Here is a 72089-nt window from a genome sequence, read left to right on the forward strand (position 1 = left end):
GTGCACAAAATATGTACTAACAATAAAGGAGTAAAACATCTTTGAGCAGTTCAGAAAGTGAACTGGCTAAACAAAAGGCAATAACATGTTTTCCCAGTTCCCAATGTAATTCTCAAGTAATTTTATCATCTTCTGTTGCAGAAAACTCAGCTGCAGCCTTGACAATGGTGTTGTTCTATGTTCAGTTCTACTGTTTACCTGGGTAAAACTACTCTGGTGTTAGTTCAAGGTACAGAGATTATGCTCAGGCAGAGCAAAGAGCAATTAAATCAGGCACTCCTGAGACTGCCTATTGGAGCAGAACTTACAAACCAGTAATCCAATTTAAGACAGGACAGCCACTGTTCTTGAGAAAAATTATGATCCGAGTCATCAAGTTTATAAAATATTAGATCCTTATTAGTATTAAAGAAGCTGACACTGAGATGCAAAATGGGAATAGCGTTTTACAATGTAAACAAATCATTAGTGCTTTTGAGCTGGAGTAGGGTTTGAACAATGTTTCCCCTCAACTCCTTAAATTTCAATTTTTTAAGCATCCCAAAAAGAAAAAATGCTGTCTTTGTAGCTATTTCAGAATACCAAAAAGGGAAATATTTTAAACTATTTGTAACAATTTTATAAAGCTATTAATATCCCTATTACATAAATAGAAGTTTCTCTGAGATGTTTAAGTCATACATCTAGCTACAACAGAGGAATATCACATCAGCTCTAATTTGCAGGAATTCATTTTATGAAATAAAATTCCAGAGACTTATTACAATAAGAACTTTGGCTCTACTTAATTTCTTTGAGCATTTGTTTTGAAAAATGCCACAAGGCTGACCTCTGCTGGGTCACAAATTATCAAGCATCTGAAGTGGCACACAAGTATTAAAAATTCATTGAGCATGAGAAAAAGCAGGAATATTTTAGTGTCCCAAAATATTTTTCACAGATCTCAACATAAAAAGGACATGTGATTCTTCACAATCTCTTACAGGAAATTAATATGCTGCAAGACATTATAACAAACAAGAAACTAATGATCCCACTACTTATTGGCTCACCAGTATTTAAATATAAAAACAGCTAAAGGACTCAGAACTACTGCTTTTTATGAAATTAAGTTTAAAAATTAGCACTGTAAATATCCTTGAAATCACACAAGTCCTAGTCATTCACAAGGCCAGATGCTCACATGAATAAGTACTCAGGTTAAAAAAAAAAAGGGGGGGTAAAGCATAAAAGCTATAAATACATTACATTGTGGCTTTTTATTCACCTTTGGAGTCTGCCTAGAAGTATCAAGGTCAGTTCTTCCTCTATTCAGCAGTAAAGCCCATGAATGATTCCCAGAACCTTCTCTCTCAGTCACCACTGAAGTTTCAGACAACCTTGAAGTGATTTCAAATCACAGTTATACAGTGTAAAAACTCTCAAAAAGAAGCAGCAGGACACAGTCTTAGACAGCCTTAAATTAGCATCTATGTTACTATAACTCATACCAGCCACCAGATCGTGCTTCTGTGTATCTTACTCTCTGCCTCAACCCCAGGCAACACAACTGCAGCATACCAGAGACATACCTTGTCCTCCTTGACCAGACTACTAGGCAGAGCAGAGATGACTTCCATTATCCTCAGAATTAGTCATGTCATGGCAACTCAAAATGTGATCCTTATTTGCCATAAACACTGGGATCTGACTGAAGAAGAAAAAGTAGTTGTTTTCTTTAGGTGCCTCAAAAATCAAGAGAGAAATTAAAAAATAAATTGTTTCCCATCATCCACTAAATATCAAGACACTGACTGAAGCTAATGAACTTAAATAGATGTGTGACTCACATATGAAAATCCATAGCATGCAGACTGAAGAACCGTGAGATTTTGTCCAGTCTTCTACAGATGATGAGTCATTATACTTACCCTTTTCTCACTATGCCTTGAGCTTAGTGACTTGGGTTTCAGGAAATATCTATCAAAAATGTCTTCTGAAGACACAAGGAAGAGTTATACTCATCATATTCTATCATTCAGTAGCCTGAACATAAAAAAATCCCAAAACACATCCAGCTCCATCTTCTACCCAAAGAATATTATACTCCCATCTCAACTCAAATCTGCTGCTTATCAAGTACTGCTTCATTGTCATGTACCCCACAAGATAATCAAGTGAACCCCTGAACAAAGTTCAGAGTTCACTTGTGATTCTGGGGTTTTTTTCTGATAAACAGGAAAGACTGATGTAATGCGAATTCTCAGTTGAAGGAAATAGTTCAAAATACCTTGCATAATCTAGTTTTATAAAAGCTGCAAAAAATGCAATTCTCTAATGTCAGACAGTACTGAGAGTAGAGGTCCCATGAGATGAGTCATCTGATTTTATATAACAATCTCCAATTTAGACTGTCAAAAACCACATTAGCCCCTTTGCCTCAGCATTATGTCAGGAAGCCTTGTTGACTGTAAAAGAAACTTTTTATAGATATGTGATTTTCCAGAACATAGTCTTTCCTTCCTTTTCTTTTCTTTCTTACATGACCTATGTATCTTTTTGTCAGACATTTAAGAAGTGGCCATGTTAGAATTTATTTTCAACTGTGCTGTTCCATATTTATGCCTCTCTTGTTACTGAACAGTCTGAAAACACTCATAAGATTAGCTAACAATGCTAAAGGATTTTTGTTTTCACATCCTCAAAGAAAACCAACTGATAGGAAAGTATACTGATTTGATGCAAAAACCCATAAGGCATCTCTCCAATATTATCCCTTATCTGCACAGTTAGGCAGTTCTTAATCAAAAAACATTATAAAAGAAATGTGTAAGCTCTATTGCTAAGGAAAGCAAGTCTGCCATGCAAGAGTATGTTCTCTATAAACAATTAAAACAACATATTTAATAGACTTTAGTTCTACTATTAGGCTTTGTTTTCCCACAAAAATTCTGAATAATTTTTTCTCCATTTTGCCATCAGACTCATTTACTATTGGCTATTAGGCTCATTCTCAATTACTGTCTTGAAAAATCATGCTTTTAACACTGTTCTGCTATTTTTCTAACTTTGTCAGGACAATCAAGAGATTTTTTTCAGCTTTAGATATGAAAAGTTTGAAAAAAGCCTTTTCAACCAAAGAAATTGAATATTACTGTCTGGAATCAACATTGTTTAAATATCCTGCCTCTTTTGATTACTTTTAAAAACGACTTCACAAACATGTACCAGCTTCCTTCTTTTTAAACACATACTAAGTCTTCTCTTTGATATTTAATTAGCTTGGCAATATTAAACGTGAGTTAAATACACAAACAAAAACTCATGAAAAGGAAGTTATGTCACATAATTTTGTACAATTATAATTAGTAAATCAGTCAATTCCTTTTAGTCAGTAGAATGCAACACTCACCTTCTAAAACATGATTTATATGGAAAGTGAAGATGTCCTAGATGCACAACTATTCTATATCAGATTCTGAAGGAAAAAAAAAAAAATCAAGCCGCAAAACTGACGTCTAATACAGAAGATGTCAATTAAAAATATCATATTGCAAATCTATTTTCAAAGATTCGCAAATCTTTGGAAATAGATTTGCTGTATAACCCACTTAATAAGCTTTCTTTTTCTGAAAAGCTTCTCTCCTCCCACTTCTGCTTCAAGACTAATGAATTCATGAAAATATTAGCGTCATTGCATGACAGCTATTATAAAGTACACCAAAAGTTCCAAAGTAATGAAATCCCTACAGGGTTGCATCTGTGAGTTTATGGATTTTAAATCTAAGACATGAGGTTTTCTAGAGCTAGAATCCTAGGGTCTCAGGCAATAGGAAACCCCAAAAATTGTGATGAAGAAATAAAGCCAGTTATTTGAGTTAGCACAGTCTCTGATAAAGAGAAAAATTCTCTTACAATGTAAAACATCTTCACATAAAAGATGGGCAGAAAAGGCTATATCACCACAATAAATTAAAAAGTGTGGTATATTAACATACTATTTACTTCACTTTAGTTCCTTTTCCATTTAGTAGAATATGAAGGCAAGATCACATAGATTTTGCCTAAGCTTCCTCTTATGTGAAGTGAAGTAACGTCTGAAAATAATTTCAGAAAATAACATTAGTCATCAATCATTCTCTGTAGTCATGAATGTAAACACCTGATACCACAATCCTGGTACATCAATGAGGAGTTAAAGAGACCTCTCATAAAATATGAGCAATTAAATAATACTTACATATTAGCAAATAAGGATTGCAGCTATTACTCAATCAAAAGCACAGGACTAGACTAAAGGGTTTTGCAGATGGCTGATTGTTAATTTAGGAGCTGCAACAAGCTGTGTTTGCGTAAGGAGAAAGAGTAATGTTAAGAGAAGACTCGGCCCCCTCTCAAGAAAGGAAGATAAATACCTTTTGAGGAAGTACTGCAGGAAAACTGTCACAGAAATGTCATTAATAACCAGTAGGTCAGGAGAGATGTTATGCTCAAGGTGGAGTAAAAGGTGAGGGAAAAAAAATTGCTCTGCAGGAGGCGAAGATCACAGAAAAAAAAACAAAACAAAACCAAACCAACCAACTAATCAAAAAAACCCCACAAAAACCAAACAACAAACCAAAACAAAACAAAACAAAAAAAAAACCAACAAAGCAAGACACAAAAAACCCCTCCCATACAATGTTTCTGCTGCAGGATCTTGCTCAAAAAGTCTAATACTGCCTTGACAACTAGTGGCATTACACTAGTACTACAAGTACTACAAAATACTTGTAGTACTACAAAGTTAAATATTATCCAAATTTAAGAAAAATTAGCTCCTACTTACCTACAAGACTACATCAGATGCTCCACTTAGATGATAAACATAGGTTTAACCAGACCAAAAAAGCAGCAACATCTGCCTTTATTGAGTCTTCCTCCTGATCTGCTTTAAAAAAATGTCAGCTCCATTTAGTGAGGGGCTTCAGAACAGTCACTAGAAGAGCAAAACAAAGTTTGGCTTGTGGGCCTCATGGTTCAAGGGAAATAAACCCAGGGGAGGCCATGATGTTCAGTCTTGGCAATATCAAGACATCACATGGCTTTAACACAGAAGTAAATACTAAATTCCTGAGAAAGCTAATATAAAAAGTAAAGTTTCTATTGCCTACAGTTTAGAGTTAGAGAATCTCTGGTTTTTTCTGAGATATTTTACCAAGCTTAGAGTCTTCCCTGAATTAGTTTTCAAGCTTACTTTTTCTAACCTGCGCCCTGAAAAGAATAGGCAAATTTACCTAGTTAACCTTACTTTTGTGTTCCTACCCTATTCATCTTGCATATTTGTACTAGGCTCAGCTGTAATAAGGAGCCATACTCCCATAACTTCTGCTCTTGAAAGCCTTTCTAAAATGTCTCCCAAGACAGGAGCACGGTTGAAATTCAGTCTGTGAGATTATGATCTCAAATAAAATTTTCTCCCTAAAGTTTCTCCAAGCTTTTCAAAGATATTTTGTATTTTTCACAGCCTTGGAAATTGTGAGCAAATGGACTTTTTAGGGTTTTTTTTACCACAGTCATAGATCTCTGAAACAAAAGAATGATAATTCATAAAATCATAAGTCTTACCTTCAGCTTCTCATCATGAAAACTAATTAGTAAATTTTAATTGCTATTTAAAATAGACTCAGGAAGACTACATATTTTTTAAAAGGGATAATAGGAAAATTTCAACAGGACAGCAGAAGGCTTATTGGCAGGCAGTAAAATTATTTCAAAGGGCAGATAGATTGGCTTCAACTTCTCCTCTGCAATTTAGGAAGTGGTGGCAGAGATCCCTTAGGATGGGCTTCCACTTTTATGCAAGACTTGCTTCCAAGCAGCCTTGCTCATTATTATACTCCATGGATTACTGAAGTGCCAAAATACATGTGTGTAGTTTAGTTGCAGTCAAAGTTTGACAGCACGTAAACATACACAGAATACTATGACATATCTAAGATTTTCTCACCCTTGAAGACCTAGCACAAAAGGTTAGAAAAGGCCTCAGACCACTTTTAAAAGTAATTTTTATATTTTCTTAATTAAAAAGTGTATCTTTCTGTATTAAATTTGCTTAAGATTATTGATATGAAGTCCAAGTATCTCTGTGAGAACACATCATGAAAGGATGTACTGTTCAATATCACACTGCCTAAGAAATAACCCAATCTATAACCCAAGAAGTAACCACCTTGTAATGTACATAATGAAACTTACTGACTGGTCAGGAAGTTTGCAAGGTACAAATGCTGTCAATACTGCAGTACATTTTCTACTAAAATTTCAGAAATTTGTTGATGTCAGGTGTCTTCTCTCCAGCACAGACTACCCTGACATTCAATATGCTATGAAATGCTGCTTTTCAAATCTCTAATGAATAGCATGAAATCATGACTCTAGGTATGTACAGGAAAAGAGCAATGCTTTAATAGATAAAAAAGTGGTCTCAGAATCAACTACAATATGTACAATCAGGATATAGGCACACTAGATTTCATAATGCAAAATTAATCAAATCCATAAATGCATGTACGCTACAATGCCACTTCAATATCTGAATTCCATTTTTAGAGGAACCTCAAGGCTTTAAAATTTTCTGATAAAGTACATTCTATTGTCAAGCACCCAGCTTTGTACAATTTGCAGTAAGAAAATAGGAGGAAAAGGCTGGGTTGCCTATCAGAATAGGTCAGAATTACAAAAAGTTAATGGAATTTGAAAGGAAGGACACTCAACCTGTAATGCACCATATGAATCAGGAAATTGAGAACTACTTTTCAAAAATAAATCTGCCATGTTAGGGTCAGCAATGTTACAATCTGCCCCTGAGGCAGGTTAACTGATGTTCTTGTCAACAGATCCCTCAGGGCACACTAGAGTGATGCAACACTGAATGCATGGTGGAGGTTTTATAAATCAAAAGATTAGATAGATAGACAGATAGACAGACAGAGGGGCAGACAGATAACAGGTTCATTTTGGAATAATTTAGTTAAAACGGAGAGGAAATATGTAACAGATTTGGTTATTATCTATAGAAATAGAGCAATATAAAAGTAAAATGATTACACTTGAGAAAATATACAGGGAAAATAAAAAGAAAGAATAAGAACAGATAGTGAAGAGGAAAGGTATCACCACCCTATGAAACCTGATTGTTGCAATTTAGATGTCCAGTGGTTCAAGTAACAGTTAAAATTTCAATCCATTACGGCCAAGGGAAATCCCTGAAACCCAAAGTCCAATCGGTTCCACAGGTTCAGGTGGGAATGCCAAGGTATTTCTCCTCAGGGAGGAGTTTTACAATATCTCTTGCACCACTGTGGATCATTTGCAGTCCTCTGGCGGCAGGCCCAAGAAATAAGTCTGGAGGCAGACACAACCCACCTGTCATGCCAGCTTAGTTGAGCCAGTTCTGCCTTAACAGAAGGAATAAACACCCTCAGGCCTAAGTGTGAATGTTCCTGTACTTCTCAGGATGGGAGAGAATCTTCTGCCTGAGCCAGTTGTGTAAGGGAGGAAATTGGCATGATAAAAACCAGCAAACCAGCAACATTGCAGGATATGCTTCTTGGAGGTGTTTTCCCTTATCTGTCTCAAACCCTAGCTTGCTGCTACATAAAGGTGGGTTTGTCATGGTCATCCTCTGGTGATGGGTGCTCATCCCCTCTGCACCTGGGCAGACCAAAAAGTTGCATAACCACATACCCAAAAACACTCCCCTTCCCCTGTGGTTGAGGGGTGCAAACAGCCAATTGATTGCATCATTAACTTTTAATATTAATCTCTCACAAAAAGCAAAGCAAAATCCAGTGTTTCATACTTATTCAAGCATGTACAGTAAGTTAATTCCTCACACTATATGTGCACTGATACAGCCTAGTTTATGCAAGACACTCATTTTCAGGGAGGGAAAAAAGCTGTTGACTAATTACAAAGAATACATTACATTCAAATACATTTAGGCCTTAAAATTATAGTCAAAACAAACCACAGCAAGTGTACATTATCACCCATATATAGAATAATCCCCTTGAGTGTGCGGTGGGTTTGTTTGTTTAGTTTTTTTTCTGTTTTTTTGCTTGTTTTAAAGTAACAGACATTTAAAAAAATAATGCTTTACAAAAATACTGATAGAGGTTCACATTACTACAACCTCAATACTCTCCTCTTCTTTCAACATTTTCTATGATCTTAGCAGTATCCCCAGTAGGTTCTTTTTGAGTAACCATATGCTGCTCAGGCTCCTTTTGCATGAGATCCATTGACAATACACTGTGTCTCTGTTTGTTTGCTGATATATTTCAAACCATTTACATCCGAAAGCTTCTGGTTCTGTGAAACGGCTGAAAAGGCTTTTTTAAGGCCCACATCAGTATTGGTGGTTTCTGTTTAGTTTTTTCAGGAAATAGCATCGCTTCGGTTTCAGGGCTAGGAAATCGTACTCTGTACACTTCAGGGTAAGATTTCTGAAACTAGAAAAGTACATTAATTCAAATTAAGAATTTGTTCAGACACGTACAATAAACTAATAAAGTGAAGCTTGCATTTCTGGAATGGGGAAATTATATCTCTAATGGACTTTCTACACTGCTATATAGAAAATTAGGCAGTATTTCTGATTTGGGTTGATTCATCACAGCATAGTTGTTCTAAAGTATTATAAATCTTGACATCCCCATGCGTAGCCACTGTTTTCAATTTCAGTATTTCTCTAGAAGAATGCATGTCTAAGACTTGATAAATATTTTCAAATTGAAATTAGAAACTGTGGAGAAAAATTTATTTACTTGCTTGAGCTGCTTCTTTTTATCCTTCACAGATATTTCTTTATTCATTACAATTTCTTCCAACAAAGCTGCCAGTGGTTCTTGAGAGCCAGTTGCCCTTTGGTATTCAAATTCACCCGCAGTGATTTGGTGACAAAATGATGGAGGAGGAAGTGTTGCATCACTATCAGCCCCAGCATATTTTATCTGAAGATACAGTAAAAAAAAAAAAAAAAAAAAAAAGCTAGGTTTTCTGCAAAACACTTGCATAGATTGGCTTAATCAATTGACCACTCCAAGACATTAAGTAGAGGAAAACTAAATAGAGACCTTGAACTGGAATTTTTACCTCCACCCTAATTGAGTGAGTTCCAGTAAGTCAAAAAACATGACAGAAAGGAAGCCTATTCAGCTTTTGAAATAAGTTTAAAATTACTTTTCTAGTAGGAAATAAACAAAAGAACTAAAAATCATCTTTGAACAAAAAGAAATTACGATATCAGGAAACAGATGAAAAAACCGAGCAAGTAAGGATGGTTCTAAAGGGGGGAAAAAAAAAGAACAAGAATGAAAACAATTTATAATAATTCTGTTTTCTTCACTACCACAAACATAGTTTGCCCATTCCATGGAAAGATAGTGCTGACAAACAGGAAAACATATTTGAGACTTCTCATCTCTAAACAAATTCAATATTTGTTTAATTTCATTTAAACACATAGTTGTGCTTGAATATCAGTAGTCAAAATTAATTAGATCTCAAAAGCTAACAGAGACAGAACAAAACCTTGTAAGAACTGTTGATCTTCGGAGAACAAAGGATAAGTTCAATCTAGAAACAGAGAGACAAAAGAGGCTTTTTCACAAGATACTTACTTGGACTCTCTGGAGATGTACAACATGATCCTCTATGGAAGACTTTAAAGCAGAAGGAACACTTAAGATCTCTTGATAATTATCCATGAGAAAAGATACTAGTTTAGCAGCAAGAAGTTCATCCAAGTCTATTTCATCCTTTGAGCAGAGAATACAACGGGAAAATGCCTGAACCATCTGAGGGAAAATACACACACCATTATAATATATTTTTCTGTTTGGGAATGAGGAGTAGAGAATCAGGCTACATTTAAAAAGTGAACTTTTAGAACAAATATTTTAACATCACAATACTTACTGCACTTCAAACATATCAATATTTTTTTAGATGTATTATGTACAGTGACATGTGAGTGCACTGAAGATTGCTCCTGCTTCACACAGATAATCCACTCCTGACTTTAGATATAGAATGAATTAATTCCATTTTATTCTCAAGACTTTGTCAAATAGCCGCTTCACATGGCTATTTAAATAGGGTATACGTATTTAGAGATTGTTTTTAAAATAACACAGAAATTTAATAGAAATTAGGCACCAGAGGGAAAACCTGAAACCACTATTCTGAAATCATCAAATAAAATTTCAGGTCTAGTTAACTTCAGGTAGTCTTGTGCTCAAGCACTCAGTTACAAGAGTTTCTGTTTGTGCACCAATCACTTAAAACATTAAAATCACAGAAGATTTTAATAAAGACTTTTGTGATGTACCATACATTACATTGCTGAATTAACACTTTGTACAAAACACTCAGACTACAAGGATTCACTTCTAAAATCAACATTTCAATTACAACAATAATTTTAATGAAAGACCACTTACAGTTAATTAAATTATAACCTTGGCAGTAAAAAATTTTATTATTTTAATCAAATGCTATTCAGAGTTCTCTAAAAACTTATTTGCTGTGGAGCACATTTAGATTTCTACATGCTGTTATAGGATTTTTAAACAATAGCTCTGCAGCTTAGTTTTCCATTGCACTTAATTTTCAAAGACTTTTAAATTAAACAAAATAAATATATGTTGTTAGCTCATCAGAATAGTTAAGTCATGCCTAATGATTTTGTAATAAGGTGTTGCTGCACACATCAGTGTAGTGATATCACTACATAAGTTCCTACAGAAGAATTAGCAAAAATTGGAGCTTACTTTAAGACACTTCTGTGTGTGGTGAAAAAAAACCAACTACTGAAATAAACAGGTGGGATTTTAGTTTTTTTGAATGGCTGAAAACAGGCAAATCAGAACATTCAGCTCCATATTTCTAGCTATGACTGAAACAGGCAGTTTTTTTCATTCACACTGTCTGAAGTGATAAAGAACACCAGAGACTTCATCTGCTTTTTTTTTTTTTTTTTTTTTGTTGATTTTGATTGTTTGTTTTTGGGGGTTGCTTGTTTGTTTGTGCTTTTTTCCTACTCAATAGTGAAATCAGTGGTGATTTAATTTGGAAAGGTAAGGAAACCTCTAAATTCTGAGCAAATTCTTTGCATGCTCACAAATTGCCATGAAATCCCACTTTATTCAAATCCAGATTAGCTTTCCAAATAGCTGGGACAGACAAACTAGTTCCTCAAACAAGCAAATTGCATTTTGTTCATAATCTCCAGTAAGAATCTTTAACCTGTTCTCCAAAATTCTGTCCAGACCTTTTACCTTACACTTATACATACCAAAGTTCTGGTCCTCACTGATTCAGAAAGACGTGGCAAATCCTGGTTTTGAGTAATTCTTGCCATCATTCTCACCAAAAGCTGTAGTCTTTTCCTATTTTCTGGCGGCAGTAGGAGGCAAGATATCTGAAGAGCTTCTACAGCCTTGCTGGGTTTTTGCAGCAGTCCTGGTTTATATGAGATCAGAAGGTTGGGGAACATTTCTCAGTTATGTATTTCCATAACATTTAACATAACATTTCTAAATCTAATTCGCAAAATTCCCTTACTCACTCAAGATTGCCTTAGAGCTCTACTCCCCAATGAGACTAGAAAGATATCACTAGATTTGGACTACTAGGACTTAAGTTTTTAGAAGATTTTCTTCTGATGCACTGGAAGACATTGATAGCCATAATCCACAACTCTAAATATTAGAATACACTAAAAATTACAGCTTTTTTTTTCATCCTTTGCTCTTTTATTACCTCAGCACTAAACGCAACTGATGCACAGATGTATGCACAGATATAGCAACCATGTTAGATAAATTGTTACGTCTGTGACAACAATCACAGGGAAAGAAAATGTGCTTATACATGTGCCTCACACCTATAGATATTAAATCTGCGCCTAATTCTGCTTATTCCTCCTCAGGAGAGGAATTGACATTTATCCTTTTCTAATTCCTGTTTACCCATTTCTGCAGCCAGTCGAGGTTACTCTGCATGGTACTACAACACTGCTGCATAAGCTACTCTTCCCCATTTTAATTTGCATGCTTGTTTAGGGCACTGTGCCCAAGTTCAGGACAGAATGTGCCACCTCCCTGGTCATTAACAAAGTGATAATCATTACTGGCCACACTACCAGCCCTGGGATGCTTCCCACTGACTGACATCCAGACAGAGTTTGTGCCACAGATCACAACCCTCTGAGCCCAGCAACTGAACCGATTTCTGAGTTTCCCTCACTACCCACCTATCCAGCCTGTACTTCCTAGAAGGATGGAATAGAACACATGTGTTGAAAGCCTTACTGCTCTCAACATAAACAGTATCCACTGCTATCTCCTCATCCACAATTCTGGTAAACTCCATGAGGTAAAACATGGAAACTGTTTCTTATTGGAAAAGTGTGGACTAGGTAAGACGTTTCAAGGAGAGGGGTAAAATACTGAAGCTAATTTTCATAGTAAAGCTTTTTCTAACTTCAAAGGAAGATTTGGCATGCATATTGATGCATATGCTTAGAAGAGTAAGGAATGATTCCATATCAACACTTCACTTTTTTTTAAAGAGACCACAAAATTAATGTTTGACTTCTAGAAACATAGCACAATTTTCATTGCTTCCACATACATACTGGCATGAATTCTTTCTTCTACTTTTACGTTTACAAAATGGTGTGAAATGATAGTAGTAAAACCTGAAAGATGTGAAAAAAAAGGAAAAGCAAACAGAAACAGAATATGAAAGCAGAAGAATAAGTTTTAAAGATATAAACAAGAGCTGATTAAAAAAAATAAGTCAGAAAATTGATTTATATTTCACATGAAGCAAGATTGACAATTCACAAAGTATATATACTAAATTCCAGAAACAGAAGTGTCATTCTAGATTCCTTTCTCATCTCTATAGTTTACTAAAAACACTGTTGTTCACACAGAAAGAAGCTCAAAAAACTAACATGCTACAAAGCGGGTTTACTTTTCAACTCAATTGTTCTTTCTGAAATTTGATTACATAAAATATAATCAAATATTTACTGTCTTACTATTTACTGTCTTTCTATTTACTGTCTTTCAGTAAGCCATCTGTAGGATCAGAATTGTCAATTTTAATATAGTGTGAACTCTGGAAAGTTCTATTTAATAACTAAAACATTGCTTCTTTTAAATACTACATTAGTTAATGACATTTCTAAATTAAAGCAACATAGTATTTCAATTCCCTTTAAATATCATATTTCCAGGGTTAAAAACTGTGCTTAAAGCCCTAATCCTTTCTAATCTAGACTTCAGTCAAGCAATTTCTAAAAGCTTATGAGAGTTTTTAAGACATTTAAGCACTTGTAAAAAAAGAAAAATCTATTAAAATCCATCTGTTGCATGCTGAGCAATGAACAGAGGCCTTTAATAATATAAAGACAAGCAATGAAAGACTTGAACTAATGTGATTAAAAAGACAAAAATAAAACCACTGTGTGATATGAAATAAATTTAAATATTAAACTGTTCTCTATGTAGAATGGAAAGGACAAGCCGTAAATAATTAATCTGTGATATTATTTAAGGTAAACTGACTCCAGAAAATTAATTCTAAAGAATATTTTTTTTCATTAGATTCCAAACTACTTACCTAACACACTAACAAAAACATCAAAAAAATTAAATGTGAGAAGAGGTTCTTTCATCTGGCTAAAGTAGTCCACTATCGTTTTGAAGACATCTCTTTCAAAGCCTGAGTATGTAGGCTGCTTCAGATCTGAACAGCTGGGCCCTACAAAGAACAAAAAAAAAAAACCAAAAAAAAAAAAAAAAAAAAAAAAACCAAAAAGGAGCAAAAAAGAGAGAGAATATTGATTTTCAGCCACTGAGCAGATCAGTGTTTTCTAATCCAGCCCATTAAGATGGATCATTAGAGGGAAAAAAAAATAAAAAAAAAGATTAATTCTTCAAAATAAATGAAACTTTATTGATCTACTACTTACTGATCTATTCCCAATAGGTCTAGTGAAGATACAAAGTAGAGGAAAAACATTAATAGACTAGCTAAACCTTTATATTATTAATTTAAATAAGCTAGACTGGAAGGAGAATACATGCTGACAAGTCTTTTCCAACTTTCTTTTAAAAAATCATTGTATACAGGATTTAATAGAGTGGTATAGACACAGTTCAATTTATTTTTTGGGGGGTGGGTTGTTTGTGGGATCTTTCTCCCTTTCTGAATTTACTTACAATTTACTAGACATTTCATTGCAGATAATATCCAATGAGGTAGTTCCTCTGCAAAGGGAAGAAACAGAAATTAAAATGACAAAAAAGAAAAAACAAGAAAAATATTCAACTGTTAGACAAAAGCAAAGCTGAAAACAATTTAACATTCCTCCTGTGTGGTAAATCAAGTGACTCCAAAGGCAGGCTATACCTTAATGTAGGATCTAGCCTGAATTACATCTATACTTCAGTACCTGCACTACTATCATACAGTTATGCATTCTGCCCTTGCAGCTCAATCAGCAAAACAGGTCATATCACAAATCTTTTACCTACTCTAAAAGAAAAAAAAAAGGCAGACTAAACCAGTTCTAGATACAGCCTTCCCTGGTGCCATACGATGAAGTGTATACTTTGTACCCAAGAAAAGCACTCATATATTCAGTTTTGCCATTTCTGCTAGGAGAAAGTTGATATTTTGAGATGGTCCAACTGCCTTTGAAATGAGCACAGATATGCTCTGAAGGCAGTTTTATTCACAACCAAACCAGGTTTTAATGTCATATTTAAATTTCTCTACAAATATCATTAAAATCTTGGTGGCAATAATACTGTGATAGATCAGAGCAGTAAAGTTGCTTTATTTTTTCTCTGATGTGCAAGCCAGTTTTAAACATGGCACTATCTTCAAAACTCAAAACTCTCTCAATGCACATCTTCACTCTCTTACAATTTTTGATACCGAAAACTCTCCCAATGTACATTTTGGATCTGTCAATGTACTTTTAATACATTTTTTCTTCATGTAAACACTCCAGTTCGGGTAATTAAAAGGATAGGGCCAAGAAAGTTACCTTGAAGTGATTAATATCTCTGTATTTATAAATGGTAAAAAGTTGCTTCTGTCTTATATTCATTTTTCAACCCTACTAAAGCCAGAATCTGTTTAAGAGAGTAAATATAGAATAAATAGAATAAATGCTGACTCTTACTATTGGGATACCAGAGGAGAAAAATAGCATTTTAAAAACAATAGCATTATGAAAACTAGAGTTTTTACAAAGTAGATTGCAATATTTAAAAAGAAAAGAAATTTTCTAAAATACTCACTTGATTTGTCCTCTAAAGTGACAATGCCTTGCTTATTGACATTATATACATTTTGAACTATATGTTTTGAATTCACAAGTTTTGTGTCTAACACTTCATCCAGAGAATCCAAACCCAACACCTTTTGTAATCTGCAAAAATACATAAACATAGGTCATACACCATCTAATCTGGAAAAGGCAAACACAAAGTATTAGGATACAATTAGGATACAGTTCAGAAAATAGACTTTCATTTCATAGAGAATATCTCCAGTTGGATGACAGTTGAAGGACCATTCAGAGCAATTCCTGCTTCTCACAAAACTGCCTAGATTTATGGAATGCCCTAAACTGGAAGGGATCCACAAAGATCAACTCCTGGCTCTTCACAGCACAACCACAAAAATTATACTATATGCCTGAGAGCACTGTCCAAACACCTGTTGAACTCTGTCAGGCTTAGGTGCTGTGACCACTTGCCAGGGGAGCTTGTTCCAGTGCCCAACCACTCCCTGGATGAGGGCTCTTTTTCTAATAGTCAACCTAAACCTCCCGTGACAGCCTCAAGCCATTCCCTCAGTCCTGTCACCGGCCACCACAGAGAAGAGATTAGTGTATTCTCTTCCACTTCCCATCGCAGATTGCACTGCAATGTCCTCTCAGCATCCTCTTCTCCAAGTTAAGAAGCCAGAAGATCTCAACCACTCCTCATGTCTTCCCTTCTAGACCCTTCACAATCTTCATAGCCCTAAAAAAGTTTTGTTTTATACCTAGAAAAGGTCTAGAAATTTTAATACCTAAAACTATACCATGTAACTGAAAGCACAGCCAACATGCTTCTTGAACTCTGTAGGGCTTGGTGCTGTGCCCACTTCTTCAGGGAGGCAGTTCCAGTGCCCAGTCACTCTCTGAGTGAAGAACCTTTTCCTAATGTGGAGTCTGAACCTCCCCAGCTGCTTGATTCCATCTCCTTGTCCTATCACTGGTCACCAGAGATCTTCCACATCTCTCCCCACTCCCCTCTCCAGAAACTGTAGGCTGCACTGAGGGCACCCCTCAGCTTTCTCGAAGCTTTTGGTGACTCTACAGCTCTTTACTCTATGCAGATCTCACTGCAGGCCCTGTCCACCCTTGAAGGAGTCCAAAGTTCCTTCTAACCTAGTATCACGGACAAACTTAAGGTTCATTCAATTCCCCCATCTATATCATTTACGAAAACATGAAAGAGCTCTGGCCCAAGAATGGAGCCCTGCAGAGCCCCACTGATGACTGCCCACCAGAGATAGCCACATTTACCACAATCCTTTGTGCTTGACCCAAGAGCCAGCTGCTCACCCAACAATATTATGGGGCTCATCAAGCTGCATGCTGGACAGTTTATCTAGAAGGATACTGTGAGAGACAATATCAAAAGCTTTGCTTAAATGCAAACAAACCACATCAACTGGTTTCCCTTGGTCAACGAGATGGGCGACGTTGTCATAAAAGAAAATTTAATTGGTTACATAGTATTTTCCTGTTTTGAAACTGTGCTGGCTATGACCAATGACTGTGTGTCTCTCAAATATTTTATTATTAACTCCCAGAATAATTTTCCATAATTTTACAGGCACTGAAGTGATACTGACAGGCTGTAATTAACAAGGTCTTTGTTCTTTGCTTTCTTAAAGTTGAGAAAATAGTTGCCAGCTTCCAGACAACAGAGGCCTCTCTAGAATTTCAAGATAAATGAAAAAATAAGAAGAAAGATCCTGCAATAACATCATCCAGCTCTTTCAATACCCTGGGATTAATCCCATTGGGCTTCATAGCTTTAAGCACATCCAGCTTGAGCAGAAAATTTCAAACAAATTCAGCATCAGTTGTGAGTCTCCCTATTCCCACAGTCATACTTTTCCAGCACAGAACTGTGGGAATTCCAGGGTCAATCATCAAACTTAGAGTCCAGGACTTTCTGTGACATGAATGCTACTGCTCACTGCTCAAGCTGTCAGGGTTTCAGCATCCTTCCACACAATCTGCTGTGCCAACCCTGTTTGCCCACCACGGTCTTTTGGTAGGTAGAGCTTTATGTGAAGGAGGACTTGGCCACCACTGCCCCTGGTCTCACTTGTCCAGGTCCTATCAGCTGCTGCCATGTGAGCTCTAGTCTACCAGGGTGTCTCTCCATTCCCCTGAAGTTTCCTTGGTTCAGGAAACCCCCCCCAAGAATACACATGCCGTCTGCTGCCCATCATGCTGTCACCAAAACTGCTCACCTCAGCCCCAAGCGCATTACTTGAAGATAATGTGCTAGGTTTACACTAAAGTCATCCTTAGTAAGACCTCAACTATGCTGTAATATCATTAGTGTATATTATTTCTTCCTCTGCAGAAATAGTCCAAAGCAATAGCTTTAACTTTGCATAGGAGATTCCATTTGAATGTAGTAAATGAATCTCTAAGCTGAATCTCAAAGCTTCAGCACTCAATTAGCTATGCCATTTATCTCATACAAAGTATTGTACTTGCCATTGAAAGGTTCCATAGCACTTCTACATAAGTGCTTTTATTTCCTAGCAACAAGAAAAAGAGACAGAGAAAAAAAGTGATTAAACAAGACAAAGCCCACACAACAAAGAATTGTATAACACAATGTGCAGAAGTCAAAAGGTACTAAGCACAGTGAAGTTTTTTTCCAGACTTTATTTGCTGAGTTTGCTAGCCAAATAACAAGTGGTAGAGTTAGTCTAGACACTATGGCTTTGAAGGCAACGATAAAAAGTGAGTGGGTGAAATTACAAGTATTACCAGAGAAGATAGACAAGACTATTACCTACTACACAGTTTTACTATAAGAGCAAATGACTCATAAGTATACTCACCGTGATAAAGTCATGGATTTCCATATCTCTTCTATATTTGTTTGTGTTAGTTCTCTGCGGAACACAAGTTTGCATGCTGGTACTTCCCCGATAGCTATGCTGTGTCGCTTGTACCACATCTCAGAGTTCTGAAATCAGAAAAAACCCTCCTCATTAACTGGTGGCTTTTCAAGTGTTAAACAGTATAAAACATTTATAGTACAAAATTGCAAGTGTTCTTAAATTCCAGTGAAGTCTTCAGGATGCAAGGTAAGTATTTGTGTCTAAGAGAAATGAAATATTTTCTCAGTCTTACACATGGCTTCTCAATTCCATAACTTGTTCCAAAGCTGAAAAATTAAATGTGTCAGAATAACCATTAGAGTTCAGGAGTCAATGGCCTTTAATCCTATGTTCAGGTCCTATTCATGATTAAAATCAGTTCATCTGCCATTTTAAGATTAACCATCTGTTTATGGAAAAGTTACTGGAGAATTATGATACCAACGAATTAGAAAAAAAAATCCTTGCTCAGCATACGCTAAAATAACTAAACATTAAGTTTAATAACAGGTTCTATACATAAAGAAAGTAAAAGCAAATCACTACATCTGAAGGCACCCGTCAGATCTAGTCCACCATTACAAAAGTGTAAAGTAAAGCTGAGAATGCAGAAGACCACTATACTTTATGCAACCTTCATATCCAAGTTTATTCTTGAACATTGTCATCAAGGTATCAATGGGTGGACATACACTGCAGCTTGTATCAGCAGCATTCTTTTCAAGGGAAAACTCCTAGTCATTCCAGCTCTTTGATTTACACTACAGACCTGCGCTAAAGCACATTAAAAGTTTTCCTTATAACCAGACCACAAAATGCATTCCAGGATTGCACTTAAATACTCCAAGCACTAATTGTCTCTCATTCCATGGCAGACTAGACTAGAGCTAGTTGGAAGCAAATAGTACCCTCTGAAATTAAGGGTCTGGTCTTTCACATCAGTATTTCATGACACACAACCATGCTCATCAATCTACACACAGCCACTAAGTGCTCAGATTGATGCTGAAGCAATTCAAGGTACCATAATTTTCAGCTGCCTACTTCAGCATTGCATTGGAAGCTAGACTTAATTATAAAAGAGGCAGCAGAAAGAAGCTTGTAGCTTTGCCTCACTTACAGTCCACTGTATTGATCCAAACTGCCAATGGAAGAGATTTTGAGCTATGCCAAACTCTATGCTGTTGCATCCAAGTCAGATGCAGACATTTGCTAATTCTTATCAGGCCAGGATGCTTGGATGGAAATTCAGGGCACAGCTGGAGGCTGTAATATGTTACATCTCCAACAAATACTTGCTCAGTAACTAAAATACTCCACCTTCTCATTCTCATTTCCTGTCTTTGGCACCATCTTTTCTTCTCCTTTTGGCACCATCTTTTCTTCTATCTACTATTGAAGCAATAAGGACCATGCCTTTGCTCTTCAGAAGCTTGCTGTGCATGAAGAGTACAGTTGATTTGTACACAGTTGGACTGTAAGTATGGAATAACCATTTATTCAGAACATTTAGATATCCAGCAAAATGGTAGGAGCTACTTTTCCAAATAGACTATGGTTTATCAAAAAATCTAAGGCTAGACTCCTGCTCTGCAGGGCAGTAATAGAAAGGCAAAAATCATCAACGAAATCCTTAGTTCACAAATTATGAGAACGCACACATATAAGATACACTGAAGGAAGACCTCAGAATATACACAACTCCAGAAGCCTATTCTTTTACTATGTCAAGGTGAACAGAGTTGATACAATTTTGGTTTACTAATAAAACCAAGTTTTTCCAACAATTTTATAAAGGCTGGATCAATCCACATAAGTATGAGGCCCGATGACTTCCTGAGCTTACAAAGGATAACTGAAAAATCAGGACCATTTCTCCTTAGCCAAAACATATTCCTTATGAAAAAGGAAATTGAGTCAGTACCAGTACTTACAGCAGCTAGGAAGGTTGTAATAACTGTATATATTCTGATATCTGAGGTGTCCAAATAAGAGTTACAGTGTGACTATTTTGTCTGGTAATATAATAAATGCCCTATTGGAATTTCAGCAAACTGGAATGAAATATGGGAAAATACACCCATATGGAACTCAGGTTCCTCAGGGCATTTTAATGTGTAGCACAAAGAACACTAAAATATTACTTCTCCAGCAAATTTTAAGAAAACGTTAACTTCACAAAAGTTAAGAATAAAAATATTTAGCATTTAATTTTACAAGCAAGTATTTTGTGACACAGCACAGAGGTCATCAGCTCAGTTTTGCTTTCCAAATATGCTTTTGTTTGGGGAAGTAAAACTGGGTGCCTTACCATTGCGACGGATTTCACTGGGATGGGTTCTTGAGAAGGGCCAGCCCTTGGTTCATTCCAGTCTGGAAATTTAATTACTTCCTTTCCACATGAAAGTTTCTTTGGGTATGACTTCAGTGGCGAGGAAGGAGGAAATCTACAATTAGAGAACATTTTTAAAGTCTCTGAATGCCAATCTAATCCCTATTTACCAATGCAAAACTGTAGTCAGCCTTCACATGCAAAAACACAACAAATGCTTTGGACATTCACAGCCCAACTTAGTTCGCTGTAGACTGGCGTTGTATGATATGTAAAACATTGCAGAGTGTCTTGTTTGCCCTCCAGCTGCAGCTCCACAACAGTTCAGGTGCTTTGTACCTCCCACGACACAGCTGAGCCTTGGGTGAATCTCTGGCACCCAGTGCGTCTCTTATAGCACTAGTGGTCTTTGCATAGACAATGACATAGATCTTCACTAAGAGATGTTGATCCTGCTGAAAAAGCCGTGGGGATGTTTTCCCCCATGTCAAGTGCTTTGTTAGCATGCATCTCCTAAAGCAAAGCTACATAGCTAAGTCACATGACTAACACTCAGACTTAGTTAGAGTGCATGCAAGTGTCCACACAAAGTTTTGCCCACATTACCAGGTTCTTCTGCGCTTACATGCTTTCTGTGCGAAGATCATATCCTGCAGTTCTTTTCTGGATCATATCCTGCAGTTCTTTTTTCCAGCTGGTTTTGCAGGTAACTATTTGACTTCTTAAGGCATTTCAAGAAGTGCCTTGAAGAAATTAGCAGAAATAAGCCCTAAACCAGCCCTTGTAGAAAAGAAGGAAAACAAACTATCCAGGCTGACCAGCACCAAATTATTGCTAAGCTCAGGTCAGAGCATGTACAAAGGAACTAATGAGAGTGTATCAGAAAGACAAATCAGTTCAATGGAAACACCTCTTCAGACTGGCCCAGATCAAATCCTGTCGACTTGCACACCCAGGTTTTAGATGCTCAGATTGCTGATGCTTTAAGCAACTGCTTAAGCCTCATTAACTTTTTTAAAACAGAATGTAAAAGACAGATATGTCAGTGACTTTGCAACAAAAACTTGCGCACTGCTGGAAAGTATACATATGTATCCTCCCAGAAAAAAAAATGCTTGAGAAACTCTCAAGTTTCTCCAAAATGTCACCTCATCCTCTAAAGGCACTTGAAACATTTAATAAGTCTTTCATTTAGATTTGTTCTGCAGTTTGGTTAGTCCAGTACTGTTACATTGAATGGTTAAACACATTGATTGTTTTGACCACACACACTGAGCATATTCCACAGTGCCCTTCAACAGCACATCTGCAACACAGAGATATCACCCCCGTCAGACAAACCCCCAGAACCACAACAAGTACCTGACTCTCATCCTGCAAGATTTACTCTGTTTTTTAATGGTAAGCCAGACTACATGGCAGATGTTCAGCTGTTGAGTGTTCTCAACCATTTTTCAGATATTTGTTATTTCTTAAGAGTTTAATGTTAAAATAGAACATACCCACATATCTGCAAGCCTTTTTCCTTTGCCTTACACTATTCTCAGTAGTTTCCTGTTTCTTCTCCAGTTCTTCACAATTTTTAGCTTTGTGTCATTTGCTGCCCTGATTTGCAACCAATCAGTAAAAGAAGTTGTTCTTAGAGTCAGAAAAAGGAGGTGCATTCCCCTTTCTCAGGTAGCATTACAGCAAGATCTAGATGAAGAAGGATTAATGTCACTCAAAGCAAAGGATCGAGAAACACTCCAAGGCTGATACACCAAGATCAGAATTGGTTATAGCCAGCAACACTAGTTTGGGGAGTTTATAAAAAGAGGAACTAGAGATAGCTGTTTGTATCCAGAACAAAGGATCCTGAACAAAGTCAACTAGCAGTGATGTCCAGGATATAACAATATTACTGCAGAATTCCTGAAAGATTGCTATCACTGCAACAGTGCTAACCCCTTTGCTTTCAATAGACTGGCTTAGATTCCAAAAAAAAGTATAAAGCCCAACAGCTCCCAAAACTGTAACTTCTCATTCATTATTGCAGACTCAGCTGAGCCAGTAAGTCAGGACACACTGATAAGTCTTTGCTATTTTTAGAAGTCACATTAGATCTCATCTTCATGTTTAATACTTGCCAAATATTCTCATGCAATCCAGCTTTTGGCAGTATTTCTTTTGCATACTCTGTGGATGAACAAGAGCAGACAGCTACACTTACATGTGAAGTAAATGAGTGACACAACTGTGTACCACAGTGTGCCATTACAGCATGTTAACACATAAATTTATACAGAAGGTACAAAGCATGTAACTTTTCCAAAGTTAGCACCTCAGTAGAATTGACTCGTACAACTACCTCCATCAGCACTGTGAGGAGAAAACACCCTGTATTTTACATGTAGCATTAGGATAGCCCACCAGAGGGAGCTGCCAGGACATTGAATATAGCACTAAAATAGGCTGGAAAACCTGAGTCTAACTGCTTAAACAGGGGAGAAGCATGTCTTGATACTTAAAGCCGCGAATAACGTATGTAGCTTATTTATGCACCAAGCACCAAGCCCAGTGAGGAAAAAAGCTGGCTCCAGTTCAAGATGCATGAAAGGTATAAATTTTTAACTGAAAAAAGTTCAGTTAGTTATTTTTTCAGTGGGAGAGGGAGAAAGAACATCACAACAAAATATATAGCAAGAGTTCTGTTGCCCAATAGCAGATCAGTAGGCAGAGCATACAGAAAATTAGAACAGAAATATTTCACCCAGCCAACTTCCACAGCCTGCAGCTCAGTAATGACTGAAAATACAAATAAATAAAAGAACAAAATAATTTGAAGATATACTCATGCTAATGCAAAATAAACAAAAAACCCCACAGCCACACAAACACAGCAAAACCAAACCAAAGAAATATAGAATAACACAAGCAGTTATCAAACCCCATAATAAATCTTTTGACAAGAATTGATACCAGAAATAAAAAGATCAATAGAGCAAAATGAAAAATTGACTTAATATATATCAAGTGGGAATTCAGTTCTATATATTTCCCCAAAGAGAATATTAAGAAATCATTACTTAAAATGAAAATGTAAAATTTGAGTATGTAATAATAGCTATACTAAGTAGAAGCATAAACTTATTGCTAGCCTATTTTCCCTAATGTTTTGCATGATGAGAACTCCCATTTCCTCAAAAGAAGGGCCATCATGATGAAAGTTACAAATCTAGACTTGAAGTAATGGTGATCTTTATAATACTTCTGCACCAAACAGGACACTAGAAGATGGTACAAATTCAAACCCTGCAACTTCTGTCCACTCAAACCTTAACTGAGGTCACAAGAGGCCAAAGAATCCAATCCATTAAGCTAAGCTTTTATTACACTGAAATTTCTTCTCCTCTGTTAACAAGCCACCAGCTGAGAAGCGCAACAGGGTTATCCAACCTTGAGGATAAGCAAATAAAGCTTTGTCCCTTGTCCATCTACAAACTAAGGAGCATAAAAAATGTTATAAATTTCTTAGATTCAGAAGGCCTTTCTCTTTTCTCAGAAGAAGGTGGAGATAGCAACCAAAATAGTCAGGGGGTTGGGGTGAAGGAGGACAATTGGAGCTGGGTGACCAATGGCATTCTCACTTCCACCTATGTGTCCTAATAGTATGTACTCTTCCAGCACCAACAAACCTGATGTCTGCCATCAGCAATGAGAACTCAATACCATGTGAAAGCTGCAAAAGCTTTTGTTGATATTCAAAGAATGCAACTGAATAGAAGTGACCTTCAAAAACATTTCAGAATAGACAAGAAAACTGAAGACAAACATGAAGTCACGACAGCTACCCATTACTAAGAAAATTAAAGTCTTTAAAAGGAAAAGGGGAAAACGTGTCAACAGTTTTCAGAGGCATTCTACAAAAATGCTTGTTAGACAAGAGCAAGAGTTATTATACCCTGTTTCCAAAAAACCAGGGGTTTTTTATCACCCTAGAGAGGCTTACCTATACAAACGGCCATCATCTTCAAAGTCCTCTTTGCCCCACCTTCCTTTAATATCTTCGATTACATGATTTTTCAGGAATTTTTTAAGCAGCTTAACCGTTTGATCGCGAGTCACTTCTGGGCCAAAATTTTGGTTAGAGCCAAGCAGCTCATGCAAACATTCCACTGCCTCCGAGGCTTTGAAGCATCGCTCGTAGCTCTTGAAACGACAGCGATGTTTCCGTAAGGGCATCCCAGCACGGAAGAGCTCGATTATCTCGTTCCACTGGGAAAGAACAAAGCCAATCGTTACGGGAGCTCTCCCGACAGGTTTTCCTGCGGCCAGAACGCAGCCGGCTCTGTAAACAGACCTACACCCTTTTGTCACGGTCTGCTCTCACAACAGCACCGAAATCTAAGCCCAGGATTTAAACTGTGGCGACCCGAGAACAAACACCAGGTTTAGGAAGCTGAAATATTTTAGCCCCATACTACCAGCGGACCTACGGATACAGCTCTAGCCTCCCATAGGTTTTACCGGGACAAAAGGCTCAACCTGCCGCTCCGCCCAGCCGGCCTCTGCCCCGCGCCAGCCCCGGGCGCCTCCGCCCCGCAGAGCCGAGGCCTGGGAGCAGCGGCCGGCACCAGGAGGCCGGAGGGCGAGTGGCCGCGGGGGACAGCGGCGCAGGAGGGCGGTGGTGTCGGGGATGGCGGCGGGGGCACTCACCAGGCGGGTGGCGCGGTACGGCCCGGGCCCCACCAGCCGCGGCTCCATGGGCGCGGCCGCGCCGGCTCCGCGCCGCGTTTGAATCCAGCCGGGAGCCGCCGCCTTCGCCCATTGGGCGGCGGGAGCGGCACGTGACGGGCCCGCTCCGTGCTGGATTGGCGGGGCGGGGGCGGGCTGGGAGCCGAGCGCGAGGGGGCGCTGTGGGGCCCCGTCCCGGCGGCTGGGGCGGCCCCGTGCGGGGCCTCAGCGGGCGGGCGTGCCGCGGGGCCGCGCCGTGCCGGGCTCCGCGCAGGACAGGAGACAACGGGCAGAAAATTGATGCACTGCAAGTTCCCCATGAACATGAGGAGGAGCTTCTTTGCTGTGCGGGTTCTGTGCACTGGAACAGATGTCCCAGAGACGTTATGGAGCCTCCCTCGTGTAGAGATGCCAGGAGCATCTGGACTCAATCCTGTGCCAGTCCTGTACTCTAGGATGGCCCTGCTCGCGTAGATAAGCTGGACCAGGTAGCCTGCTGTAGTCCCCTCCAGCCTGGCCCATTAGGTGATTCTGTGTGTGGCAACAAGGTAGACCATGTCAGGAAAACATTGGCCAGTGAATTGCTGCCCTCATAAAGAGAACACAGCCTTGGCATTAATTAAACAAACAGAGCAACAAAAAAAAATCAACCTAAAAAAAACCCCTCCAAACACTCAATTTTCAATATTTTAAAATTGTTTCCAATCAGTTTTTTTGTTAAAGAATTTTGTTTTGAATTCAGGCAGTATGTGGGATGATAATTACTTGCAATTACATTTGATATTCCTACAGATGACAGGGGTTGATGCTGGTGCACAGAACTCATTCAGTTGTTGTATATTAGCTCTTTATGAGTATTTTTTTAAAAGGGTTACTTGGAAAGTAAATAGGAAACCTCCATTTTAAGGTAGGAGGTTGTGATACCAAGTCACCTGTCCTGCATGGGCAGGGATGTAACTGAAGCTCCTGTGGTGCCTATTACAGATGAGCTATCTCTGTCAATTTTTAGGACTCTCACAGGAGAGAAGTCACTGGTAACACCAGTGTTGCTTTCCCACCAGGTCTAAGGAAAACAAAATTATCGCCTTATTCCCCTCACTGTCAGTAAACATTCACCATAACATGGATGACTTAGCTGACTGTTGGACTCCTCTTTCCAGCCTCACTCAAAAGTATACACTTAAGGATATGAGATGCACAGTTTTTAGATTCAGATAAAGACTGTGTGATTCTCATGTTGTGTGTAGGAGGACAGGATTTGTTTTGAGATGATGTCATTGGCATCCTCTTAAGCTGCATCCATACAACTCACTGTGAAACACTGCATTCTCTCTCTCCAAGTGCTTTATAACTCCCAGAAGACTAAACCACTGTGCAAGCTATTATGCAGTGGCAATCTGACACGCCACTTGCTGACAGCCTGCAGAATGATTAGCATCTCCAGTTTCTGCTCCTGCTTATTAGTTCTTAATCTCAAACAACTGAATCTGGAAGCCTTTGGCTAGTGTTCAACTGCTGGAATTGGAAGTTTTCCTGGCTTCTTTCTGCTCAGCACCTGTCCACATGCAGCACTCCTTAGTTTTCACTGTGCATAGTCTCAGCTCCTATTTAAGCCCAAGTGAGTTTGAAAAATCAGTTGCAGATCTAGCTCCCAGACCAACAAACAAGTACCTGTCCCTGCAGAGCCAGCTGCAGGATGCATTTCTCCATCCAGATTTATGGGCAGGGAAGGAGGTATGATTGCAAAATCAGAGACCATAACTAGGACTTTCCCTACCAGCACAAAAATCATCTACAAGACTACAGAGTAACGCCTGCTTCCTTGCACAAGAAGCAGAGGGTACTATTATCACCACAGACTAGCTATTACAGCCTTTCCCTCATAAGGCCTGTATTTCCCGAACACATTTGAATGCACAGGCTCTAGAAGGCCTAAAAGAACCAAATTGTCCCATTTCCTTCAACAGCAATGCCCCAGTTCCTTCATCATTAATTATGTAATAAATATTTTTATATATATGCATTAAAAAAACCCCACAAACCAAAAAAACATATAAAACTCACAAATCCTTTCCAGCTATTTGAAAAAACAGCAATAGGCCTCTGTCTTAAGAAAAGCCCCCCTAACACTGGAGGCCAGGGACATACATACAGCCCAGAGCTGTCTGACTTGAGACTTTGAATCAGGGATGGACTGCATTTCCCACCAAAGAGAGGTGCAAAGAGAGGCACATCGCAGCTATTTGGGATCATGTGATAGAGCACCTCTCCACATGAACTGCTGGGAAGTGAACGCTGATGATTTGAACATCAAGCATCTAAAATGCAGGGGCTGCAATTTAAATCTCAAGTCATCCCAATACTTTGAGATCTACTTTCAAGCTGCCATGAGAGCTGACAGCTACAGGGATTAAATAGTGAATAGATAAAATAGAAATTATTTTTTATTTGCTTAAAAAACTTGATGCAATCTCAAAAGAAAATATTTGCAACTCATGTCCAACCTAAAGTTTACATTCCTTTAGAGTTTACAATGCACCGTAAATGTCAGTAAAATGAAAGCGTTCAGGTAACAAAACTTATGTTCTTGGAATTGTGCAACAGAGAGGCTATTAAAATCTACCTCAAAGTCTTGAGTATTTGAAAATCCCACAGATCAGATCAAGTAAAAAGCAAATATTGCTTTACTTTTTTTTTTCTAGTGTTGTAGAAAACAGTACCTGTAATGGTAACATTAAACTAAACACATTTATTTCCTCATTTCCAGATCTGTTGCATGCACAAATTCCTTAATAAACTCATGGAGTACAAATGCAACTTGCAAATAGCAAGTCCTTTTGATTTCTACACAAATGTGACCCTAACGATCTTCCTAACCTTGGAAAACAACATACTGGGTAATTCTACACAGAATGAAGCCATGCCAACCCAGTCACCACTTCCTGCCCCACTTTCAGAAGCTCGGAGAATGTCACATTTTTTTTTGCCTGGTTCCAGACAAGGTAACTGGAGTAACTAACTTTCAGCTGATAAAAACAAGACGCAATAATACAAAAAACAAGATGACACAAACTCTTTCTAGACATGTATTTCAATAGATAATGGAAATGGAAGAAAGTAGAGCACAGTACAATCATGGTAGGCAACATTTCAGCTTAAATCATTAAATCAACTTTTTTTTACATTTTATTTGACCACTAAGATTTTGGCTATTGAATTAAAAGATTCCATAATCCACCTAGCTTCACAAGCAGCACAGGCTAGCAATTTAAAGTATATCCATAGACACACTGAATAATAAGAATATTTGGCTACTACAGTGAACAAATCAGTAAGATGTTTTGATCACTATGCTACAAGACAATTCAGATAATCCCCATATTAGTAGCTTTCCAACATTTATGATAATGTTCAACTGAGTAGAACATGAAATGAATTCAGTTCTCCTAGTAAAAGACAGTATATCCAAAAATCTGCGATCTTCAAATGAAACACTATGTTTTAACAGATTAACATACAATCCTTCCTTTAAAGTAATACAGCTTATAAACAGATGTAACAATGTTTATGTATTAACTATATTAATATGCCTTAGATTCTATCAACAGTACTTACTGAAGAATCATTCTTATAATCAAATGCAGCTGACAGTCTTAGCAACTTACAACATTAAAAGTGAAGTATTTTTTATCCCCCTCAAAGTGTGTTCAAAGTACTCAGTACTTGTCATACACGTTTTAGTTTTTCCAATTATCTTTTTGTGCATTTTCTAGATAGACATATCTTTCTTTTTTAATCAGAGATCCGCAGTTCTTCCCCACTCCCATGTTCTGAATCCCAAATAACTTACGGTAAAAATACAAATTCTGTTTTGGAAGAAAACATACAAAATATACACCATGTAGTGTGCGCACCTAAACATCTTGATTGTCAAGTAGTGCAAGTTTCCCCATTGACATATACACTTCTTTGGTTTTAGAGACAAGAATTTGTTTCACTGATCTTTGCTGATGCCGTTTCTTGCCATTTTTGGTAGTCTTTGTCCCTTCGTGTAAGCATGGTACCAGAAGTGGAGAAACAAGACTAAAAACATGGAGCCATAAAGCCAGATAATAAACATGAAAATTGGATACTGGTACGGACAATCATCCATGATGTAGATTTGTCCTATATGGACTGTAATCATAATAAACTGGACCTGGAGGAAGAAGGTGAAAAAAATAAGTAGTTTTAAAATAAATTACAATAGTACTACAGAAATTTAAAAAATTTCAGCATAGCTTGTTTGTTGAAAAACAGATAGTAGGGGTGAAGTGGGTGGAAAGCAAGGAGCAACAGGGACAACAATACAAGTTCCTAATATGACAGAGATGCACCTTTGTAGACCATCTCCCCAGAATATTATTCCACTGAAAAACAGGTTTACATAAAAAAGGAAGAGAGAATCTGGGACAAACTAAGAAACTCATTGAAATACATTAGGATTCTACCCTGGCCAATTCCTATAAAAAAGAAGGAGACAGACAGTGTTTGTCCAGTGACAAATGGGAGGCTCCTTTAGAAAAATAAGCCGGGAAAAAAAAAGAAGAAAAGAAAGTAACCATTACAGGGTTAAGGAACAATAATTCCCACCTTCCCTGCACACTAGTATGTGACAAAAATACACTCCACATGAACTCCAAGTTAAAAGTTCACTGGTAGTGCCTCTAGGTCAAAAAGACCAAGTTATAAATATTCAGGCAACATTGTTCGGAGTTGCACATGATTACATGAACTATTCCACCAAAACCAGCCCTGGTGCAAGCAGACAGGGTGCTCTTTTACCTCCTCCATCAGCATCTTCACACATTCTAAGCCAATTGTTTAGCCAGAAACTGAATATTGAAAATTCACTTAATAAATGAGGTGGGCATGAAAAAGCACTCAGAAGAGCAACGTTTTGAAAGTGACCTAAAGTGGATAAAACACTTCATATACCCACACTGCAAGAGTGGGTATATTTTAATGCTCTGGAGAGACCATTAAAGAGAAGTAAATTTTCTAAACACATACATTTTATATGGAAGAACATCAAGTTGTAAATACATACTTTTTCCCTTTCCTCACTACATGTTACATGTAGTTACTAAATACATGTGTATTTACTACATTAATTGTGTTTTCTTAGTGTAAATTTATATTTTAATAATTTTTATACAAGCAACGAGTCTTGTAAATATATTTACCAGGTACTGCATAACTGCAAAGCTTATTTGCCTAAATCTGTGATTACAGTGAATGCTGAAGTTGGCAGATATAAGTATATTACTGTGGAGAGTACCTTTTGTTATTTTCAATTAAAACATTAGTAAATCTTATACCAACTGTAAGCTCCACACATGGGCATAACTGAAAGGACAAATTTATTGCTTTTAATCCATATTAGCTGCAATTAGGTTTTTGAGAGGTGTTTATGTCAAAGACAGTTACTCACAAGTTGTATAGTTGTCATGTACTTTTTCCACCACAAATATTTATGATAGGCTGGTCCCAAAGAACAGATTCCATAATAAGTGTACATGACAACATGCACAATACAGTTCAGCAAAGCATGAAATGTTCCTAAACCACCTGTAGAAAAACAAGACATAGTAGTAGGTATTACAGTAAGTAATACAGGAGGTATTTAAAAAGCCCCTGAAGTCTTAGCAGATTGCCTTGAGCCAGGGTATGAAAAACATGTATCACAAAACCTAGACTTTGACCAACACTCAAGATATTTTACCTGAATTGCCTTGATACCAGCTCTGATGGATCACATCAGTTTTTTGTCTCAGAAAAGGTTTATCTAAGCATTCCCAAAACAGCAGTAAAACCCAGCTGATCTAATTACATGTAAAAACATTTTAGTGGAATTTTTTGTTCTTTGAGTTCATTTTTTTATTATTTTTTATTAAAACCTATATTTGATAGAGACACAGAAAAGTTGGTAGAAAGCATTCCTCCTTTTTTTTTTCCTCCTTTTTAGACATCACGATGAACTTCAAAAAGTTGTAGAGGATAAGTAATATGTCTCTTCGCAACGCAGATTTGTGGATTCACAGGGAATGATATACAGTTTCAGAGAGTAAGTTGTCAATCTCAAAACATACTTACAGTGAAAGGGATACTTTAGTAGGGCCCATTCCAGGATAAATTTATGACCAACCATTAACACATGAGCATTTCAAAGAACAAGTAAGGAAATACTTCCTTTTTCATTGAATTAACCATGGAGCTACATGATCCTGCTCAAAGTAGCTTTATTTTAATGAATGCAAGAAATTAGAGGTAAAAATGATCCAAGAAGCAACTGACAGCAAAGTATTTTTAAAAGAAACATGGACATGAAAACAATGATCATCAAAAAGAAAACAGGATGACATAAAAGGAGACATTTAGTGAGAAAAAGAGTGCCATTTTCCCATTTAGAATCATTCTAATTAAAAATAAAACATATTTTGTGTTTTTAGTAGCTCACACTAATCTTCCAGCTTGAGAAGGCATAACTCCTCCAGCTGTGATTGCAAACTTTCTTTGAAACTTAGCTATTTGTATTTTTTAAAATAATTTGAATGTTCCTACAGTTCAAATATACATACTTTTTTTGGCTTGTGCAGTGAATATGCAGAAGAAAAAATAAATAGCTAAAGGAGAGAAAAAAGAACCTACACAACAGTACAAAAATATGCCCCAAAAAATAACATTAAGCATCATTTTATAATTCTCTATTTATATCAAATCAGAAGAAAAACAGCAATTCCATCCATAACTGTTGGTATTTTACAAACAGGTTGAAAACTTTACAGATGCTGCTGTTTAGAAGGACAAGCATTGATGAAACTGAATACAAAGTAAGCATCAGCAGGACTTAAATTCTTGGAAAAAAAATTAAACTTATCAAACAAGAGTATTTGGAAAGATAAATGTAAAGATAAGCAATTGAGTTTTTGGAATATGCACAGCTCTGCATAAATATGAGGGACTGTTACTAGCAGGGGACGAAACAATTCTTACACACTTTGCTGAAAGTATTTGTCAAATTATCACATGGGAAATTTGAATCTGATGCAAAATCAGAAGCCTGTAGCTGGTATACTGATCCAACATTCAGATAAAAAGGAGAAAGTTAATCACCTATAAGTGGAAAATTTTCAAGGTTGAAGAGGAGGAACTGTTACTTGCTGCAGGTTTCCCTTTGCAGACCTTAAACCCCTATAAACTGGGGTGCATGCTGAGACAACCATTCACAGTTTTATTATTAACTTAATACCAGTCACTCAGCAAGATTTGAGAAATATATAATCAATTTAGCACTTTCCTAATAACAGAAACTCAACAAATACAACAGAGGTATATCCACTTATACACAAGGAAAAGCTGCACACTGGAAAAGTTCAAAATATGTACAAATTTTCTAGAGTGCTTTCTGGACCACTCCAGAAAAAAACCAGACATAAAATAGACACTAACAGATCAGACTGAAAAGCAGTGGAATAACTGCTTCATCAATTCATCACAAATTTTCTGGGACAAAAAAAGAAAAAAACGCGAAACATATTTCTAGGTAAACATGTATGAAACCCCACTATTTCTCAGTAGAAACTCCTAAAAAAGCCTAAGCTGTCCCAGAAATGGATTCATTAATGCCTGTGCAATTCTCCACTGTGTGCTTTTCAGAGTATTCTCATGGCAAGTTGTATTTATTAGTGGTGCACACGGGTAATGTGGCACAGGAAAATGCATGCAAAGACACACTGAGCAGGAAAGGAAAAAGTGAAGGTAAGCTGATAGTGGTCAAAGAATTTAAATTCAAAACAATTCAAATATGTTTCTTTAATAAAGAAGGTCCAGAAAATATTTCTGTAGTTTTATGAAAGCTGAAGTATCAGGTGTATATAAATCCCACACATGCTACCTAAAGCCAGTAAAAGAAACTGCAACAAAGACCAAGTAATTTCTCAAACAGGAAAAAAAATGAATGTAGTCCTCCCCTCCAACTCCATTCTAACATTGTAGGGGTTGAAGGGGTTCTGACATTGAAGCAGTTTCAGCAGAGTTATTTACTTCATGTATTTCCGCTAGCACTTATGATTTTTCAATGACTTCTCTTTCTCATCTAAAAATGTTTTTTGTTTGCACCCAACTCTCTTCTCTGCACCTCTTCTCCCCATGAGAAATCAACACTGAACAAAATGCTGTCAAATAGGAAAAACGAGTAATCTCCACCCATTTAAATAATTATGGTGATCTCAGTTGTTCCAAAAAATACTGCAGAAGTCTAAATTTAAAAACCCTGATGTTCCAAGGTGTGTAATTCTGTTGTTTTTTTTTTTTTTGTCTACCATAGGTAACTTTCACTACCAGAAGATATGTTCAACCTAAACTCCACTCACTCTCCATACCTGCAGCAAATTTGACTCCAAACCACCAGGTCCATGGCATGATGGAATGATGAAAGACATGCAGGAATGTAACTTGGTTGTTTTTCTTACGGAGCACAAAAAATATCTGAAACAGATTTTTAATGAACAGAATGTTGCAGAAGAATATTTAAAGAAAGATATACACATCAGTGCTGGTTGCTCACTACTGTACATTTAAAAGTTCTTCACAATTACAGTATTGCGAGAAGAAGGAAAACTGAGCAACTGTCTGGCTATGCAAACTAGTTTCCAAAAAAACTTAAAACCAATAAGTAAAATCCACCCGTGAAATGTCAAAAGCCAAGGCAGGTTTGAAACTAAATGTTAAAGGTAGAGCCATCACCTACATGTGCATCAAACCATGTAAGATGGACTTGCCTGGACTGAGAAGTCTCTACAAGCATTAGATGTTAAGCCCCTGAACCATTAATGAAAGGCCATTTGAGAAAATTACCTGAAGGACTAACAGTAGAAAAACTATGTTAGAGAAATAGCACTTTATTATGAACTCTGACTTAGCTACCATTGGAAAACATTAAAATTGTACAAAATATATGTAGGTACTCCTAAATGATATTGAGAGGCTCCATTTTAAAGGGCAGGCATCAAGGGAAATGTTAAGGGAAGACAGCAAAAAAAAAGTAAGAAATCAGGTCATGGAAAGGGTAGTATCAGATGGCAAGCAAACAAACACAGAAGAAGTGTGGTGTGCCAGAGAAAACATTTGGAATCAGCTGATTTAAATACAGCTAAGAATTTACCTTTGCAATAAAACAAAAAACCTGATGAGAAACAAGTGCCTAGTTGTCTGTATTCAAACAAAACAATTTTTTTTTTAAAAATTAGGCTTGTGACTAATTAAAAAGGAGCACTATAACCTGTGGGGAATAAAGGCAAATAGAGGAATATACATGTCAGGATTTTCCAGTTTTAGCATTCCTGACACTTCCATTACCATTCCATTTGGTTTAGTCAGTAAGATCTCCCAGTGTTGAATCATGAACATTTGCAGATGAAAAGTCAGACAGCCAGCTTTGCTCAGAGGATGTAGAACATCCTCACTGCTCATGAGTCAGCTCCTGAACCATCACTATTGCATCTCAAACAACAAGGTAAAAACTGCAGCTAATTCCAAGACTCAGAAGCTGTTTTGAAAATACCCGTTGGTCCTATCTGGTGCTAGTCTTGGGAAAATGGCTGCTGGTGCTGAGCAAGGTCTCATTCTGCTTCAATGCATTGCTGCTCAGACTTTGATCGAAACAGGTTAGAGTGCCAGCCTGACATCAAACATCTCTATAATCGCAACACTCAAGAAAATCTCAGGAATTTAGAGCAAGTAGGTATGGCAATTTTGTCCTGCATTCAGAGCTGCTGATGATATGAATGGGGAAGATAAAATCTGAAAATGATGTGAAAAAAATATTCAGCATGATCAACTGTTTTTTATCTGCAGTGTTGAGACAAGCATAACAGATTAGTATACTCAGCTGTTAGCCAAGTTATCCAGACTTCCTAAATATTGTTGTTCCCTCATGAACATTTTTTCTGATAATGAAGGAAGAACAGTGTTAAAAAGACAAATGAGATACAAAGAGACAAGAAGGGTAAACATTGTGATGGTATTCTAATAATTGAAGATTGGAGGATTAAATAAAAAGCAACTTATGTCCTAAACTCTAAACAGTACCAGTTCTTCTGCTGTGAAAAGAAAACAGAACCTCTTCTTTTATTAGGCTACAAATACTTACAGTGTCTAATAATTCAATGAACTTGGAAAAGAAGTAAAGCCAACAAGTTCGCACCATCTGCAAGAATAAAAATCAAATTGTCAAACCATTAAAGTCATAGCAGGACAAATGAGTATCTATATAAAGGAAAGTATTGGGCCAAGTGATGTTCCAAGGTTGATAGAAATATTTAAATGTACCGTTTGACTATTTTTTCTTTAAACTAAAGGAATTTTAAAACCAACAAAAACAAGCCAATGAATTCCTTGCCTCTTTCTTTATCCAGCTAACCAACCAACCAACCATCCCTCCAGTTAATTCACGTGCTCTACATTATGCAAGAGGGTATTTCCATTTAGTGCATTCCACTCCACAGCAGTGCATTCAAAAAGCAGGCTGTTGAAAAAGCATTGCTAAAACTAAAGTAAATGTATAACACACTACTTTGAACAACCTAGTCTAGTGGAAGTTGTCCTTGCTCATATCAGGGGCATTGGAACTAGATGATCTCCAAGGTCACTTCCACCCCAAACCATTCTATTGTTCTATGATAACAGTTCACCTTTGTCTTTGGCAACTTACTCTTAGAGCTGTCGGTGATCTCGAGTAGTCAACAATATCACACCGGAATGAGTATCCTGTGGCCCAGCCTGACATAAGAAACTGGAGGAAAAAAAGGGCAAAGATTAACTTTACATCTTTTGAAAAATTCATTAATTTTGGATTACTTTTGCAATCACTAAGCAGGAGGGGAAAAACAATATTAAAAACACCTTAAATCAGCAACTTTGTCAATCATCTACCTGTGTCTGGGATAGCTACCACAAAAATCCTTTGCTGTTGCAGATTAATGAATTTCTAATTCCAGGACCACACCCATAGACAAGAATTTTCTTCCTACACCCATTATTTCAGCTTTAGTAACTGAAGAGAAGAAAGAGATGCATCTCAAAACCAGTGTTAAAAAACAACTTACTGTGTAAGCAAGACCACAAAACCAAATATAATTATTTTTAAAATTGCTATCACAGCTAACTATCTTAACACAAAAAGAAATACAACACAGCATCTTAATACTCTAACAAAACCATCACAACAGAAAGCCATTTCTAATTATCATTAAAGACAAGGAACAAATCAATATGCATGATGTATATTTAATACCATACTCTCTAAAATTCTGCTTATTTAAACTTCATGGTTCAATTAGTTTTCCACTCATATGAGTGACCAGAAGCTACAACTGAGAGCACATGACCAAAGGAATATATGTACCAAATATAAAACAATCTTTTCCCTTGAAATATAATAAAGTTTGGACAAGAGCAACAATATTAGTATTATAGTTGGCCTATTCTACTGCCAGCCACTATGACATCTGTATTGTATTTTATACCTTCAAGATGTTTCCTATTATCATCATCCACTCATGCATGGTAAGAGCTTCACCACTCCTAACTGAAGCAGGCTTTAGCCCGTTTCACTTCCTGACTGAGGAAGAACTGATTGCTTAAAAAAACAGATTTCTTTAGAACACCAGGACTAGAACACCCACCAAATGACTTGGTTCCAAAAAGGGGAAGAATTAGCTTCTTGTTGACCACCAGACAATAGCAGACATTCAATTGGTTACACTCTGTCCATGCACTCTTTCATGAAATTATAACATGGAAGCCTTGACTGTGCCAATGTCAGATACTAAAAGAAGTTCAATTTTTTTCTTTTATTGTTTCTTTGTGATTTTTTTTTTTATTTCTGAGTTTTATAAACAAAACCAAACTTGGAACCAAATTCCAAAAGGAAATTAAGCAATTTTTTTCAAAAAAATGTCTAAATAGCAAAAGTGTTCATCTTGCCCACCACTTTCCATAAAGTCACAACACCAAATAGTTGCTGCTGCGGTGCTTTTAGAGAGCTTGGAAGAAATGTCAGGTAGTTCACTGTAACTCATGGTAAGATTGATGCAAATTAAGCTAACAGGAACATATCCTGCCAATTTGGCAAAATAATCTGACAGGTTTTATTACCAGTTTGCCAAGCCTGAAATAGCCAGCCATATGGCCTGGGAGTCACACACAGGGTCACTACCAGCACAATGGTGCTTCACCAAGCAAAAGTGTAAGGCTGTCATTCACACAATACCATCAACAAATAGCTACACTTCAAAAAACCCCACCAAAGCCCAACAAACAAATAATGCCCAACAGCAGCAAAATCTCAACATTGCTTTTGAAAAAAAAAGACAATTTGCTATTTTGGGGTTGTGGGGAAAAGTAGCATTAAAGATACTAATAATTTGGGCTTAGGAGGGGAAAGCAGGGGGCACAGGTTAGAGGTTTTTTGTTCAGAGGGGTATTGTTTGTTCATTTAAAGGACAAAAATGCCTTGAATTAGATTTTGTTAACCTCTGTCATTGATTTCTGTCATTTAAAAGGCATATCTAACTGAAGATTATTTCATAATAGACATACTCTATACAGTGTTTGAAATATCAGTTGTTGTTCCTTTCCTTTAGGGCAGGTTGTCACGTTATCACCGAGGAGGACAGAAACAATTACAAAATACTAAGAAAAGATATTGTCTGCTTTTCCTGATGCAGTACAAAGAATTTAATTGATGAAAACTTTAAACTTTTAAAATTATATATAATAACACAAAATGTTTCATGCTCTGTCTTTCTGGGTATGACTTATTCTCTTTTTCCAAGAATTACAAGTTTAGTATACAGCTTGGAGGATGATAATTACTGCCATGACAATAACTTTTTTTTATAATTGCAGTGTAGGAATTATATTAATAAATTTATTAAAAGTTAGATACATGAAATATATAAATACATTACAAACATAGTACTTACTTCATAAGTCATATATAAAGAGAGGGCTACCACACTAAAATTATAAAACGTCATGATCTGCCTGAGTTCAAAAGGTTTTTTATTTTCCATGAGTTTGGGTCCCAAGGAAGTGACAAAATAAACGTAGGTTCCAATGATAAAAGTTGTTGGAAAAGGTGAAGACATGAGTGGCCAGCCTTCCAGTCTTGGATCTAGAGGGGGTAGGGGGAGAAAAAAAAAATCAGGTGTCTACAGTACTTACTAAAACAGCTACAGAAAAGTATTTAATTCCTGATGGTCTAGGTTTTTCTGTCACTGATCACATTACAGAGTCCATTCACCTCAAATCCATACTGACTGGATAACATGATTTAACCCATGAAGGACTCAGAGCTTCTTTCTTCACATATGATGAAAAGCAGACACAGACTCATGAGTGACATGACTTTCTGTCTTTACAGCACAACAAAGCACACACTTTCACATGACAAGAGAGTTATAATGCAACAAGCAAATGTTGCAAGTTATTCCATGGTCATGCCAGAGAGCTGTCTTGCAGAGGCACCTCCTCCTAAGCACACCCCACTCCCCCTCCCTGCAGGTGAGGCTGGAAGGTATTTCATCTGAGCATCACCATGATTTCACTGCACCCTTCTGTGCTTCATCACAGAGTCCCAGATCACCAAAGACTGCCACATTTCTCCATAAGCAGGTGAACTTACAAAACCTCATGTAATTTTCCTTAATTTTCTTTACAGTGACTTTTAGAAGATTTGGCTCAGAATGGTCCCAAACTTAACTACTGATTGCTTTCTGTTGCTTTCATGGTTTGCTGCAGTATTTTAAGGGTAAAATTATACTAGTGTTATTTTTGTCAAGTGTTTAATTCATAGCCAAATGTTTCAAGTCAGCAAATTTTCAACCCACAGCATTCAAGCAACCTTTCACCCATGAGACCTTCTGATGTGGTTAACAGCCACTGGAAGTGTAAAAACCGATTGAGGAGGAGAGCACATTACAATGCTGCTCACAGCTTGTGATGTGTCAGTGCTGCTGCCCACAGACCAAGGAGGACTGTGACCCACAGCATGAGGAATCTGCTTGTGTGTGCTGCAGGAGAACCATCATCTCTTCACAGCTGATTGTTTTTGTTGTATCCACCCTTGCCCTGCTCCTACTAAAACCTTCCCACTGTTCTTCCCAGCCTGATCCTGAGAAAACCATGTCCCTCCACTAACACTATGATACAAAATGCCAAATACAAGCACTATTGGGCCTGGAGACAACTCAGGTTCTGGAGTCAAGGACACTGCTGCAGAAATGCTCGCTCCCTCCCAGTCCACTTCATTCTATGAGTCATACTAATTAAACTCCCTGCTCACTTTCAGGCTGTGCTTTTATAAAACAAGAAAAGTGGTGTTCAGCTATGCTAGAAAAGATAAATCAGTAATCATATATATCTAACCTTAACCAATTCTCAATTTTTTTTCTAGGAATTAGCTAATCCCTGTCACTAGCTGTCTACCACAGTGAGAAATACTGAGTGATGGGTCTTAACCCCAAAATTGAGGTCTTCTCTACCAGCTTTAGGTAAGCAAACAGAATAAGAGTGGCAACATAAAATCAAAGTGTGATTAATATCCCTTACTAACTGCAACAAGAGACAAACATCCCTTTTCAAATTACCACTGTGACAGAGTTAATTACTCTGAGGATTAATTTCAAAATACTGAAACTTATCAGGGCTTGGGTTTTGTTTTTTTTCATTTTGCAAAAGTAAAATGCAAGACACAATGTGCATTAATTAACTGATAAAATGCAATTGTTTGGTAATAAAAGAGAGTTGAAACTATACATTCAGCACCATAGGAAAAACTCAAACTATATATTCAGGCAACCAGAGACACTGACAGGATAATCACTATGCACTTTATTTACTCTGACTTTAATTCCATAAACTATCTGAGTTTTGTTTACTCCCTATTTTAAAATGGAGAAACTAGACTGCCACGTTAATAGGTAACCTGGCAAGTCTTACAAATATTCACAGGATGACAAAGCTACTTCTAAGCTGATAAACAGCACACCTAGCATAGCTACACATTGCTATTCAAAATTATTGGGAGTTAGTAAGTTTTAGATTTAAATGACTCACCAGCATCTTTAATCCATTCATCATACAGTAGTATAGCCTTTGACGTCAGATTGCTAAAGGCCATTTTCACCTGATTTTTATGATGCTGCCTGCAGAAAACAAGCCAAAACAGAAATACAGATTTTTATCAATAAAGAAAGATTAATAAAGTTTTTTGGGAAAGATTTTCAGGAAGCAGAGTGGTAAAAAAAAAGAAAAGACTAACAGAGCACCATATGTGAAATACAGATCAGGAAGCATTAGCTGGCCACATCCCACTGTCCTTGGGTCTAATTCATAGCAGAGCTGTTATGCACAACAATATGATTTTGCAATCTCTACATACAAACCAGGTGCTTCCATGCCATAAAGTGTTATCTCAAGAAACTGTGCTGTGGTTAACCATTACAGTTAAGAGGTAAATATGAATAAAGAACAGATGCTTAAATTACTTTTTATTACCATCTCCACTTTAAGTCCAAGCTGCTGATATATGAGGAAGTTCAGCTTTGCAATATTTATTATTGGAAAAAAAATTCTAAATAATAAGTATTTCTAAGGTATTTGGGAAGGAGAAAAAGTATCAATATATCAGCATACTCCTTTTAAATACAATAATTAGCCATGTTATAATTAGTATGCAAATCCCACTCTGATGAATCAACTGTTTCTACACCAGAATCATGGAATGTCATAGTACCAACAGCAGCACCATTAACCCAAAAATTATCCAGCACATCCACTTTGCATGCAGTACCTCCTACTTATGTAAAACTTTTCAGAGAAGTAGTCTTATATGAACACTGATTTTTGCTCCACAATCAAGCACTCATCAGCCCTTCCCTTGCCTCATTTCCCTTAGAAAATAACTTTTAAAAATCCCAGCACATTTGATGTTTTTCTCATACCCCACTCAGTGTCTCACTTTACCATATGAATTCTCTCAATACCTCTGCACAATCTTCACACTGTATTCACCTTTATTAGTAGTATTTATTTATTATTTCAGGCTGCAGCACACCTTGATAACCAGCTCACTTCCTCTGGCAGCCCTTCTGCATCTCTTACAGCTAAGCCAGCTGCAGGTTGAGAGAGCCAGTTCTTCCCTCATGATGGTAATGCATTGCTCTCCTCAGATCTCCCCACTATCATCTTCTCATTTACCTTCACCTTAACAGTCCAGAAAAACAATTTCACCCTTATTTCCACCTCTACAAGTACATCCTGTTCACCGCCATTTCACAGGAATTTTTAGCCACTCCACTCACCCTTCATTGCAAGATGTAACACAGACAAGCCTGCCTCCATGAGAGTTCAACTGATCTATTTTATCTCCACTCTCATTTTGCTGCCCACTTGTTTTCCTGGTTGCACTTCTGTCCTGTGTCTCCGAATATCTGAAACCATCACCAATTTCAGGTTTGGAAAATATTCCCTCTGCAAGTCTCTTCTAAGTTCACATTTTCTAGAAATATCATCCTCCAGCATCAGCATTTCCCAATTCAATATCACTTCCTTCACGCTGAGCATTTTCATGCATCCTGTATGCATATTACAGTATTTGCTTCAGCACTCTATGCTGATTAAGGTGCTGACAAAACAAGAAGTAGGGGGCATCCTCTTTCTTTACTAATGGTAGCATAAGAAGCACTCTTGCATTTGACACTAGCAATCACATGAGAGAAAGCATTTTATGGTTAGAGGCAAATTATAAATATTATTGTCACCTTGCTCCATAAGCCAACTATGGATGATATCAAACACACATAAATCCAACCCTGTCCTGAACACCAGGTACTTCAGAGTGCTCAACTGTGACAGCCAAGCTATTCAGCCATAACTGGTGCTGGGGAGGAACCATTAAAAATGTTTACTTTATAAATAACTATTGTATTAAATGGCTAGACTGATTACAATAAATTATCCTTTTAATCCAGTATTCTTTCAGTTCAGCACATGAGAACAGTATGTCAAGAGAAAAAGCATGGCAAACTGAACTGTACTTCATGCAGAGGTTATAATAGAATTCTGCCAAAGCCCACAGAAATCTTGTGCAGAGCATGGGTCAATTTTTCAACAAATATATTCACTGAGTACAAATAATCATATTATATTTAACTGGTTCTTTGGTAAGAAAAGTAGCTTCCTGATTTCACTGCCACCCAGTTTTCCCACCCTTGCAGTTCCTTGCATTACTGGAACTCAGACTGGCTAGCTCAACATGCTGACCAAGACAAAAGTTAAAAAATAAATCTGCTTCAAGACATGCTCTTAAAAATCCAGAAAATTCAGTGTAGATTCTGGCACTAAAACAATTGCCATATAGTATCAGTGTATTTGGTTTGCATAGCCAGGCTTTGGTGGTGGTGGGGCTATAGGGTGGCTTCTGTGAGAGCCTGAGAAGCTTCCTTAGTGTCCAACAGAGCCAGTGTGTGGTGTTTTCAAAGATGTATGTGCCACTGGCTAAGGCTGGGCCAATTAGAAATTAGAAATTGTGGCAATGCCTCTGTGGTAACAGATGTAAGAAGAAAAAAAATACCACCCAATGTTTGTGCAGTTGTAATTGCCACCAGAGAAGATCAGAGTGAGAACGTGTGAGAGAAACAGCCCCACAGACACACAAGTCAGCACAGAAGGAAGGGCAGGAGGTGCTCCAGGCACCAGAGCTGAGGTTCCCCTGCAGCCCATGGTGCAGACATGGGGAGCAGCTGTGGCCCTGCAGCCCCTGGAATGCAGAGATCCACTGGCAGCCCATGAAGGAGACCCACACTGGAGCAGGCAGATGCCTGAGAGAAGGCTGTGAACCCATGTGGAGAGAAGGCCACACGGGAGTAGGCTGTGGCTGAAGGACTGCATCCATGGAAGAGTGATTGACATTGCAGCAGTTCATGGAGAACTGTTGCCCATGGCACGGACTCACACTGGAGAAGTTCATGGAGAAGTTCTGGAGAAGTTCTCCCACTGGGGAGACTCCATGCTGGAGCAGGGGAAGGACTCCTCTCCCTGAGCAGCGGCAGGGATGTGTGAGGAACTGACCACAACCCACATTTGCCACCTCCCTGCACCACTCATGGGGGGAGGAGGCAGAGCTGGGAAGGAGGTGGGGGGGGAAGGTGTTTTCAGGCCCCATTTTACTTCTCATTGTCATGCTCTGATTTAGTTAGTAATAAATTCAGTTATTACCTTTAAATCAAGTCTGTTCTGTCTGTGATGTTATTTGGTGAGTGATCTTTCCCAGTCCTTATCTTAACCCATGAACCCTTTGTTGTACTTTTTCTCCCCTGTCCAGCAGTGAAGGGGAGTGAGAGAGAGGCTTTGGTAGGCATGTGGCACCCAGACAGGGTCAACCCACTACAAAGGGCTTGGGGTGTTGATCATGACATCCTCTTACAGTTGTCATTCAACAACCACAAACTCACAAATAGACAATTCTTTACATTTACCCACTTGAACACCAGACAATTCTACATTTACCCACTTTACTCCTCCGCTTTAGTTTTTATATCAGAAGTCAGACAAATGTGCTGGCAGCGTTTAAATGCAGCTCTTATGCCTGCTAGGCATTGAGGCCAAATGCAAGACTTTTATCTGGAATCTATTTCCAATAGATTTCTTCTAGCTCCAGTAGAAAGGCAGATGATGAAGATAGTGAAACTGGCCCTTGCCATACTGATGGTGAAGGATTTGTCCCGACTCTCCTGACCCCAGCACTCACAGCTCCTCTTCCTTTAAAAGTCCTCAAAAGTTTAGACAGGAGAGGCTCTCAGCCTTCAAGATTTCTTTTCCGATCATAGTCAAGCAAGAAATAACTCCACCACAGTTAGCAAACTTTTTCTGAAAGTTTCTGGAGTTCAGTAACTTAGAGAAGGATAAGTTCAGTAAACAGAGAAGGATTTACACAGAAAGCAGCCCCAGCCTCAGCACTCAATAGTGACTGATCTGAATCTGAATCTAAAGGTAAGCAAAATACAGTAAGTTAACTCCAATTACTTTAAGAAATGTCTGCAAGAAAGACAATGCTGTTCAGAACTTTCCTACAGTTAAAAGGTTTATTGAAAACTAACTTTTATATATGACATTACTATTTCACTTTCAATTTGCTTTACAATTCTACTTATTTTCTTACCTAGCTACACAGTTTTCCTTTATAAATCCACTTCTGTGAACAGAAGAATGTTAATATTAGGTTCTCAGGATAATTTTTTGTTTACCACCTACAAAGGTAGAGTTAATTGCAGCATGAAAAATATTTTGCCTTACCTTGTTACACTTACTTCACACATATTCATACATACTGGAAAATAATATGATCAAGGCCTGCTTTTTTTAATGGAAGAGTGGAAAAAAAGGAAATCACATACCTACATATAAGATAAACAACTAGCTTGTGCTTCACCAAAGAAACCAAACCATTTCTGAAAGACTGTTTTTTAATAATATAACTGTGTTGTTAAGCAGTAAACTGATAATGCTTTGACCGTAATGCAATCTTCCAAAACATTTGGCAGTAGGCTACAGAAATTATCTTCTAAGAGACTGGAAAGAGTTCACCTAAGGGGTCAAAGAGTTGGGGCCAGAGAAGGCCATTTGTTAAATACAGAGTTTTGTTCTTCATACTATAAGCTCATCTGCCCGTTATGCATTTGTACAGCCCTAGTTCAGTCAGGAAAACCTACATGTGATTTATCTACCTGCTAATGTACTTACAAAGTCAGTACATCAGCACTTTTATTTCCAATCTTCCCCTTTCTGCTCATATCAAAACTTAAAAATGCCATTAAAATGCACAATAGATTGCCCACTTGGTAGCAAACTCTCTCAGAATTAGGGAACACAAGTAGTCTCATTTTCAAAATTGGGTCATTTTAAACAATATATTGCAAACAATTTATATAAACTCAAAAATACAGTCATATAAGTAGTCTGGCCAGCTTGAAAAGTTCTAAATAACAGAGACAGTCCTCTCAAATACATGCAATTAGAAAACAACTTTCAAAACCACCTAAAAAATATATGCAAGATATTCAGCTCTTCAAAAGAAATAAGCACTACTCTTTTTTTTGTCAATGGAAATAATACTGGGTACCTAAGTTCAAGTCAGTGCAGCAGCATAATTTCTGAAGATATCTTTAAACAAATGTGCCTCCACCATTGTAAGAAAAGGAGATATAAGTGAGGCAAAGGAGGAAAAGTTTTTGCTCTTTCTTAAAGAGCAAAGTAATGCTCTGCTGTGCTCTGGTAGCCTGCAGCTCAGCAGACAGCTGGAAGAGCCCACTAATGCAGCTCAGCTAAGGCAAACAGCTTGGCAGAACCAGTTCCAGGCTGGACCATTACCTTTACTGGAGAGACAAGGGCAGATAAGATTGTTTATGCCAACAGAAATGCCACAAATACTACAGCAAACCATATGAGAATGTCTGACGATGAGAAGTGGTAAGGAAACAAGCTGTTGAAAGTGCTCAAGTTCACTTAGCTCACAAGATTATTAGCGATTTTTGTAATGGGAATTACTGGTATGCCTCAAATATTCCTAATTTTTAAATGAGAACAAGAAATTTCTCACATTCCTTTGGTTAACCCACATGAAAGATATTTGCCATTCTTTATGCTCATTTATTCCCCCTACATAGTTTTTAAATAATAAAACAGATATCAAGATTTGCTTTTAAATAGTAATTTTACAAAAATTGTTTTATGTTAATGGCTACTAAACAAAATATACACATAAAAGAACTTCACAAAAAAATACACAAAAAAAACCCAAACAAAAAATCCCCTCAGAATGAAACAATCTAATATAAGCTCTGTCACTCCAAAAAACCAATTTTCAATTCACATGAACTTAAACACTTAACATTAAAAATAAACATTAGAGAGAAAAACGCTTATTTCTAAAAAGACAGACAAGATACTTTTACAGTGAACCTTTAGAAAATGTCTGGAGATTATGACAACCCAGGGCAGAATTCAGTGGTCTAATTTACACCCATGGGTCTCAAAAACAAAACTTCTGGAGTATCACACCTAGCCCATGATGACTGGAGAATCATCCACCCTGCAGACCCCACTGGAAGAGAGGGAGAGCCTACAGCAACTTGACACATGCAGGTCTGATTTCAAAATTATCGCTTAAGAAATGGCAGTAATACTGGCTTACATATTCAGGCACAATTATGAAACTTTCATGTTTCAGAATCACTTTGTATACTGTTGTTAATTCTGCTCTTGAAGTTCAGAAGGTAATTAAATTAGGACGTTTTGCAGATGGTATCTTAAGATTTACCTGGGAAATACCAGCTCTGCCCTTCCTATTTCCCAAGGCTGTGTGTTACATAATTGCAGTTATTTTAACTACACTACTCCCTTATGTCACATGGCAAGCAACTACAAACTGCCTATTATATTACATGGATTACTCACCCATGTTCTGCAACAAAGTTTTAAACTTCAGCTGGGTGTCACCTCTTGTTATGGATTTTGCTGAGAAAAGTTTCTGTCACCTTTTCCATTTTTATGCCTTCATATCCAGCCCAGTTTGTGAGATTCGCCTCACATGCATTTTGCTACATCCTGCTTTAAATTATAGGGCTTTTTCCTCTTTGATAATATCACTTATAAACACTGCCCCTGCTAGATGACAGTGAACATCCTAGAAACAGATTTCTGAGGCTTAAGAAGCTTCATTAGAACATTTTCTAAAATTCCTCATTGGAACTATGCAATAAGATATCTAATGCTTATCTTGTATAGTCACTTACTGATCTTTTTACATAGCACCTCATTATTTAATCCTTTGCTTTTTAAACTAGCATCAAATCTGTTATTCACCTATGTGACTAAAGTACTTTAAGTAGCACAACTAGTGAAAACAGGTTTCATTTCAACTACACTTCTCACTGGTTTCTCAAATGTCTGTCCAATGCATTTCCCACTCTGCTGCTGCGTAAAATAAAGACCAGTTTGTATTTGCTTCCACACCTCTCTATAAATAGTTAAAGGAACAGATGCTGAAAACTTCATGGCAAAGCTGAACAGCAACAACAGGCATGGAAAATCCCCTTCCTATGGGAACAATTTCAGGAGTATAGCCCTGCTTTGTCAGTCACCAGTGTCTGAATGACGAAGGCCCCCTGTGCAGTCCAGTCCCACAGCATCACTGCCAGTGGGGCTGCTCCAGGCAGCTGCAAGATAAGCCACAGCAGTTCACCAATCCAAATTTAAGCTTAGGCTTTGAGAACGAAAAAAAAGTTATTATTTCTCAGTCAACTCAGACTTGAAAGGCTGCACTGGCTTGTGCAAAGGAAACACTAAAACTCACAAATTGAAATGCCATAGAAGGGGAGAAAAGTAGGAATAACAGCCCTGTCATATATCCCTTTAAGCTGATAATGAAGGGAGGCCACATGATCATCCAGTCCCACCTACTCATGGACTTGATTGATAGTCAAACACTTCACATGCTCCACCTCAAAAAGTCATCCCACTGTCCACCAGGACACTCTACAAGATGAGATGTGAAACCACAAAAATTACATTGTGCTACAGTAAGGCAGGAAAAGATCTGTCATCACCAGTATCTCAAATATCTTAAACATATCACCTGAGGTTGCAGGGATGCATTTGAAATGATCTTAGGGACTAATCTTCTACATCAACAGAAAGACCTTTCAAGTCTAAATAGTTCTTGCAACCATAGCCTGGAAGGAAGCTTCTTTGCAAGTCTGAATCTACTTATCAGGTTAAATCAAGTATGACACTCTGGGCACATCCCTGATAAAGTTCTCAGTTTCATTTAGGACTTGAGCACCATGGACATCACTGTATCTTCACCAACTTTCTCTCCCCATACTTTCAATGTTTCAGAGAAAACAAACGACATTAGCAGATGTAAAGTTCCTAAGATTCCAACTTGCTTTCAGTGCTCCCCTGCCTTTAACAAAAGCTCTTTATTGAGCTTTTAAATGTCAGCCATCCTTCAGCCAACCAGTCTCACCTCCCTACTCTACTGCAGTGAGTGGCTCCTCATAGAGCTTAGAGCAGCAGCTCTTCTCCTTGGTGCCCCAGTGCACTACTTACCCTTGGCTCCTTTGAGTTTGTTCTAGCTCAGTGATACCAGCTCACAATGTCACCTAGACCTGCAAACACAGTGACTCCTGAGGCACACACAGCATGACAACTTTCACTTAGAAGTCAAAATAAGGTTGCTAATGCAACCTCACTTCCATTAGATAGTGGTATATCATTATCCTTATCAAAGGTCTTTGGTAATGCATTGATTTAGTAGCTGGGCTATATCCAATCCAGGTTAATGTCCTCCTTTCCCAAAGGATTTAGACTCGCCTGCTTCCTCCTTACCTTATTGTACAACTAGGAAAGCACCATTTGAGATTTACTTGAAAGACCAGATCAACTGAGCTTTAGGTCATTTTAAGCAGACTTTCACAAAACATGAACTAAAGGCTAGAAAGCAGTAATACAGTCTAGTATTTTCAGCCGTGCTATGCAACCATGCTAACTCATACCCCCTGTGCTCCCTGCTCGTTTATCTACAAGCCAACATCTTCCTAACATACAGAGCTCTTACCCATTCTGTTTGTTTTTCCTCTACAAACAGCTATAGTAGAGACAGTTCTGATAAGGATATGTAAGAATTATTTACAGCTGTGGTGTTTCTAAAGTGCATACACATCATTAGCAACCAAGCAAAACAGAATATAGAGCTCTGTACTGAACTAGAGGGGTAAGGACTGCTATTTACCTGCACTGCAAAAGATAACACAGACTGAGTTTTTTAAGCTGCCTCAGAAGCACATTTTTAATACTCAGTTTATAGGTAAGCTCTAAAAAGAGAGGGAGTGCAAGTGCCAACTAAATACTTTGAATGAAAGGTATCAAAGATGTCTAATGTCTGAGAGTGTCCCCTTTGCTTAGCAGCAAGCTGAGTCACTGAGTCACTCCACCATATCATCTACCCTAATTTACAGTTAAGAGTTAACGCATAAAAATTAACTGAATAGCATAAGAATTACCTTAATATTAGGCTCTCATATATTGAATTAATCACAATAGAAGCAGTTTGCTACCAAGGACTTGGTTTGTGTTTACCCACCTCTGAGCAGAACAACAGCATAAATTGTCATTAAATAGTCACAGTGGGGGTCACTCCATGGAAGCTAAACAGAAACAGAAAAGCAGAGCTAGACTTCAGCTTCCTGAGAAGACTCCTTAAAAATAAAGGGAACAGGACTCAACTCATAGGTAGCAACTTGCTAACCTTTCCAATGCCAATGGAAAAAAAAAGTAGACAAGCTTTTTTAATTCCAAAGACATGTCATAACCAAGTAATCAATGGTAATATAGCAGTTGGTATTCAGCACTAGGGGGAAAAAAATTAGACCATAATTTTCACTTACAGTAGACAAAGACAGGTAGATGGAGCTGTCTTTGTAACACGAAAATACATCAGAAAAGAGTTTAATAGGAAGAGGAGATGGAAAAAGAAAAGTAAATAATTACCGTAAGAACACAATATTCACCTTAAGAAAGAAGAGGTAAGCAACTAAAGTGAAAAATATTCATAATTATTAAAGGAAGAGGTGTTTTTCCACAGTTACATCTTGTGTATAGTATACACTCAGCTCTTGTCACTGCAGTTGCCATAGCAAAACAACATTGCAAAATCAATGCCATTTTATGGAATTTTTATTGCACCAGCTCTACCCTTGCTGGGTTCAGAATATTAGTAAGTAGTAACACTGATAACACCCGTGCAGAGTTGCAACATACTATTTTGTACACCCTCTAACGCAGCAATTTACAGTAGTTGAACTGCTCCCACACCACTCTCCCATGCTGACGTGAGCTAATTTGCTTTACCATTGTTTCCCACCGCCTTGCACTTGCTCAACCTACCCACCCTCTGGGTCCTGGGCTGATATCCTAGGCAGCAAAATAATGCATTCCTTCTGCTCCTATTTTGCTTGCATTGCAGTAGGCAGGCATAAATTTTAAAGGCAGCTGACCTAGAACTGACACCCTCCCTTCCCTCCCCCCTCTTTTTAAGCTTCCATGCACCACAGTGGACATGCTGCTGAGCATTGTAAACATCAGCAACTGCACCCTCCCTGGGAGGCTCTTCCGAGAGAGGGGGAACCAGCTGTGCTAGCACCTTTGGCAGTGACCCGCACAGCGCAACGTCAGCACGGGACGTGTGACACGGTCACAGTGACAGGTGGTGCCAGAACTTTGGGGGGACAAAAGCCACTTTAAAGGAAATGTCCTGAGTGCTTTTTAAACCAAGGTCTCAGAACACTCCTCCTACCCAAGAAAGCATGCTGACAGTATCATTAAAAAGCTGCCGCTCCCATGTCCAGTCTTGGCACATGTAGTTTTTGGAGCACTCCAGGAAGCAACTGCCACATCCTAAATCCTCCCAGTCCAGAGCTGGTAATTTATACAGCTGCAGCTGGAAGTTTCAAATCACGGAGGGTTATGCAGGGAGGTATACAGGACTTAGGTTGTTGTTGTTTAAATTAACATTCTTCAGCATGATGAAAGGTTTGGTTAATCACTATGAAGCACACTCATGAGTATTAGTATCAGGCAACCCATGAAGGCACATTATACCACTGTTTGGAGACACAGGCCTCTCAGTCAGAACAACTAAACAGAGCAGAAAAGTCAATTTCCCATGGCACTCAATATTTTATTTCTACATCCCAAAGAAGAGCTCCACTTAAAAAAAAAACCCAATAAATAGGTAATTAGCTTACACTTACACCTGACCAAAGTCACTGTGGAAGGGAAAAAGTGAAATACAAGTTTCTGAAATGGAAAAGCCAGATGTTTCTAATATATCTTATACTCAATGGTGGAATCACAATGGGGTGGAGAATGGAAAGGGACAGCAAATAGGTATCTGAAGTTTAAGGATAACTGGAGCAAATTACCCCACACGCTCATCCTGAAGTCAAAGCCACTTGCATTGTGATTATATGTTGAATCCAGAGATGAATGCATGGAAATTAATACATTATGAACCCCCACTTGATTCTATTCAAAATTTGAGTAAGTTTTTGGGTACCACTCCAGCCATCCTGCATGTTGCTTGCACTACTTGCCTGATAACTTTCCCCAGTACCTTTTGTTTTTGGGATGACTCACCCATTGGAGGCAGATCCAGTTTGGCAGCTTGGGCACATGGGGTGAACACAAGAATGGGAGCACCTTTGCTTTCATACAGTGCTAGCAGCAGTTCCAAAAATACTCTTTTCCACTTGCTATGGAAAAGCTTCTAAGGACTATGGAAGTGCTGGACTTTGAAAGGGTTCTTGTGACAGACTTGGAGGTCAGAACTCAAGAAACAGTATAGAATAGGAATATTCATGTTTGCCTATAAGTATTGGAGTGAGGAAACATCCAGACACAGTGACCCAGAGCAGGAAAAGACCTGTAGGAACTAAAGAAAAAGGCTGTGTGGGCAACACAATGTTGCATGGACAGTATTCAGAAGACAGCCTAACCTCAAGAGCTCTCATGAAAGCAAAATCATCCATTACCTAAAAACATTAACTGGTTTGATCTGCAAAGATTTTTTAAAACCAGATTTTGTTATAAAAATTCAGCTTTAAAATATATACATTTTTCATTCAAATTCCAAGAAATCAATATGCAAGAGTTTACAGAACAAAACACAGAATAGAGGTTGATATTATGGGCAAAGATACATTAATAACAATACACAGCTGTGAAGGCATACTTCCAGATCTAGTTATCTAGACCTTAGTTCCTTTGCTAATAGGGATTTCTAAAAGTCTTCATTATTTTGCACCTCCTGGAAGCTCAAGAATGGCACAAAAAGCAGCACTGTGCAGGCCATGAGTTTGTAACTCAGAGCTTTTTTAAATCAGCCTGGAACACCAAACAGTAATTTCACAGAGAAGCAGAATCAAACAACACATCCGTGTACAAGTTTGATCACAGGTACGTAAGGATTTTTCCATCTTCTATCAATATTTTCCACTACCACAACAGAATGTACTTTTAACTATCTTTCCAATGACTTGGAGACAATCCAGGATCACAAGACATCTCTGCAGTTTAAAATACAACAGTTCATCCAGACAGCATGGAGGGATGAACCAGCTATCTCTGGGCAAGGCAACTGCACATTTTTTGTCCTCTTTTCGATCCTGAAAGATTGCCAAATACAAATAGCTTAAAAAAAAAAAAAAAGAGATCCCATCAACAAAGTGCATTAAACAATGGATATGCAACATCAGAATAACACAGGAGACAATAATACTTCCAATAAAGAAGCTTGGCAAGCAGCAGAGTACTCAGCCTAATACTAATGCTCCTTTAAAACACCAGTATACCAGAAACAGACAAGTGTCTAACAGTCCACTCAGCATGCTACAGCAGTATAACAGGATAAAACTAGACTGTCTCCAATACAAAAGAAAATTATACTTATGTATAGCTATGCATTTAAGTTATATGTCAAATAGTATTTTTGACATACAAGTTTCAAAGCCTTGCAGGAGAGGTCCATCAGTGGGTTTGGTTCACTCTCCGTATGAAGTTCTCAGCCCCCAGAGAAAAAGGGGCATGTCTGCTACCAATTAACACAGCAAAGCTGTAAACAAAACCAAAGTGTTGTGTGCTGGTTCAATACTCCAGTTAATATGCAAAACTAGTGGGCACACCCCCTTTTCTGAACCTAAAACAACACCATAGCCCTCATCATGAAAGCAAACCTGGTTTGCTTCTACTCTTCTTCTGCCTCACTTCACAATGACTCTATTGCTCACACGTAAGCCAAACAATTTGCTTTTGCACATATTTCTCGTCTTATATATACATTATTCAGGTGCAGGTTCAACCAGCTGACCATATCCAAAAAGTGTGATGCCATCCCACTGACTGGAAAGGAAGACTGGATCTCTTCCCACTGCAGTCATCTCAAAGAAAGAGCCAAGGTCATATAATTTCATGGTCTCTAAAAGTGACTCCCTCACTTATCACAGATGTCTTTCTAGATTCAATCAAGGGTGATGCTTCAGCACCTTGGATGAAAGCAACTGATGAAATATCACATTTTACAACAATATGCGTAAACTCTCTACAGGATAAAAGCAAGAACACCAGATTGCACAATTTCCACACCTCCAGAGGCAATTTTCCATTCCATACTTTAAATGCAGTTCAAATGGGGTATATGAGATGTTCAGATTTAAAATAAAATAGCAACCTCATTTCAAAACCAGAAAAAATTTCAGAGCAAATCAGAACTCAACATGGTCCAGTCCATGTTCAGGAACATTTTCTCCATAACTTTCTGATAAGCTTCCCTAACTGATTAAGTGGATCACTTCAGTTTACAAAAAGCTGTTTCAGGATGATCTGAAATTCAGATGGAGAATACTTACCCCTTAAGATTTCAAGCAGTTATTAAAGGACTAGGTGAAGAGAGGCACAGAGTATTCTAATGGCAGTATTTTTCATTTTTCATGTATTTTTCATTCCCTCCTCTGTCCGGTTTTCGGCTGTTTGGATGGCCTGGAAAGGCCAGGGGTGGCCTTGGGGCAGCCCGTGTTTCAAAGGACGAGAAGAGGCTTCAGTTCTTTTCTTGGTCTCGGTGTTTATTAATTGCTTATCTAAAAGATTTTCTCTCGGCCCGACAGAGGTCTGCTCAGCAGCCAGCCATGAGCACACTCCCTGCCCTCCGGGCGGTCACCTATCTTTATACCCAAAGTTACGTATACAATATTTATCATTTTTCCCCAATACCTTTCACCCTTATTGCCCAGTGCACTTTTAGTAATGACCAATCCCAAAGTGCCACCATCACCACAGAAGATGGAGGAGAAGAAGAAGAAGAAGAAGGACAGGACACGCCCCAATTCCTCCATCTTACTTCTCTAAACCCCCCTGTACAGAAATCCTAAACCCTGTGTTTCACTCTCTAATTAACTTATCCCTTCACCATTCACTCCGGTGAAACCCTCCTATCCTCATACAGGTGTCGTCTCCTGTGTAGGATCAAAGTCCAGCCACCAGACACTTCTGGCAACATTCCAGGACTCCCGAGCCCCCCAAGGTGGTCTCGGTGACTCGGCACCTCAGTCCTGAGGTGCTGAGATCCCACACTCCTCTCTTTCGAAAATCTGCCATGCTCCTAGTTAGAAGTTAAACTGAGTTAACTTCCTAAATATTTAAGGGCTATGGCACAAGGCTATTTACAGTCTTGTCTTAAAAGGTTTTTTTCCTTTTTCATGTAAAAACAAACTTAAGCAAACTCCCTAACAACCTGACTTGTTACAGAACAACAGGTGCTACAGAAACAATATTGTCAGCACAGCAGAAATAATGAGAGTGATTGTAACAAGGCTTTCAAGAAGTACCTTACAAGTAATTTTATGAAAGGTTTCAATTCCAAGTTGACAGTGAACATTTGAGTTTGCTTCATTATCCTCTTGGTTTTGATCAGTTGTATATTCTACAATTCTCATTCACAAGAGACAAAGGGGGACAAGGGCACATCCAAAGTAATAATAATAGTAGTTATAATAATTTCATTAAGCTTGTCACACCCCTTCTGTAGAGCTAAAGACTAAAAAGTGATTTTTTGTTTCTTCAGCACGGAACAAACAAGCTAGAATTCTGACTACAAAATAATAAAGAATGTATTTTATCTAGATTTTTCCAACTGTACATTTAAACAAATACAAAAGGGATTATTGTGGATGTTAAGAATGCAAATACTGTAAAACACTGTTCTCTTACAATATACTTGAATCCAAGTAATTTTCACCTGTACAAAAGGAAACCTTGCCAGCTACCACTTCTCTGAACTGACTACAGACATTTCCACAGGCCTATCTCCATCTATTCATAACACCACAACTTTCCTGAAAGAAAGAACACAGTACCAATGTGAACCATTCCCATACTCTAAAAGCATACAGAGAACCACTGAATCAGGTTTTTGTGACTTGGCTTTAAGTCATTTTAGGACTGATGATACAATGCAAATTATTTCCAAATCAACAAACTGATCTTTGTGAGTCAGAGTCCAGCAAGAGTCGTCCCCTTCTTTTGTTAGAAAACAAAGAATAAAAGGAATAGAGTAAGCTATATTTTTATCTCAGGCATAGCCATAAACCCTGAATGCCATCACTGGGATAGGAGCATTCTCTTGAATTCCAGCCCATGAGATGCCTGTTGAAACTGAGCAGCTTTTTGCACAGTACATCCTATTTCTTTGCACAGGGTTTTGCAGTGCACTAGACAAACTTATGCTCATATTCACATGCATTCAGTGAGGCATTGCTTTAAAAAAAAAAAAAGTCTTTGAATAGAGGTTCCAGGCACAGAGCCCAAAGTGCAAGGCCCATATCAATATAAAACATAATCCAAACTACAAAGAATTTCACAATACAATTAAACACAGGCAGGCAGCATGTAGGAATTCATAAAGCTGCTACAAGCAGCTTCTCTTGAGCACAGCCTGCTCAAGCAGAGCAAGTCTGGCTGTTTACAGGGTAAGTTTGCAATTATAAGAGCACTTTTAATAGTAGCAATGTAATTTTAATCAACCTCTCTCCCTATTACTCATACCTGCTCCTATGTCACCCTTGACTTCTGCTGGAACAACCATTTTTCTGGCTGCATAATAAAACAGATTGAGAAACAGACCCAGCACAGGAGAGCAAGCCTCACAGAAAAAGAAAGGGTTTTTTTTAACCCAGACTGTTTCCTCAGTGCTTCTTAGTACCAGCTTTCACCAAGAAATACTCCAGTCCAAAAGAAAAGTGACACAAGAAGCATATGCAAAGAAAAGCAGGTGGAATAAGAGAAATGTTGGTGGAATAAGAGAAATGTTGGGGAAACTGCAGCATCAGCCTAAGTAGCTATCATAAGCGGAGTGGAGATAAGGGTTCATGTGTTTGCTGCTTTTACCCTGGCACAGTGTAAAGGGGCAATCCAAATACCATTGCTCCTAGCAAATAAGGTGATTCATAGAGTTTACTGACACCTGTATTTGTCCTCCTTGTGACATGTGTGCCTCTCTGCAGGTGGAAGCCAGAGTTTGCTTTGGGCTGGATAAGCTTCACAAGTAGTTTTTAAGAGATTTGTGTGCTACCTCAGGATTTTGAAATTAAATGCTACTGAAATTCAATTCCTCAGACTCTCATCAAGAACCAAGATAACACTTAAAGACACTCAAATCTGTGGTTCTCTAAAATGTTTATTCATCTCACATTACTCCATTCACGAATCACTTATAGGTGTTTTCTAATCAACATCTTCAGTGATAAATTGCTTCATGTAGCCATCATAAGCAGAAAGAACGAAAAAAACAAAAAACATGCAGAAGAAAAAAAAGACATCTTGACAGACACATTGAAAGCATTTTACTTTGTGAATTGATTAAAAATAGAAAAAAATGACCAAAAAACAAAATGAAAACCAACTAACTATTCAATATTTGCATGTCAATGGTCAGCATTAAACACTGAAACCAAAGACAAGTAAAGATAAGAAACACCTAAGTTATTCTGGTGTCTCTCATCAGTGTAAACTCACATATTTAATTTTTTATGTTTTGGATTTCAACTAAATGTCATATACATGGAAAAAAAAATTATTTGCTACATCACTGGCAACTTTGCCAAACTTTTGGAAAATTGGAAATGTGACAAGAGGCACTTAAATTACTGCATGTCCTTCTAGCTTTAGAGGTACCCTTTAAACTGAACTGTTTAAAAAAAAGTACAATTGGTTTACAAAACTAACTACTAGATTTATTAATTCTTTTGTTCTAAAAATCTTATCTTTTGGAGGAGTAAAACGTTTTGTTTCCACCCTTGAGGCTGTATTTGCCCTTTACATGCAGCAATGAGCCTCGGTATTGGGTGAGGTCCCAGGGCAAGCACATGGGACTTGCTCCCTAGCACTGTGGAAAAATGCAGAGTAACCACTCAGCTTTCAGGGCAGCTTTCAAGCAAAGACCAACTTCCCTTTAAGTACTCAGGCCTACAAAACTGCTGTTTGAAGTTAACAATCCATAAACTGCAGTAGACAAAAACACACCTAAGTCTGCCATTTCTTGAATTTAGTACATACTTGGGCAACAAGAAACTGATAAAAACACTGCCCATGTGTCACATGCTGTGGCTTCATGAAAGAAAACCAGAATAGTGAAGAGCTGCAGTGAGGGACAGAGGAATAGTGAGGGGAACAAGTATTTTTTCCTTTCCAGTTGCCCAGGCTTTGAGAAGCAGCTTAAAGTTTCAGGCATCCATTAGCCCGAAGAGAATATGAGTGTTGGGCTATGACATTATTTGTATAAAATATGTTGTGACACTGAAGATGTCAACATCCTACCAATTCATATTTGCCTATGTACTATAGCTCTACTATCCCTATTTTACAAGTTGTCCTTGAGCCACTCCAGGCAAAAAAACACAGTTGGTCTAAACCCATAACTGATATCTTCACCATCTTATTTCAGCACACCAGCCTTCACCAGGAAAATTATGGGCACCAGCCTCTGACAGCCATGCCGAGGCAGTCATCAGGCAGGGAGAGATGCCACATGAAGTCTGCCAAGCTAGATCCACAGTACAACAAACACAATTTCACAAGCAGCTAATGAAGATCCATAAAGGGATCTTGGCTCCCTTCCATCTCCTGACCTTGAACATGGCACAGAGGTGACATTCTCCCACTTCCCTCACCCCACACATGCCTCCCATGCCCATCCCATGTGCTGCTTGTGCCTCTGCCTCACTCTGCAGCTGCCCACACCTCCAGAAATTTGTGTGTTAGGCAACCAGATACAGGCAGGCCAGAGGAAGCAGACACACTGTGCAGAAGCAGTTTCAAGAGGAAGAGCAGAAGTCCACAGTGGGGTGGGGTGGGGGGGGGAGGTTTGCCAGTTTATTGCAGCAGTGAGAAACGAAGTCGGGAAAGGCACAGAGAGGCACGGGGTTCACACTTGGCAAATGCCATCAAGTCATGTCAAAATACAAAAACGCCCCGATTAGTTTTTTTACTGATATGCCACTAGTTGATCAGCATTTCATGGTATTTCCTGAGTTTCATAATGAGTTAAATCCTATTTGGCTTGTATTACTTGACTAATGCTGTGGCATCTTTCCCAACACATTCCATGAATATTGCTTCCTGTACCAGAACCTGTCTTGCTCTACCAATAAGTTCTAAATAGAAAGATCACATTGTATTGAAATACCATAAAGTTGCATTATTCTGTATTATCAACAGAGGTGCTGCTTAGCAAGAATTTCAAAGAATCATAGAATGGCTTGGGTTGGAAAGATCACCTAGCTCCAAACTCCTGCCATGGCCAGGGACACCTTTCACCGGACCACGCTGTTCAGAGCTTCATCCAGCCTGGGCCTTTCAGGGCTGGGGCATCCACAGCTTCTATGGGCAAACTCTTCCAGTGCCTCACTTGAAGCCTATGTTTCTCTAGGTTTTCAAATTCTACATCTTTGTACATTTTCTTCAGGTAAACCTGTGAGTACAAGCACTCCCACTCCTCAGGGAAGTGTTTCCAGGGTACATCCACGGTGCCTGATGCCATGTCAATACACCATGATTCCACCTCTACCTGAGGCAGCTCCAAGGCAGCCCGAGTGCGTTCCGGGCAGCACCCCAAGTGTTGAGCAGCAGAATAAATCAGGCAGCATGTTCCCAGGCTGCTTCCAACAACCAGAAAAACTTGTTGGAACTTCTCCCACATGGTAGTAGGGCTCTGTACAGACCTACACATGGGTCTGGGAAGAACTGAATTACAATGAAGTAAGAGAGTATCCATACATGCCTGTAAGTTTTCTGGTTTGTCTGAACACCTTTAATTAATATACCTTGATTTCCTATGCAAGCAAAAAAAAAAAAAATCTGTAAGAGCTGGTTTGCTGCCTCACTATGACTTTTCAAGCATCACACTACTTTGTCTTGCTGATAGCAACACCCAAGACCCAACCAAAGTTTCAATTCAAAACGTATTCACAAATTAAGTATCCACAAACTTACAATTCTATAACAATGTACATCACAGCTACAGTTGCAAAGGACAAGTAAATCTAAGAGGCAGCTCCAATGTAGCCTCATCAACCCCCCCAGCTGGCGCCGACCTGCCTCCTTGGCTCCTGGCCTCACTGCCTATGAGGCCAGTCCTTGAGGACAGACCTGCCCCACATGGCAGCAAAGGTGACCTGTCTCCAAAGACGAGGAAGGCAGCAAGCCAGATAGCCACCCTTCCAGCTTGCCAGACAACCCCTGGCTAGACATCACCCCTCCAGCCCTACATTTTAATATCACCTTCTTAAGCGCATGGGCCACACCTCTCCCCTGACTGTCTCCAACCTTCACCCTTGAAGAGAAAAACCTCCATTTCTTGCTGCCTGGGATCACCCTTTGGGATCAAAAGGTGTGGGAAGAAACAGCATTTTTCAACAATAAGGTCCCCGATGCAGTGCGGTGATGCACATGCCACGATGTAACTTGTTCTTCACGACAGGAAGGAGAGTTCTGTTCATGGGAGGCACAGCCACAGGTCCTTGAGAGACAGGCACCGGGAGGTGTGGGGCACAGCCAGAGGGTTTGGAGGAACAAGAACTGCTTGGTGCCAGACCGGGTGAAATGGTTTAGGGGCACAGACGCGGTGCGGCGTAGGGCATAGTGAGAATGCTTGGAGGCAAGGCACCGCAGGGTGAAGTGCACTCAGAGGGGTCGGAGGAGGAAGCACCACAGGAGCCTGAGAGTCTGGAAGTATGGCACAGAGGGGGCGGATAGGGAGAGGGACCAGGGATGCAGGTGCACCCAGAGGACGAAGGTGCGGAGCAAAAAAAGCTCAGCGCGGAGCAGGCAGGGGTTGCGGAAGAGAGAAGAGGTACGCGGGAGCAACCAGGGAGTTTGAAAGGAAGGCAGGCAGGAGGCAGCCCCGGACCCGTCCCGTCCCGTCCCGCCCCGCCCAGCCCTGCACGCCCAGCGCGGGACAGACCCTGCCGAAGAACGCCGAAGGCTCCTGCTCCCAAGACCGCCGCGCTGCGCCGCGCTCCGCTTTCCCGCTCCCGCCGGACCCACTCACGTGGCAGCAGCGCGCCCCACCTGTCCCCGCACCGCCGGGCGGCAACTGCGCGGCGGCACCGCGCGGCCCGCGGGAGGGCGCCGAGGGGACGGCCCGCTCCGCCCCGGGACCGCCCCCGGACCGCCCCCGGACCGCCCCTGCACTGCCCCGGCACCGCCCCTGCACTGCTCCGCTCCGCCCCGGCACCGCCCGGCGCGTCTCACTCGACCGAGGCTCGGGGCTAGGGGTTGGCAACCCTCGTGAGCGAGACCAGAGAAGCCGCAAGTGCGACCCGAGAGTCGGAGAACTTCCCCTGTGAGCAAAAGCAGAGGGAATTTGGGCTGATCAGCCTGAAGAGAAGTCTTCAGGGAGATCTTATAGTACCTTTTACTGCCTCAGCGGGGCTATAGGAAAGATGGGAAGGGACTTTTAACAAGGGCATGTAGTGATATGACAAGGGGGAATGGCTTTAAACTGAAAGAGGGTAAGTTTAGATTGGATATTAGGAATAAGTTCTCCATTGTTAGGGTGTTGAGGCACTGGCACAGGTTGCCTAGAGAAGGTGTGGATGTCCCATTCCAGGCAGTGTTCAAGGCCAGCCTGGAGAGGACTTCTGAACAACCTTGTCTAGGGAATGCTGTCCTTCCCCACAGAAAGGTGACTGGAAATAGGTTCTTCAAGGACCCTTCCAAACTGTTTGGTGGTCCTGTGACAGCTGGTTTTCCAACTGTTGTGGTACCCACTGGTGTGGTGTTAAGGGGTTCTCCAAATGCACTTAGATCTCAATCTCACTAGCATGGAGGAAGGAAAACTGGCTTCTTGGCGTTGCTTTGGGATCTGTGGCAGCTAAGTGTCACCCAAGGCAACACCAGGAAAGTGTAAAAATTCCTTTTTAAAAAAAAACCACAACCAGTCAGCTTTGGCTCGCTGCTTTTGGGAACACTCCCACCCCCAAAAATACTCCTCTCTTAGAGGATGTTCAGCATGACAGTAAATGTCCCCAGTGACTCCCATCTAGACAAGTATGGGGCACAAAGAAAGGTAACTGGGAACTTCTAGCGTGTAAACAGGTGCTCCATTTAAGTTTGTCTATCATTTTAATCCACAAAAGGCTAGAAATTATAGCTTTTTGAGATGGTAAGCATGGAGATGATTGCTTGAGTCAAAAGACTGCAAAAACAGTGAGGAGGGAGAGAATATGAAGGCAACCTGAAGAAAAGAGGCAAACTCATTTGAGATGTACAGAAATGCACAAGATGAAGGGTCTGTAAGCTAATCTGTGAAATGAATGCATGGTCAATGTCAATGCAAAGATGCATAAGGAGTCTCTGAGCTGGAACACAACAAGAAGCTCAAAGCTCAAACCTGAAGTTTGTGATAACAAAAGGCAGAACCACCACAGAAAGCTTGTTAAAAGTATGGAAACATTATGAGAAGCTGACAAATAGATGGCAGGATGTGGAAAACAGTTTGTAACAGAGATCCTGCAGAAGCTCCATAACACTGAGTGATTGATTAGGGTGGGGAGTAGGAAGAGGATCTTTTCCTTTAGGATTTGCTTCATGCTTCTATTGGAATTGTTAGGATTATGACAGATTATGAAATCCCTGGGCTTTTGAAAGAGCGTCTTAATAAGATCATTGGGTTTGGCCAAAGGGGATATGTCAAAATATGATAAACCATTGAGCAATTCTGTATGTCTCACCTAGGAGGGGAACAATCACATAACAAAATTAAATCATCCCCTTTTCCCTTTGGCAATCGGAAGTTAGAACCATTTTTTATTTCTTGGTTCAAACCCATTTTTTTGTCTAAAATATTGGGCAAGAAAAACCAAAAACAAACTTTAGGAACCACCACATCCCTGCTCAGACAGAGTTCTTGGGAGCCTCAAGGGTAGTAAGTCTTAACTTTGTCCAGAGGGATGTGGCTTAGCCAGCAACTAATACTCCTCCTGTGTTGCAAAATCTGTTTTGCCCTGCCTGATAGGGCTGCCTTGGCTAAGAAAAAATATGACACTGGGGTTCAAAGCGATCAAGAGTAGGTTACCCAGAGGCTTCAAAAATACACAGCTGTTGTCATCCATGCAAAAAAGAAAAGCAAGCCAAAAAACAACAACCAGATGCAAACTAACAGCTCTAACACATTCGATGCCAACAGTGTTAGCATCAACAGCTTTTCTTTCTTTGGAACCCATAAAGACAGTATGAGTCCTTGCTTTCTATGCACTTCAGGAGCAAAGGTAATTTGAACCATCAAGCAAGTTTGCGAGTGTTGGGGGAGGACAGAAATAATGGTTGACCTGTTCAGGGCAGGTAAATCATTAACATGCATCAGGAAAAAGGCAGCATGAAGGAGACAGCTGTGCCTTATACACACAAAGAAAACCAAGAGACAGAGACATTTACATTGTAAAAGAGGAGCTAGCAGCTTCTCAGCTCTTAGCATGTGAGAGCTGCACATGATATTTACTGTAAATTTAAGTAATCTGTTAAATTCACTACATGCGCGATCCAAGAATAGGACAGGAGATAAACGTAGACTCTGGAGACAGCCCAATGGACTTCACAAGATGGTAAAGACACAACTACTAGTGTATGATGAATGAAGAACTGTGCTTGCCATGAATAGTGATAGCCAGTGCTTTACCTTATATTTTTTTGTCTTACTAGAATCCAAGTAGCTTATACCCTTTAAGAGTCTTTTAGAGACAAGCACTCGCCGGGGCTGTATTTGAAGCCTTGAACAGCTGATCAGCAGGAGAACCACAGGAACCACTCCCTACTCCAGCAACAGTGTTAGCTGCTTTCACTGACACAGTTCAAGGCAGTCATCCCAATAACACCAACAGATATCTGCACACCAATCTTGAAGAGAGATGACAGGGTAACCCAGATTTTGTTTGCAAGCTTTGCTTTTCTGGAGAGCACCTGGTTTGCCTGTGCACTTGTACTGGTGCTCTGAATCACAACTGCCAAACCTGTCCGAGGCAGGTTCTGTTGCACGTGGCGAGTCTCCCACAGCCATCACAGCACTGTGTTGAGCACCTGGATTGGCAAAAAAAGGGCCCTCTATGCCCCTTCTCATTTTCCAGTTGGAGTGGTTTTCAGACTTTTCTTACTGCTTGATGCAGAAAATATTGCTTCTTCTTCTAATCCTCCGAGCCAGAATAGTGCCTTTCATTTAGCTGAGGCTTTCTGATAATTTTTCTGCCCAGGTCTCCTCCAGAACACCATGAATAGCCCCTTGTGTAATGCTGGTAGTGACTTTCCAGGAGCAGTTTCCACACCACAAAGGGATTCTTCCTCAGACATGTATCATCAACTTTTCTGTGGACACAGTGAGAAGATGACTCAGTCCTGCTCATATCTCTCTTGATGAGCTGAGTTTTGCAGGGAGGTTTCCCCCTCCATGTGGGAACACAGTCACCGCAGGTGACTGTACAGAAGTGAGTAGTCACTGCTGGGTTTGCATGGCTTCTTGGCACCACAAACACACCACAGCGTACTCCGCTACTGTCACGCCAGCCTGTTTCAATAGCCACGTATTGACCTACATGTTGGGTTCCAGTTTTGACATTCAAACAATAGTGAATTTGATGAACTCTTGCAAATATGACAAAGCTATTCAGATAGAGAATTCTCCATGTAAACCCACCTATCTCAAGTAACAATATTAAAACCATTATGTCCATAGAAAGTTGTTTTGCCCCTGAGACAGATGCTAGGCAGGAGTGAAGGAAGAAGGTGCCACAAAAGTAGGGTGAATAATGACTGTTGCAAAATTATAAGAAATAATATTAAGTGTATGAAAAATATAATTAAAGGTGATGTTTAATAGAAGCAGTGTCATGGTGTTATACGTGTATAATATACATATGTATATATATATTCTACTACATGTGTACATTTTAAACTTTCTTCCTGAACACAGCACATATAGAATATACTGTATATACAAATAAACTTAGAATGCATGCAAACACATATTATATAATGCACTTTATTGTATACACACTGGGCTTCTCAAATGAATACTGGTAGTGATTCACCTCCTCAGAGTGTATTGCTTGAATGCAGGCTGATTGCAACTCAATCTATACCAGGAAGGAAAATTAAATAACCCACAAAAAGTGCATTGCAGTCAGCCAAAGAAGCCTGACTGAACATAATGAGAAAACCAAGGTACACCTGGCCAGCCTGTTCCCAAAAATCATAATCTTGCATCAGCAGATTTTTCATTTTAGTCTGCCCCATGTCTGAAAACTGTGTCTGGAAAAAAGAGCCGGACAGTGGCTGTTCTGGAGACTACATCTTTCAGCTTTGCACAGCTGAGAATTCTAATTCAGATGCTATCTGCCAACTGTTTTAAATCTTTTGTAAGTCAAATTTTACCTGTATGCATTACTAACACTGATGGGAGCAAAAGTTTTATCCTGTAGGAACTCAGACAACGCTAAAGGAAGTGTCAATCTTTATTGGATGCTGGAGGGCTATAGGACCTGTTTGCTGTTCCTGGACGAGAACAGCATGCTGTAATTAATCACAGCCTTATCCTTGAACTGGGTGCATAAACATGTGTAGAATCATAAGCTCCTTTTAGAGAGTAGGAACTCCATGACTCCAAAAGGATTCTAACATGTATCATTAAGAAAAATAAAAACACATGACAACCAAAGGTCAACAAAGAGGTGAATGTTAACTTTGCAGAACAGTGCTGGTTAGGCTATAGTAGGCCACGATGATAGGTGCATGCTGTGGTGCAATCCACCAGAAGGGCTTGCAGTAGGAAGATCAATAACAATAAGCTACTAGTACATGTTACACCATTTCCGAATCAGAACAATCAACCAGGATTTTACCTGATTAAAAGTTTGTTTTGGGCTTTTAGAAACAAGTAAGTTAATGAGGCAAACAAAGATAAACCAATATAGCCTGTGGAAACTCTTTGCTGCTAATGAAGATGTAGATGCCTGTGTCATCTCCACATGCCATGAGCTGCACAACATCTGCAAGGGTAAGAAAAAATAAGATTTTCAGTGTAGGCTTGAGTACCTGCTGGTTTACACTTTGAATGTGAAAGAGACAGACTCTTTATCCCAGCAGCATGTGGTGACACAGATGTATAAATAGCTCTCTCTCATATAATTTTCCTATTTCTTCATTAGTGAATCATCACACTCTAGGAGATCATGGGCTGCCATGTTCCTTGAACTGGAGGGACAGGGATGCTGACAAGGAGCTCTCTCTCTGCTATGTTCAGTGTCCATGCAAAAGCTTCTACTAATTTTGCCAGATTGCAGACATTTTGTTGTGAGAATGCATTACAAAGATGGTACACCTGGGTGAAGGAATGAGAACTGACCTTGAAATCAAAACCCTTGAGTTATTTTGCTTGTTTCACTCTCAGACCAACAAGGCTCAGGACATAACTTGTAAGGCAACTGAGTGTTACATTGAGAAAGAGAAATCTAAAAAACTTTGGAGGAAGCCATTGAAAGCTCACCTCTCCCTGTTCAAAAGCCAACCATCTACCTTTTTCTTCTGTCCCTTCTCATATTTCTTATGCCAGTGTCCACAAGGACTCCCATAAAAGCCACTAAATTGCATAACCTTCCTAACAGTGAAGCAGTTTTTCTTCCCTTTCTCTGCCAGTCTCTGAGATATGAAGAAAAATGGAAGAGTAGAGAAGAGAGCTTTATGATTAATTAGAACAAACCCATGGTCCATTCTGCTGTGATATATACAACATTATTCAAGGAATGCAAAACTACAGTAAAATCATACCAAGAAGTTACTTTCTAAAATTGATTTTTGATCATATTACATGCACCTAACAATACATCGTGGAAACCTAATCCTTTAATGGATTTTCATTTATTTATTTTTATAAAAGCATTCTGCAGATGGGATTGGGAAGAAAAGCAGGAAAATAAAAGTAAATAAATAGATAATCAAGGGAAAGAGGTACTCAACACAATTTCTGGGAATATGGTACACTTATGCCTGGTAGGACTCCCCATCTGATTTTAGAGAAATCAGGTTGTTTTTGTTCCCATTCTCCCCATGACAATTATGTCACCTGTGCTTGGTAAACAGGCAGAGATTAAGAAGTTACTTTGAAACTGAAGATATAGCTACTAATACTCAAGGAAAGGCAAACCATGGAAAAATAGTTGTGAGACAGACATGCTGTTCAAGACACTCAGAAAAGGAGCCATAGGCAAGATATTTTTCAAATGGATTAAAATAAGCACTGCCTCTTTCCAAATTATTGTTCCAATAAATTTAGAAGCGACTAGTTTATCAAATGTAAGAACACGCTAATTTAGTTTAATTTTTGGAGAAAATGCTAAGAATAATAGACGGGGAATTTCAACAAATTTTTAATTGTGTAACATATAGTTTGTACTGTCTTGTCATAGTTGGGTTCCACACACAAACAGGTTGGTATTGAAACTGAGCATCTTCATTGGCAACATGCCTGTCAGACAATTCCTGAAAAAGAAGTTGCATAAGCTAATTACTAATCAATCAAATAGAAATCTTTGTTATTTTTCATAGCTAATGACACTTCTGTGGTGTCCCAATGTGTAAGACTACCGCAGATCAGGCATTTTAAATTAGGCTTTTGAAATTAAGCAGAAAGAATAAACAACAAAGTAAAACCAACAAACAAGCCCCAACAACAAACAAGAAAAAAATTCTCCACTCATATATTTGTTTTTCTAGAAGTGCTGTAAAAGGCATAATGGATATCTTTTCTTATGATGCAAAAATGTGGACACCCAGTGGCTTTCCTTCATGAAAGTATGCACTGTGCAAGCCTGCAGTTACATCCATAACTTATTAAGAGTCACAAACACTCAAAGTCACAAAAACTCACCATCTTCCAGTGCATGTTCAGATGGCAGGTGTGCTATAAAGTAGGAGTGGTAGTCATGAAGAAAATGCTGGAGAAGTCATAGATCTGTTTTAATCTGCAGAGTCAGAGAGCACTTTCCCTCAGTGGGAAAGACATTCATGTTTCTCTTTAGACTGAGGAAGACACTGATCAGAACAGTTAGATAAACTGCCTGGTAAGATCTTATAAGGACTTACCTGAAGCATCTTAGAGAGATTTTTTTGCTAGGACAAGTTACAGTCTTCAGGCTCTTCAAGTAATGAGCTGAAGCAAATACAGAAAATGAGTACAACAAAACTCTGGATGGAGGAGATGACAAAGATTTCACCTCACACTGTTATTACCCAAAGAAAAGCTCTTTCATGCTCTGTTCTGCTCATGGTCCTCTCCTTCCTCTTGGGCAACAAGGTCATGCCATGGAAATAGGCATCAAAAATGTCCTTTCTCATATCTTCTCTCTTTAGTGCCTTTTGAACATTCTCCAAAGGCAAGCAGAGAGTTTTAACACCTCAGCAAAACAAAGGGAAAATAAAACCACATGCTCAAATAGTTAAGATGCACTCAACACTCACTTACATAAAACTACCTCTAGCCTTCTCCAAACAAAATATTCTGATCTTGTCTAAACACTCCTGACTAGCTAATGCAGCCATGCATACACCTCACTATCTTTTCCTCCATGGGGTAGAAGGCAGTGTTACAGAAACTTTTACTCCTGCATTTCTTGTTGCATCCCTCTTTTCTTTAACCTTTCCAATCAAATCTGATATTTTCACAGGAAAAAACTTATCCACCACAATGCAGCCAACACATCAACATGCCTTCCTATTGTGATTAATGTTCTCCTTCTAAAGGATATGCATTTACCTATGCATGTCATAAGAGTTCACATAAACATATCTGAACTCCTTTTACACTTCCCAGCTCAAGTGTCTGTAACCACAGCAACAATAAACCCAGAGCAAAGAACTAAAGCTTTCCTCGAGGACTGAGTAAACTTCCTTCAGTCTGACTAGCCTGACAAAGCTGAGCTGTACTCAATAAGCACTATGGCAGGAGGAGAGGTGACAGGAGAGGAGTTGGCCCCATGAGGTTATCAAAAGTTTTCCAAGCTGTTATTTGTCTGTGCATCAATCCACTTTGGGGATTTTACTGGCCTAACTTTATTATTGGCTCAAGCAAAAAACCCTGCATATCCCCTTGCAGGCCAACACAGATTCATTTACATTGCCATTATTATCCTTGATCTTCCAGACAGCCACAATAATATCTTTTAAGCAGACACTACTGGCAGGCAGAGATGTGACATGCTTGCAGAGATGGCCTAAGTAGCCTGTTTTTTTACCAAGTGCTTGAAGTTCCTTTATTCCATTCCACTTACCATAAATGCCACTTTGAACATTTTAGAATTATGAATTTTACAATTATAAAGATGCTACTTAATCAGTTTAAATGAGGGAAGCAGAGTTATCAAACAGTGAGGCTTTAGGCTTAAATATATCAATAGATACCTACCTAGAAAAAGACATTCTGCCTTGGAGAATCTGGGGCCTAAATCCAGTATTGGAAAAAGGAAACCCACCAAACAACCTAGTGAAACATACAGTCTCAGAAACCAAATGGTTTCTCCCAAAAAAAAAGACCACTATCTCTCTATTCTAGCTGAGCAATTCTACTTGTCAGCAAGAGACTTAAAATGCATCAGGGCGTATTTTTGTTAAGGATATAGCTCAGGCCTGTATTGATGCTGAGGCAGACTTCTGGCATTTTTCACAGCTGCATCTGGGAACATGTTAAGTATCTGCACAAGGCACATTATGTCTTAAATTGTGCTTCATAGTAGTGCTGTATTTATTTTTCACCTCCTACTCCTTCTTTACTATGGTTAATTAGATATAAAGTAAAATGTGAAAGGGGGGATGTGGCTTCATATCAAATGGCAGTGAATTATTTCACTTTTAGGTGAGGGTGGGAGCTGAGAAAAAAAATCATAGAGTGGTTTGGGTTTGAAGAGACCATAAAGATCATCTAGCTCCAAGCCCCCTGTCATGTGCAGGACACCTCCCACTAGACCAGGTTTCTCAGAGCTCCATCCAACATGACCTTGACACTATCAGGGATGGGGCATCCAGAACTTTCCTGGGCAACCTGTTCCAGTACCTCAGCAGCCTCACAGCAAAGAATTTCTTCTGGTGAAGTCCTTTTAAGAGTGATTGTTTTCATACTTCCACCCACTTTGACATGCCTTTACACCCACTCTAGAGTAGCCACAGGCAAAGCAATGGGCTATAAGAACATTCAAACAGAGACTGGATGAATAATGCAACTGTTTGCAATTGAATCTTATTTAAAATCTCTATATCTCCAAAAAAGCTGCACTTCCTTGATTGTTACCTCTGCATCAGTTCATGGGCTGTTAGGGAATAGTCAGATGTTCTTCATATGGAGACATTTTGGGGGCTAAATCTACAGGGCAGTTTGCAAGTCCTGCATTCATAGACCAGTTCTGCACCTGAGGTACTGTCTTCTCTGTGCATGTGACACCCACAAACTCAAAACTAATGACTTCTAGACAGAGCATAGGAAAAATTCAGTGCTTCTAGAAGTTAAAAATTTCTCTTAAACTAAAGCAGAAAACTAATAAATGACACTACTTGTAATTTCTGTGATTCTGTCATGGCTTCTCAAATATTTCTAAAGAATATTTTGAAGCCTCCTCTTTAATCGTTTTCCTTCCTGACAACTATTGTTTCATAGAGAGAGTTACTGCAATTGAGGTATTATATTTGTTATATTTGTTGTGCTCACCTTTTCTATTCAGAGATGCAGTAAGAGAACAAAATGGAAATTCTGAACTTAGGTCAAGATTTTCAGAGACATTTCATATTCTTGAAAGCAGCTGAAATGCTTCTTGGTAGATATAATTTAGTTGTAACCAAAATAAAAGGACTACTACTTACTGTTACTTTCTAGTCACTCTTTTCATTCTTAAGGCAGCTTGTCTCTCTGTCAGATACTGAAAACGAGGAGTAGAAGTTACATCCAAGCACTTCTGGCTTTCTGTTCTGGTGGCAATACTTTGATATATGAAGCCATACAGGAATTAATGGCCTTTGTCAGGACATGCTCCCTAATCCTCTGGTCTAAGATTCTGCAAATTGCAGAGAATACTGAAGGAAGTTACCCTACATACATATAGAAGTTAATGTTACAACAACCACAACAATGACAACAACAAAAATTAAAAATACATAAATGAGAAGAAATCAACATTCCCTTTCTCCCACTCTCTTTTTGATTATCAGCTGGGTGACTTCTTGTTCTTGGATATCTGGTCTATGTCTCTGCTAGGGGATTCAGAAGCTCCAGATAACAAATTAGAATATAACAAAAGTAATTACTTTTATTTTTAAGGCAAAAATCGAATAGCAACTTAAAATTTTTCTGAAATTCCTAAAAAAACCCAGAAACTTAGCAGTCTAGTTGAATTCAATCTAAATTGTGAAACGGTTTCTACCACGATTTTATTATGAGATATAAATAAATATTTTAATATCACTAAAAGAAGACTATGCAAAATGCCAAGTGGAAACTTCTCAATGACATTGGAAACTGCTTTTCACCAACTTGTATATGGGAAAGGTCAAAATATCTGTTAATCCCATAAATTCAGAAAAAGTTGTAAAGTTTTGAAAATTTGAACCACATTTGGCCCCCAAATTCAACATGTGTGGATACCTTTTGGAAAACGCCTATCAATGCCAGGGCATTGACTTTTCTTTTCTGAAGTAATGCCATGTGATTTAAAATACTAACTCTAAAGCTTTGCTTTTCCAGCTGTACAGTAGGGTTTGTGAGTCCAGGTTCTGGTAGCAGGAGTGGCTTCTGTGAGAAGCTGCAAGAAGTTTCCCACATGTCAGACAGATTCAATCCCAGCTGGCTCCAAGATGGATCCACTGCTGGCCAGGGCTAAACCAAGAAGGAACAGGAAGTTGTTGCACAGATTTTAATGCACTCAGAGAAGAGCAGAGTGACAATATGTGAGAGCACAGCCCTGCAGACACCAACTCTGGTGAAGGAGGGGCCGGAGGTGCTCCAGGCACCAGAGCTGAGGTTCCCCTGCAGCCGTGGTGGGACCGTGGTGAGGCAGCTGCGGCCCTGCAGCCATGGAGGCCCCAGGGGATGCAGAGATCCATGTGCAGCCCCTGGAGGGGACCCAGACCAGAGCAGGTGGATGTCTGAGACAAGGCTGTGACCCTGTGGGAGGCCTGGGCTGGAGCAGGGTCCTGACAGGGACCTCCAGACTCATGGAGAGAGGAGCCCATGCTGGAACAGGTTTCCTGATAGGACTTGTGATCTTGTGGGGGAATCACACTGCAGCAGGCTTTTCTTGAAGGACTGCACCCTATGGAAAGGGATCCACACTGAAGCAGTTTGTGAAGAACTGCAGCCTGTAGAAAGAATTTGTGATGGAGAACTGTCTCCCATAGAGGACACCCCATGGTGGAGCAGGGGAAAGCCTCTTTTCCCTGAGCAATGACAGGAACAATGTGTGATGAACTGACTGTCACCCCCACTCCCTGTCACCCTGCATTATTATGGGGAATGAGACAGAGCTGGGAAGAAGGAAGGAGTAGGGGAAGGTGTTTTTAGTTTTCTCAT

The 72089-nt window shown here is 38.9% G+C and overlaps 2 protein-coding genes across 4 annotated transcripts; both read right to left on the reverse strand.

Moving 5' to 3' along the window:
* Window positions 1-6450: 6450 nt before the first annotated feature.
* On the reverse strand, window positions 6451-25361 carry DEPDC1B (DEP domain containing 1B). 2 transcript variants are annotated; one of them, XM_064735774.1, is made up of 11 exons: window positions 25265-25361; window positions 24558-24823; window positions 20549-20684; window positions 18196-18323; window positions 15351-15481; window positions 14262-14309; window positions 13660-13800; window positions 11321-11487; window positions 9645-9821; window positions 8790-8975; window positions 6451-8474 (listed from the first exon to the last, which is right to left on the reverse strand). In XM_064735774.1, the coding sequence occupies exons 1-11, from the start codon at window positions 25310-25312 to the stop codon at window positions 8313-8315; spliced, it is 1590 nt and encodes a 529-aa protein (XP_064591844.1). In that variant the 5' UTR covers window positions 25313-25361; the 3' UTR covers window positions 6451-8312. The 2 variants fall into 2 exon arrangements, with proteins under 2 accessions (XP_064591844.1, XP_064591845.1); XM_064735775.1 differs by lacking the exons at window positions 24558-24823; window positions 25265-25361 and adding an exon at window positions 21195-21274.
* A 2997-nt stretch (window positions 25362-28358) lies between these two features.
* Window positions 28359-60613, reverse strand: ELOVL7 (ELOVL fatty acid elongase 7). Of its 2 annotated transcripts, none has more exons than XM_064735616.1 (8): window positions 60459-60613; window positions 40445-40533; window positions 38311-38501; window positions 36036-36116; window positions 35475-35531; window positions 33706-33811; window positions 30756-30892; window positions 28359-29480 (listed from the first exon to the last, which is right to left on the reverse strand). In XM_064735616.1, the coding sequence occupies exons 2-8, from the start codon at window positions 40506-40508 to the stop codon at window positions 29277-29279; spliced, it is 840 nt and encodes a 279-aa protein (XP_064591686.1). In that variant the 5' UTR covers window positions 40509-40533; window positions 60459-60613; the 3' UTR covers window positions 28359-29276. The 2 variants fall into 2 exon arrangements, with proteins under 2 accessions (XP_064591686.1, XP_064591687.1); XM_064735617.1 differs by lacking the exon at window positions 60459-60613 and adding an exon at window positions 50340-50377 and having other exon boundaries at window positions 29140-29480.
* Window positions 60614-72089: the final 11476 nt, after the last annotated feature.

The sequence above is a fragment of the Zonotrichia leucophrys genome, chromosome Z (assembly GCF_028769735.1).
Source record: "Zonotrichia leucophrys gambelii isolate GWCS_2022_RI chromosome Z, RI_Zleu_2.0, whole genome shotgun sequence".
Classification (NCBI taxonomy): domain Eukaryota; kingdom Metazoa; phylum Chordata; class Aves; order Passeriformes; family Passerellidae; genus Zonotrichia; species Zonotrichia leucophrys.

Excerpts from the sequence above, each read along its gene's own strand:
- DEPDC1B (XM_064735774.1), bottom strand. The coding sequence starts at position 25,312 with ATGGAGCCGCGGCTGGTGGGGCCCGGGCCGTACCGCGCCACCCGCCTG. Across the intron at positions 15,482-18,195 it reads AAATCCATGACTTTATCACG|ATTACAAAAGGTGTTGGGTT; the intron begins GTGAGTATACTT and ends GTATTTTTGCAG. Across the intron at positions 9,822-11,320 it reads CAGTGAGGACCAGAACTTTG|ATGGTTCAGGCATTTTCCCG; the intron begins GTATGTATAAGT and ends ATTTTCCCTCAG.
- ELOVL7 (XM_064735616.1), bottom strand. The coding sequence starts at position 40,508 with ATGGCCTTTAGCAATCTGACGTCAAAGGCTATACTACTGTATGATGAA. Across the intron at positions 36,117-38,310 it reads CTTTATATATGACTTATGAA|TTTCTTATGTCAGGCTGGGC; the intron begins GTAAGTACTATG and ends TTTTTCCTCCAG. Across the intron at positions 35,532-36,035 it reads GATCACCGACAGCTCTAAGA|ATGGTGCGAACTTGTTGGCT; the intron begins GTAAGTTGCCAA and ends TTATTCTTGCAG.